At 31.5% G+C, this 62,631-nt stretch overlaps 6 protein-coding genes across 7 annotated transcripts in view; 3 read left to right on the forward strand and 3 right to left on the reverse strand.

The window, feature by feature from the left end:
- Nucleotides 1-1,158, forward strand: part of LOC126682891 (uncharacterized) — a 1,925-nt gene extending 767 nt beyond the window's left edge. Inside the window, exons 2-3 of one of the 2 annotated variants that reach the window (XR_007641549.2) lie at nt 1-138; nt 720-1,158. The exon at nt 1-138 is cut by the window's left edge and continues 109 nt beyond it. Coding sequence is in view for 1 of the 2 variants with exons in the window: in XM_050378658.2 (XP_050234615.1) it covers nt 1-80 (80 nt within the window). In the remaining variant the exon portion in view is untranslated. Of the gene's footprint in view, nt 438-719 lie in introns of those variants that run through there. The other variant, XM_050378658.2, reaches the window with a different exon arrangement.
- A 6,732-nt stretch (nt 1,159-7,890) lies between these two features.
- LOC126680041 (organ-specific protein S2-like) lies at nt 7,891-9,087 on the reverse strand. Its single transcript, XM_050375077.1, has 2 exons — nt 8,992-9,087; nt 7,891-8,547 (listed from the first exon to the last, which is right to left on the reverse strand). Exons 1-2 carry the CDS (start codon nt 9,031-9,033, stop codon nt 8,206-8,208), a joined length of 384 nt encoding a protein of 127 aa, XP_050231034.1. The 5' UTR covers nt 9,034-9,087; the 3' UTR covers nt 7,891-8,205.
- Nucleotides 9,088-31,857: 22,770 nt separating this feature from the next.
- On the reverse strand, nt 31,858-33,224 carry LOC126682770 (uncharacterized). The gene is made up of 2 exons (XM_056105911.1): nt 32,927-33,224; nt 31,858-32,723 (listed from the first exon to the last, which is right to left on the reverse strand). Exons 1-2 carry the CDS (start codon nt 33,222-33,224, stop codon nt 31,858-31,860), a joined length of 1,164 nt encoding a protein of 387 aa, XP_055961886.1.
- A 5,636-nt stretch (nt 33,225-38,860) lies between these two features.
- Nucleotides 38,861-40,138, forward strand: LOC126682276 (BURP domain-containing protein BNM2A-like). Its single transcript, XM_050377884.2, has 2 exons — nt 38,861-39,012; nt 39,260-40,138. The coding sequence occupies exons 1-2, from the start codon at nt 38,962-38,964 to the stop codon at nt 40,040-40,042; spliced, it is 834 nt and encodes a 277-aa protein (XP_050233841.1). The 5' UTR covers nt 38,861-38,961; the 3' UTR covers nt 40,043-40,138.
- Nucleotides 40,139-49,944: 9,806 nt separating this feature from the next.
- Nucleotides 49,945-51,936, forward strand: LOC126681972 (protein FAR1-RELATED SEQUENCE 5-like). The gene is made up of 3 exons (XM_056105912.1): nt 49,945-50,800; nt 50,998-51,824; nt 51,895-51,936. The coding sequence occupies exons 1-3, from the start codon at nt 49,945-49,947 to the stop codon at nt 51,934-51,936; spliced, it is 1,725 nt and encodes a 574-aa protein (XP_055961887.1).
- Nucleotides 51,937-53,536: 1,600 nt separating this feature from the next.
- LOC126681973 (uncharacterized) lies at nt 53,537-56,054 on the reverse strand. Its single transcript, XM_050377527.1, has 2 exons — nt 55,975-56,054; nt 53,537-53,981 (listed from the first exon to the last, which is right to left on the reverse strand). The coding sequence occupies exons 1-2, from the start codon at nt 56,052-56,054 to the stop codon at nt 53,537-53,539; spliced, it is 525 nt and encodes a 174-aa protein (XP_050233484.1).
- Nucleotides 56,055-62,631: the final 6,577 nt, after the last annotated feature.

The following is a 62,631-nucleotide window of genomic DNA, read 5'->3' on the forward strand; positions in this document are numbered from 1 at the left end:
CTAAGGTCGCTTACTGTGTTTACGGTGCAATTGACGAACAAACCCAAGCCGAGGTTCTTCTATTTAGGCGTAAACCCTAGATAACTACATATTGCTGTGATGAATGATTGGATTTGGTTCAAGCTTTAGCAGCCCTTGGTATGATTTTCTGTTTTACTTTTGACAATGTTTATTACTGCATCAACCATTCATGTGTGACCAATGTTCCAGAGCTAAATGTTACAAAAAAACCTGATTGATTAGGAATTGCTTTTGAACTTTTAAGTGAGGAATAGGACTTTGTGTTTGGAATAGGCATTTGTGGGATGGAAATGTCACTTTTATGCTGTATTACTTCTTAGTGCTCACCGGTGATTGAGTCGGGATGAAAATAGAGAAAGAGTTGATGCGGTATGATCTAAGAAAGTTTTTCTATTAAATGCATCTTGATTTTTATATTCTTAGTGTTCTAATTGTAATTGTTCAATTTTGTTAGTTGGATCACACACCCCTGTTTAAAGTTGAAAATGATCTAAATTGCAAAACTGGGGATGTTTGTTTTTTCAAAAATTGCTAAGTTGATCTTTATACCCGGGACGTTCTAGCTGTAATTTATTATGGGTTTCTAGACGTTATTTGCGCCAAAAGAGTGATTGATCCAGCAATTTAGGGGAGAAGCATAAAATATGATTTTCTGTTATACTTTAGACAACCAGCTTCTAATTAGTTTATTATTGCAGCAATCATGGCTTTTCGTGCTACATTCATGTGTAAACAATATTCCGGAGCTAAATGTTCGTCATCTTTTTTACATAAATTCCGATTGATTAGGAATTGCTTATAAACTTTTAAGTGGTTGCCACTTGAGGAATAGGAATTTGTGCTTGGAATAGGCACTTGTGTGATGGAAATGTCACTTTTATGCTGTATTAGTTCTTAGTGTTCACTGGTGATTGAGTAGGGATGAAAATAGAGAAAGAGTTAATGGAGGAAGATTATGCAGTAGGTTAACGTGTGATGGCGAGCGGTACATTAGGATTCGGGTTTATACATATAAGAAAGATTTTCTATAAAATGCATATTTATTTTTATATTTTAGTATTCTGATTGTAATTGTTCAATTTTGTTAGTTGGAACACACGCTCCTGTTTAAAATTGAAAATGATCTAAATTGCAAAACTGGGAATGTTTATTTTTTCAAAAATTGCTAAGATTGATCTTTATACCCGAGTGTTTTAGCTGTAATTTATGGGTTACTAGATGTTATTTGCGCTTTCCTAAAAGAAAAAAAAGGTTATTTGTGCCCGTGTTTAAAATTCGGACAGGTGATTGATCAAGCAATTAGGGGAGACGTATAAAATTACATTATATTGAGAAATTTACTAACTTTCTATTTTACCATAGTTTTCCTCTTTCATTTATAGCAGTATTGAAAATGTGATTTACATTTGTAAAAGAGACCACTTTGTCGTTTAGTTAAAGTCGTATTGTGTTTTTATCTTCCTCCTCTTATCTTCTATCTGTTGTCCAGGCTCTGTTTTTGGGCTGAATACATAGTTTGACCCTTGAATTTGTACCCTTTTACCCATCTAACCCCTAAACATAATATTTCCTCTATCGAACTTCTGAACTTGTCAAATAATCCGATTTGACCCCTGAACTTGATAAAAATGTAAACATTGAACCTCTCTGTACACAATTTCTTCTAGAATGTTTCAAGTGACAGGTGGCACGGAGGGGTTCAATATTTACGTATTTATCAAGTTCAGGGGTGAAATCGAATTATTTAACAAGTTCAGGGGTTCGATAGGTGAGACGTTAAGTTTAGAGGTTAGATGAGTAAAAGGGTACAAGTTCAGGAATTAAACTATATATTAAGCCTCTGTTTTTGTTCAAAAATTATCATCCATTCTCTTCCGTTTTATGTTCATAAATCGTGGCTCCTCTTATATTTAGATGAATTTTTTGTTTTACTTCTATCTAATTTGTTTTTAATTTTCTTGGGCGATATCGACTATAGTCATCGGAGGCCATTAAAGGGAGGTGATGAAAGTGTTGGGTGATCATGGTTGTTTTGGTGGTGGTGGTTTTTGGTGTTGAATATGCTCTTTGACTAAAAAATCAACTAACATCCATGATAATTTCCCGGACAGGACAAATAAAAGGTTTTTATTTTGAGAAAATGTTATGGAATAACTAAAAATTTAAAATGTTTATACTATTGACTTGGATTTTTTATAATCAAAATTTTTGTTTTAAAACAAATTTCTATGCCTATCCATTTATAATTATCCTTTCTATTTTATTCTGTAAGGTATATTTTATTTATTGTGTTTCTGTTATACTAAATATTTTCTTTTCATCTTTTATTGACCGGGCTACCGTTGGTCAGACCACTGCGATTAGGGGTGGGCATGGACCGGTTAACTGGTCCACAAAAGTGATATATAAACCGGTCCATAGTAGTTCGGTTTTTAAAATTAAATACCTAAATCTAAAATTTTAAACGGTTAACCATTAAATCGGTTAACCATTTAAAACGGTTCGATTTTGCGGTTTTGTTATTTTTAACCATGTGACCATTAAAAAAATTAGAAATAAAAAGGATAAAATTTATTGATAAAATTTTAAATATAGTCTAATAATTAAAATTTAATTTTTATTCCATTTAATTATTAAAATTGTAAATTTTATTTATTCCATTAAAGACGTTCCAAAGTGACCAATAAAACTAATAGTAAATTGAAGGACTAATTACTTAACATTTTTTCGTTTATACCCCGACCTAGGAAAAAATTTATTTGTACTTTTTTTTGATTTTTCGTTTTCAACTCTACCCTAAAGTACTAAATTGAACTTTTTTTTATTTAAAAAAAAGTTTAAAATAGTCCTTCATTTTTTAACCTATATTCTAATTAGACTTTAATGTTATTAATAGTACAAAAATACCTTTTTCTTTATAAAATTAAACTTATAATAATTAATAAATTTATATTATCTATAAATAATTTTTAAACACAAAACCGTAAAATTATATAATTTTTTTTTAAAAAACAATTGAATTCTCCGTCCGGAGGAGGAGGAGCCCGCGACTCCTCCTCCATGGAGAAGGAGCGATCTGCTCCTCCTTCCATGTGAAGGAGGAGCTCCATGAAGGAGGAGCACTGATCTGCTCGGAGTGGGTTTGCTCCTCCTTTCGAGGGACCCGAAAATAAATAAATAAAATAATTTTTTTTTGTAAAAAAATCTGTAGCGGTGTATAGATCGAAAGAGTACGGTGATTTGTCGGAAATATTTTTTAATTTATTTAGTTTTTTAATAAAAAATTTAAATATAATTAATTTGTTTGATTTATTTAAATATTTTTAAAGTTGATGATTTATTTGTATCTTTCCAAACAGAATAAAGATGATATGAAAATAAAAATAATCTTGATTGTAACCACAAAATCAACTTACTAGATTATCCCGATCCTTACCAATGTTCTTAACCAGCCGGTCCAGCGTTTTCTTAAAAGGAAAGATGCCAATAGCATGGCCAATATTCCAAGTATAATGTGCCTCCACAATCGGGCTAGCATCAATATATCCATTTCCAAACTTACTAGTTTATTTTTGTTCCTCAAAATAAGAGTAAAATAAAGACCCAATACTTTAAGAAACTCCGACCTTATATTCTCTTTTCGATCCTAATCCGACGTTGAAAATTTGTCATTTTATCCTATTTCACATTTTATTGTTTCAATTGTTGCTAAAATTTTCAACTTTTGTCAATTTTTTTATTTAAATGATGAAATTTATCAATTCACCATATTTAAAGATAAAATTAAATTTATTTCCATTCAAAAAAGTACAAATAAACCTTTTATTTTTAAAAACTAATTAAAAATCATAATCAAATTAAAACTAATTTAAATTATTAATTAATAAATATTAATAATTTTTGATTTTTGATAAATAAATGCTATATATGGAGAACATTTTTTATTTTTTTTCCAAATAAAAAAGACGTCAATTTAATATTTTAGGGTACAATTGAAACGATAAAATGTGAAATAGGATAAAATTGACAAGTTTTCGACGTCAGGGTATGATCGAAAAAGGGTTAAAAGATCGGAGTTTTTTTAGGGCTTTTTATATAAAATACAGAATTTAGGCTAGACTTTACTTTATACGGCCCAATCCATATCTTTACTTTTCACACCATAAATTTTATGAAACCTAACCTTTTTTTTTTGATTTCTTTCTTTTTTACCGTTTTCTTATTTTCCTTCTCAACTGGCGGTTTCCTCATTCTTCTCCGCCATTTTCGCTTCTCTTCTCCACAATTTTGCTGTGCGTTATCTCCATTACTGCACAACTCCTCTTCCTTCTTTCATTTTCATCTCTATTTCATCATTATCTCAACCATTCTTATTTATATAACAGTAAATTCTTTTGAGTTGTGAAAAAAATTCACGATTTCTACTCCTTCGCTTCCGCCGTTCCGCCTCCGCTGTTGCGCCTCCGCCGTTTCGCCTCCATCGTTCCGCCTTTGTCTCACCGCGCCATCTTTCTTTTATCTTTTTAATTTTAGATCTGAAATTTTTTGTTCTTTTTTTTTATTTTCAGATTTGTAATTTGTTTATCTTTTACTGTTGATTCACCATTAAACATGTATTAAGAGTATCTTTAAAGAATCTAATACTTATTTCATGTTATATTGAATAATTTTGTGATTTTATATAATAAAATTATGTTATTTCTGCATTTTTTTGTGTTTTGTTGTATTTCTGCGTTTTTTTTATTCTGCAGAACGATTGGTTGATGATGATTGATTGCTGAATTATTGTAATGTTACAGTGTTGTTGATTTTATGTTGACTTTATGTTGATATCATGTTGATATCATGTTGATATCTACTGATTCTTTTTATTTTAACATTGACAAATAAGATAATATTGTCTGTGAAATAAACTTTCGTTCGATGAAATGAAACTGTATCATAGCCGTCTTTATCGAAGTTTAGTTAGGTATGAGAAGTGGAACGCAAAACAATTATACAAGTGATTTTGAAGAAACTGTGCAGCTGCAAAGAGAATTGAGGAAAAATATATATTTTGAAATAGATTTCTTTAATTTGTGAACTGTTGTGTTGGTGTATATTTAATATATTTTTATTTTTATATGTAAGAATAATTTTATTTTTTCATTTGAATTATTGTTGTTGTTTTTTCATATTGTTTTGATCACTTACTCTGTTAACATCTTTATCTGATTCATTTATTTTAAACATTTTGTACCTTTATTGTTCTTTAGTAGAATTACTACTATCATATTAACAAGTTATCAACATAATGTCAACATGATATCAACAATTAATGCTAATTTAGTCAAGATGTTTGTAAATGAGAGCATCGATTGATTTAAGTCAAAAACAATCACCATATTATCAAAAACATGTCAACAGCTCATCAATACAGCAATTTAAGACTAACTTTACTTTTCTTTTAATGATTGAAAAATCAACATGTTATCAACAGTATATCAACAACATATCAACATAAAATTGAAAATAAAAAAAAGTTAAAATACTTATCAACATAATATCAACAATAAATCAACAACGAATCAACAATTAATGCTAATTTAGTCAAGATGTTTGTAAAATGATAACATTGATTGATTTAAGTCAAAAACAATCAACATATTATCAAAAACATATCAATAGTTCATTAATACATCAATTTAAGACTAACTTTATTTTTCTTTCAATGATTGAAAAATCAACATGTTATCAACAGTATATCAACAACATGTCAACATAAAATTGAAAATAAAAAAAATTGAAATACATATCAACATAATGTCAACAATAAATTAACAACGAATCAACATAAGGAATAAAATAAAACATAATTTTTTGAAAAATTGTGACAATCGATAAAATATCAACAAGAAATCAACAACTTGTTAACATGATAATGCTAACAAATTCTTATCTAATCTCATTTAAATTTTGTTTTTTTTAGTTTATTTCACGCACAAAATTATCTAATTTGCTAATGTATTTTTTAGAATAATTTTTTTCAATGTTAAAATTAAGAAAATACCAAATGATTATCAACACAAAATCAACATAAAATCAACAACACTGTAATATTATAATATTTCAGCAATCAACCATCATCAATAAATCGAACTGCAGAATAAAAAAACACAGAAATACAACCAAACACAAAAAAATGCAGAAATAACAAAAATTTATTCCATATAACCATAAATTTACATTACATAACATGAAATTAGCATTATATTCTTAAAATATAATCTCTATACATGTTTAATGGTGAAAAAACAGTAAAAAAATTGTAGATCTGAAAATAAAAAAGAAGAAAAAGAAGAAAAATAATGAATATATTATAGATCTGAAATCAAATAGATGACGGCGATGAGCAGAGGAGATGACGACGTTGACGAAGATGACAACGGAGACGATGATGAGAACGATGACGGAGGAGCGGAGGAATAGAGGACAGCTCAGCGGAAGACGGCGAACGGTAAAAAAAAGAGAGGAAGATGAACTGAGAGGAGGAGAGAATTGAATAATGAGGAGAGAGAAAATAACTGAAATTATGATTTGTATGCTGTTAGGGTTTAATATATGGAGTCCGTATAAAAGTTATAATTCAGTCCGCACATGGTAGTTTAGAAAACCCAAACCTGCACCCGTATAAAAGTTAAAAATTTGGGAAAGTAGGTTGTTTGTGTAAAAAGCCCTTTTTTTTATGTATTAGGCCTAAAACAAGAATGAATAGTACCTCTATTATTAATTCTCTTAAGCAACAACCCTACATCCTTCTTTCTAGTTAACAAACGGTGTTGAGTCAAGAAAAGGTAGAGAAATTGGAGCTACAACCTCATCCTCCAGAGTGGCAAGAACATTAGAACACAATTCAGAGTTGAGATCTTCATGATATTGTGAATTTCAAATTGAAATATATAAACTTAAAATGTTAAACAGTTAATAATTTGATCTGTGGACCATTTTGAACGGTTTGAACTTTTAATTTTACTAGTCTCGCTTTACGTGTTTCACACGTGGCTCGTAGTGTGACTCGTCAAATAATGTTAATTATATTTTGCATGAATTACAATAATTATATTTACTTTTAATTACGTGAGCCGTGTTTATATGACCCGTTACTTAAATTTAATATTAATTAAAATAATAAATACACAGTATATAGTATAGATAGTTTATAACTATATAACCATAAAATAGTCAAATTCTATAAGATAAAATTTTAAATATAGTCCAATAAAATAACTAAGTACATTCTTTTCTTTTATCTTTCCACGCAAACTGCACCAATAAAACTTTGTAGCTTACTAAAGAGAAGTAACTCAAGGTACATATTTGCTCGAAAGAAGGGAGAAAGGACAATTTTTTTATTCCATTTACTTTGTTGAATAAATAAAAAATTCTGTGAAATCACTTTTATATTTTTTTTACTTTAGATAGTTTTTTGCATATGGAATAGAAAAATGTTTTATCTTAAACATTTTAAAATTTCTAATTATATATATATAATACGTTATCTATAAAACAGTTAATCAGACCAAAGAACTATATGTAATCGTTACATCGTCATCCTGTTTAGTTCTTAGGTTCAAATCATAACCTAAACCATTAACCATAAAAATTTGAAAATTCAAATCTAAACCAAAATTCTTAAATTTTTTAACCACATATTTAAATTTACTTTTTCAATTTTGGCTCGGTTAATCGGTTCGATTGGTCTAATACGAGTTACGAATTAGAGAAAAAAAACTCTCAGTTAAACTCTCATCTTATAGCAATTATCTGTTAAGTTCCTATTTATTAAAATCATGCACGAAGAATCAAAAAGTAAAAGAGAAAAACTAGAAATTATATGGACTAAATTAATTCAATGAATTAATTTTCAACAGAAACACTTGCTCACTTATACATCATTATTATACATATAAGCACAATTGTGAAAGCTAAGAGGAGCATCTTAGTTCACTTGGCCCGGAAACACTCAAACAAACTAATCTTACAACATTATTTTATAAAAATACATTAGAGATATAATCCATAAGCTTAAAAAAAAACAAATAAAACGTCAAAACGTAAAATTCGATAAGTTTTCGTGCTAACACAGTAGTTCACACATACTTATAAAGCATAAAAGAACACGTAGGGTCACCATTTGCATGGCTCCTAATCGCTGTAGACTGAAAGATTTGGCCTGGGTTCGAAATCATTAACAAATGGTTTCTCTTCTTTGAGACCAACATCATCATCATAAACCGAAAGATTAGGCCTCGGTTCGAAATCTTTGACGAAAGATTTTCCGTCTTTACCATCACTAGCATCGTCGTGATAAACTGATAAATTAGGTCTCGGTTCAAAATCATCAGAAAATGACGTCTTATCTTCACTCATAATTACTTGCTTTTGCTCATAATTTGCAGAAGTTTCTGCAATTTGATCATCTTCTGTGACATTGCTTGACCAATTCACTCCAACATCTTTTCTTGCATTGATGGTGGTATTAGCAATCTGTGCATGATCAAGCAAAAAAGGAATAAAAATGTCAAAATAAATATATATTTAGTTAGAATTAAAAATTAACTCATTTCAATACTAAGAAGCTAATGCTCTTTAATAAAGTGTTTTTTTTTCAATAATGGGGGAGTGCTTATAGGGGGAATTGAACCCACGATATTTGCAGTTTATTGCCCAGCGTTTAAACCATTTGAGCAACAACTCATTGGTCTTAACATATGTTGATGCTCCTTTAGCAAAAAAAAAAATACTAAAAAACTAAAATAAGAAAAACTAAAAGAAAAAAACAAAGATTTAATACTAAGAGGCTGATGCTATTTTTTTAATTAAAAAAAAGGCTAAAAAAAACAATCATGCTCCTTATCAATGTACTATAGTATAAATTTTAGTGAGACATAAATTTTGTAAAATTAGGGATAATGAAACAAATATTATTACCACAAAAAATAGGAAGAAAGTGATGAAAGTGGAGGACTTCATATTATTTTTCTTGCAATATGAATATTAAGTATTTGCAATGAGGCCATTCAGCCTTTTCTTACACACACATATATATGCTACCTTCCAGACATTTTATGTGGACGTAAATTATTTCATTTTATTATATTTAAATTATTAAATTTAGTTGAGAAAGTAAATTTTAGTACAAATTATAAGTGTACTTTTACTGCTTATTTATTTTTTCTAATTTTGTTTCTAATGTTTTGTATGTAGTGTAATTTCTTATTTCCTCGAGGCTCTTTTAATTATTAATTAGTATAGTTTTAAGTGTTTTGCGCTTGTTGTGTAATGTAACTCGTAAAATTCAAATAATTATAGATGTTGGGTCATGTACTAGCTCCGAGAAAGGAGTCAGGGGTAAAACTTTTGAAAATCACAAACATACCTAACAGCCAAAATTTTCAAATGTATGTTTTTTCAAAAAGAAAGAGCAAATTACTATAATATCCCTCACATTTAATATGATTCACAGTTTAGTCTCTCTTATTTGAAAATTGAACTATGTAGCACCTCAGTTTTGTTTTTATCAACAATTTAGTTCTTCCGTTTATTTTGAATGTTAGTCAACGAAATCAACGAAAGTATATAGTCCTCCACTTTTGTTTTTTTCAACGATTTCACCCCTCACTTTTGTTTTTGTCGATAATTTCCTCCCTTAATTTTGATAATTAATTTACCCATAAGTCTTTTGACTTTGTTGACTAACACTAAAAATGGATGGAGAGACTAAAATGTTGACGGAAGCAAAAGTGAGGGGGCATATAGTTTAGTTTTCAAACAGGAGTGATTAAAGTGTGAATTATGTCATATGTGAGGGGTTTCATAGTAATTTGCTCAAAAAAAATCACTCCCTACTTAAAACTTATCGCTTTGCCAGCTAAATGTTAGAAATATATTATAGATGTATTAGAGATATATCAGCAATATATCTTTGAACAATGGCGAAATTAGAAATTTTATTAGGGTGGGATGAAATTTTTTTTATCGACTGATACCGCGTTCATCTATTTTTTAGACTAAACAATATGTCGATTGATTTGTTTTTATATTTTTAGGCTAATATTTTTAAGACATAATGCTATGTTATTTTAAATTTGTTTTAGTTTATTAGACTAAAAAGCATGTCATTTGGTTGAAAAAACTAAATTTATTTAACCCTCTTTAAAGTAATTATTCTTTACTCATTGATTTCAAACATTTCAGAATCGGGATAGGGTGACCAACGCACCTCTCTCCATCCTAATTATGCTGCTGTCTTTTAAGTATTAAATATTTATTTATGATATAGTTTTATAGGGAAAATATAAATGCGTAGAAAGTAAAAAAAATATTTTTAAGATATAAATGAAATGTTTAAGTTTATTTTTTGGATAATTTTATAGTTAATCCAAATGTTTTTCAGGCTATTCAAAACAATAAACTAGTCGCTTGAATGTTCAGAATAGAACTTAAAATAAATTTATGAACAAATATCAAAAGCAGATAGTTTAGAATAATTTAAGCATATTTTAACCATAAAAAAACTTAACATAAAATAAATTTAAAATTTTACCAAGCTAATACAGTATATTTAAAAAGAATGTTAATACATTAAACTCGTGTTCCAAGCCTAAAGAAGTTTTAGTGTTGAAAATAAAATTTAGATGAGTACTTTTCTTTAGTCACTTTTTATGGTTTTAATATACTTTTTGTTTATAAAAATATATATAGATATAAATATACAGTGATGTTGATTAAATTAATGTTAATAATTGATCAATAACAACAAATAGTATACACTGACTTATATGTGATGAGAATTCTCTGTTAATAAATAAATATTAAAGACTTATAATAGATAAACAAATATTAACTAAGTAGTTTATATAAATTAGAAATCAATATGGATACATTATAGTTTATATAAATATGTTTAAAAATAATTTTTTTATAATAAAGCATTATTTATTAAGTGTTTAAAGAAAGTAGTTTATCTTTCACAAACCGATCCTACGTCTACTACTCAATTAAAGACTGAGATGTAATTCACTAAAAAAAGTGTTTAAACTTACACCAACCTAATTACAAAAAAAAAACTCTAGAATTAAACTCAAAATTACAGTAAATTAAATTTTCAAAGCTAATAAAGAACTTATACAAATGGTTTCATTATACATCCAAAATGGTGTTGTTTTACATTCAAAACGGTGTCGTTTAATATCTAAAACGGCTTCGGTGTTTCAATTGCAAAATTTTGAAAATTCATATATTTTTTTGTCAAAATTAAAATATTATGTTAATTACCAAAAACACGCAAAAGTTGGTGATTTTTAGTGCATTTAAGCCTAAATAATATTGGAAGTTTTAAGTTGATTGTCAAAGTCAAAATTAGAGAAATCAAAAGAATTTGGTCCAACAATTTTCATCTTTTTGATTTTGACAATTAATTTAGAAAAATGGATAAGTTTGAGAAATTTCAAATGAATTTTGACTCTCTTCATTTTATGCACTAAAAGAAATAAACAATTTTAAAGGATAAAGTAGAGAAAATTTTAAACACTTGGACATTTAGTAAAATTTGCAATAATGGGTAAAAATAAAGTAAAATGCAAATATTTCTCTTTCTTTGTCAAAAATAAAAAGAATTAGGACATATAAAAAAATTAGAAAAATAATTAAAAATTGATAAAAGAGTTTAACAAAAACCACATTTCATTTGATTAAAATAGAAAATACAAAAATAAGGCGATCCAAAGGCCAAACTAAACAATAAAAGCACACAAACAAATTTATTCTACCACAAGTTGAAGTATAAGGCATTTTTAGTGAGAAAATCAATGATTTTATATAAGACCAATCCTTGATTTCAATATGTAAGGAAATATTATTGATTAAAAGATACCAAAAACATGCAAAATTCATAAATTGAATAGGCTTACATTTAGTCCATGTTGGTCCAAGTTGAGCGCAATGTATGGGAGAATACATTCATGAGGCCCAGAATGTAAAGCATATAACCGTAGGCCGGACACCACATTAAACCCAAAACCCTAAGGTAATGAGTTAGGTAGTCCATCCCACTTATATATTCCACATTCTACTCATAGATATCTTTCCAATGTGGGATTTCCATCACACTTAATATTCAACAATCTCCCCCTTAAGTGTGATACCCTTCCACATTAGATCGCTCAACTTACCTCGGAACTAGACTCCAACCCTTTCGGGATGGCTACCCGGAGTCACCAAGTTCCACCCAGCCGAACCGGGCTCTGATACCAATTGTTGGTCCAAGTTGAGCGCAATGTATGGGAGAATACATTCATGAGGCCCAGAATGTGAAGCATATAACCGTGGGCCGGACACCACATTAAACCCAAAACCCTAAGGTAATGGGTTAGGTAGTCCATCCCACTTATATATTCCACATTCTACTCATAGATATCTTTCCAATGTGGGATTTCCATCACACTTAATATTCAACAGTCCAAATAATTAAACACACAAACGTATGTGAATCCAATAATAATTAAGCACAATTCAACATTCAAATATGCAAATCAATCACAAAAAGCTCTCATCAAATATACTAATCTATCTGATGATAAAATTTATGCATTCTTGGTTAAGAGGTTTGGTTAATTTCACTAGTTGTAATACTACATATAATTTTTGGTATGCTTTCGCCTTGTTTTGACCCTCTTTATATTGTAATTTGATGGGAGTATTGTTTGGGAAGAAGTTGAAATCTTATACTTGGATGTTCAAAGGATTTAGGTGAGTTTCATGTGGGAGACTTTATATTCCTTCATTTTTTTCCTAAAAAGAGGGTTATCGTTTTATTCTAAGCTAAAGTTAGTATTGAGATTATTGTGACCATTTGAGATTGTCTCATTTATGCGAGTGGTGATTTTTGAGTTATCATTGATTTCGATTCGATACTTTGTAATGACTTAAGATCTGAATTGCTTTCATATCATTGATTATGACATGTATATAAACTGATCTAAAGTGTTTTGGTTTGGCGATTCATGTTTGGTCTCATTTTGGGCTAAGTATCATTAATGCTTAATTGGCTTGATTTTGTGAAAAGCATGTTAATTGATTACAAATGTTTTACTATGGCATGTGTTATATCAAATGTGATTATTAAGCATGCTAGGGCTGTTGTATATTGGTTTTCGTCTTATTTGGTTGTCCTTTCAGGACTTTTATCGAACACTTTATAATCATGATGCTATATTTGGATTTTAATGTTGAATTTGAGTTCCCGTGTTTTCCAAATTGAGACTTTGGTTTTTATTAAAGTGTTTCCGGATTTCAAACGAATTGTTTTATTCTGGTTGGATGCTTAAGTCGAGTTAGACTTGAGTCACCAAACATGTGAGGTTAAGCTTGATAGTTATGATAACTTGATCGACTCACCGCTCTACGATTTTTGAACTTAGTTTTATGATTTTAATTAAGTTATTGAAATGGTTTTACAGATTATGTTTTCAAATTGGTGACTTAATTTGACTTGATTATTGTATGACTTTATTTATGTTGAGTATGTATGATTACTCTATTTTAGTTTATGCTTTGACTATAGTTTAAGCAAGTGTGTTTGCTCTGTGTTTGATGTATGTCTTGACTCGTTGATGGTTGTGCTAGTCCTATGTGATGTCCAGGACTCCATAGAGTTAGAATATGTTTTGGTTTTGGTTTATACTTTCTTAGACTCGTCGTCTGTTCGTGCGTCAGAGTCGAACCAGGTTTAGTGCTTGCCGAGTTTGGGGGGTTTCACAAGCAGTTGGTTGTAATACTCTGTGTTTTTCTCGGCTTGTTCGGATGAACTTTTTAATGTGCTTTGGGTTCATATTGGTTGGGTTGGTTCCTCGTAATCATGGTTTGGGTGTTCATACCTTTTATATGATGTTTTGTTATGTTTTGAGTGTTGTTCGGGCTTTCGGAGCGATCTTAAGCTTAAAACCCAAAATCATATTTTCTCTCATAAGCATAAGGTTTTCGCAGGCGTGATAGAGGAGGGATCGCGGGCACGACATACTAGTGTAGCCCGGCACGACGTTGCACTGAAATGTATTTCATGATTCTAATATTTAAATTAAAATAATACGTAACTTATAAAGTTTAGTGCAGTTTATATCCTAATTTTGACATTATGGTTAAAAATGTAAAATAATCAAAATTAAAAAAAAGGTGTTTAAATTCAAAATTAGAAATATAATCTCTTTTAATTTTTTTTAAGCAAGAGAAATAAAATAATTTTTTATTAAAAAATATTTTATTATAAGCATTTGTATAGCTATTTTGAATATATTTTATTCATATGATATTACGCCCGAGTTAAAACAATTTGGGATAATTAGGAAAACACCTAAAAAAATATTAGTTTTTTTTTAACTTTAGTTTTTCAATTTTATTTCTCTACCGCAGCGTGTTATACATTTATTTTTTTACTCTTCTCTTTTAATTTTGTATATAATATTTACTTTACATATTTTAGTCATAACAACTTCTTCTCTTCTTCTAAAAATAATAATTAACAAATCAACAAATCAATTCAAAATTTTCATCTTATAACATTTCAACAAATTGATTTCTGGGATTCCATTATTACTTCTTAAAGATTATATTGCTAATTTCAAATCTATTTTTCGATCCGCTTGATTTTTAATTTGTAGTCAAATCCTTTCAAATTTTACTTCGAATTCAAATCCAACGATCTTTACTTTTTCCAAAAATAAATAAAACTGTAAATTATTAATTTATTTTTTCTCATAAAAAATCTATCAAAAACAGTTTCAAACAGTTTCCAACGCAGCTTCAAACGGTTACTGAAACACAGTTTTGTTATCATTTAAAAAATATATTTATACAATGGTTTCAAACAGTTTACAAGGATTTAAAACAATTTCAAATAACAAACAACTTCAAACAGTTTACAAATATTTCAAACTGTTTATAAAAATTTTATACAGTTTAAAAAAATATCATTTGCAACCTTTATCTAAAAACAGTTTCAAACAATTTATGAACATTTTAAACACTTTGTAAATGTTTCAAACAGTTTACAAAGGTTTCAAATAATTTAAAAAAAAAAGTTTCAAATAACTAATAAAATTTCAAAAACAATTTACAAAGGTTCCAAAATGATAACAAAAATTTCAAACAGCTTATACAAATGTCAAAACAGTTTACAAATGTTTCAAAATAATTACAAAAGTTTTAAACAGTTTAAAACAGATTCTAAAAACAGTTTCAAACATTTTATTAAAAAAGTGAAATTAGTTTTAAAAATGGTCTAAGACAATTATACAAAGGTTTCAAAAGATTTATAATGGTTTTAAACAATTTAAAATGATTTTTTAAAACAATTTCAAACGTATGAATAAAATCATCAATAAAAATTGTTAATTGGTACATAAAGAAAATAAAAAGAGAAAGAAAATGATTTAGAATAAGAGGATATGATTATCGTGATGGCGCAATAATTTGTTGCTTCAAATATTTTGAGACGAATACAATTAATATTTTCATTAGTGATTTCTTATTTGTTTCAGATATTTGTTTGTTTGTGTTATAGATCGAACATATTAGATAAATTATAGAAGATTTAGACAGGATGTGTTAAGATATTCCAATTAAATGAAAAAAAAAACGAAAAAAAAAAATAGTTACAAAAGAATAGAAGAAAAGAGAAAAAAAAAGATGTACATGTCACATATGTTTTAAAAGAGGACAAAATAATACGGGTGGTAATATTTTTAGAGCAAATTTTAATAGAGTCAGAATAATTTTTATTTAGACATTATCCTTTTATTATTAGTCAATTATTTTCTTACAAGACATCAAATTGTCAGGTTCAAGAGCATCCAAAAACAATAATTCAAAAGAAAAATATGTAATCAAATCTATAGAAACCATTAATACTTACAGAGCTTACTTAAATCTTGAGATAGAGCTTTATGATACATTAGTTATAACTTTTAAATGATTACATTAGTTATAACTTTTAATTGATTACATTCTAGATTACATTTATTTTTGGAGAAATAAAAAATTCTTAGATAGACTCAGTCCACCACGTCATCCGTGAACTAAACCTATCACATAATGACACGTCATTAAAATGATCTTATTTTTGTTAATCTAAGTTTATTATTATCAGTAAAACTTTTATTTGAATCTGACTTTGAAATGCCTTTCCGAAAGACATAACTATTATCTATCTCATATTGTATCTCATCCGAATTATAATTATAATTTCAGTTAATAAACTTTGATACTGAATAATGAGGTAGATTTTGTTAAAACAATTTGATATTGTCATGTTAATTTCTGACTTTAACTTCATCCATCCAAGTGAAGCATTAATGTCACTCAATCAATGGGCATCTGAAGGTAGGGGAACTGAAGGATGCAATGTTGAAGGTTTGTTCACATCTACAGGTAAGTATATATTAATCTTAATTTTTTTGTGAATATTAATTCTCTTTTAATATATTTATGAAGGAATCTGTGCAATCAAATTTGATTTGCAGTTTTTCAAAAGAGCTGCAATTAAGGTTTATTGTTATTGGTTTCTTCCTAAAAAATGACAGGACTAATTTAGAAATGAAAAGCCAGAAAAAGGAAATAATTGACTAATTATAAAAGAATAATAATCTTCAAATTTTAAAAGTTAATCTAACCCTATCAAAATTTGTTTTGAAAATAAAAATATTAGTAAGTTAAAAGCTAATTGAGGTACAACTAAAAAAAATAAAAAAATATAAAAAAAATAAAAATTTTAAACGTGAAATTACGAAAAATTTTATTATAATTTTTTTAAAAAATTCTAATTGCGCCACTAGCCTAAACCGTTAATTACGAAAAATAATTGCACATAACTGTTGAGTTATGTTATTCGTGCAATAAATTAATGATACGTTAATCATGTAAAAAAATTAATAATTAATAATTAAATAGTAATTAATAATTAAAAAAAATTATATCGCAAATACTATTAACTTATTATAAATATGATATGTCACAGTTAAACTATGAGATAAATACTACTCAATTGCTTGCCATGTCATTTTCTCAAAACAATGTCCCCATTGGTCTTGTAATTATTAAAAATCATGATAAATTTGCAGATGCAAAAAGTTAAAATTGTGATAAATTATTGTATGCGACATCAACGACCCAACATCTGTTCATATCTTTCAATAATTGTATTTTATAAATCTATAAAATAATTTAAGGTTAAAGTAAAAAAATGACCCTAATATTTAAACTATGGTTTATTTGTCCTCCTAATATTTTTTGAGTTTTAAAATTGACCATCACGTTACCAAAGTAGAACAAATATATCCTCTGTCTAACGGTAGCGTGTTTGAATGTTAACTCGGCTGATATGGCATACAATTAGTCATTGCCTCAATGTTCAAAAATGACCCTAACATTACTAAAATGGAACAAATATAACCCTGACCTTACCAAAATGAAATAAATATACCATCCGTCTAACGGTAGAGGGTATATTTGTTCCACTTTCGCAAGGTTAGGATCATATTTGAGATTTGAAAAATATTAGGAGACCAAATGAACCGTAGAATAAATATTAGGATTATTTTTGTACCTTATTCTAATAATTTATTTTTGGGTACGGTTTTGCACTGTATGATTGCATTTTGCACTTCAGAATTTTCTTTTATTGCTGCCTTGAATTTTTTTTTTTGACCTCGTTTATGTATCTGTTCACGCGAAAATATTTTCAAACTCGATTCTTTAAATTTATAAATGGATACTTTACAGCTCGATGCTTTAACCGGTTCAGTCCGAAAAGTTTAACAGGATTTGATTTATCTAAATTAAAACATTAATCTGGAGGTTAAGAAACTCATGTGAGATTAATATTTAAACTATTTCTACTCCTTAGTTAACCAACCGCGGGGATAAGGAGAAAAACGCAGGGCTTTAAAGTTTGTTTTTGATTGATAATTTGAGTTTTGTCGAATACAAACCTAAATCTAGCTATTATAGAGAATAAATCTTAAAATAGAAAATCTAGTCGAGTGAATCACAAAAATAAAAAATATATTCTATTGAGAATACAATCTCTTATTTAGATAAATACTAAACTAAAAAAATATGATAAAAATAAAAGAATAATTAATAGTTTTTGGACTCAAAAACCCGAATTAACCCATATAAGCTTTTTTGTGCCGGTGTATGAATGCCAAGTAAGGTGAAGAGACGTAATTTTATCGCGCATAAAGGAAGTAACAATAGCATTCAATAGATCGACTCCGCCATTATATCCGATCAGTTCAAAAAATCGGCCATATCTTCGGAGTAAACATCTTTGAATTTTATCAATTATTTGGCCGATAAATATTTCTCTCCGGCCATAAAAATCGGCAAAAATTATGCATCAAGCCGATATATGTGACCGATTTAGACATATTGTATGCAATTCATTTCATGACACATGATAATAATTAGCCTTAAATTTGTCACGTTTGTCAAGAAACCAAGTATGAGCTTTGTTTATGTTGGTATAAACATCCAAACATAATAAACTCCTTTCATAAATCTGTATATTTGGCCGATAATTTAGAAAGCCAAAGGTGCAATCTACTCCCATCGCCACATCACCCTGCTGCTTGATGAAACTTGTAATTCAATATCATGCTTCTATTAATCGGCCATAATCAACTTGACATGTACACACATGTAAAAACTATTAGCATCGATCAAACTATTTTACCATTGGGCGATTCATTTTCCATCATATTACAACTCTTATGCTGACTTGCTTCTTCTGGTGATTTCAAGTTCAGCAGCATGCTCTCCAAACATGCAATGTGTGTGTTGACAGCTCATTGACAGCTCATTGCCAGCTCATTACAGCTCATCACCAGCTCAGCTAGTGTACTATGCGTGGGATTCTGTTTTAGCTCGTGTTAGTTAAATTGTAACTGCTTCTGCTGATGTGGCAAAGCATAGTGAGTCTGTTTCTTCTTTGCTAAGTTTCTGCATCTATAAATAGAGATGCAAAGGTCTGTAATCAACATTGATTTTGAGTTTTAATAAAGATTGTTGATTCTTGAATTCTTTCATGGTATTAGAGCGGTTATTGCTCTTCTCTTCTTCTTAAATTTTCTCAGTAAACAAACAGCATTATTTTTCTTTTTCTCAGCAAACAAACACTCAAGTAACTTTCTTTTCTCAATCTTTAAATGGCAAATCACAATCTCAGGCAAGAAGAATCATTATCTAGTCCCTTTTTCCTTCATCCTGGTGAAAATCCGTCACTTGTATTAGTATCTTTTGGATGGAGGAAATTATCATAAATGGTACAGGTCTATGAGAATGGCACTTTTATCAAAGAATAAATTCAAGTTCGTGGATGGATCTATCCAAATTCCTGGTAAGGATGATCTTAACTTTGATGTATGGGAGAGATGTAATACAATGGTTATGAATTGGTTATATAGAGCTGTGACTCCTACAATTGCAGAAAGTATTTCCTGTTTAGATTCTGCACTTGATATTTGGAATGATTTGAAGGATAGATTTTCACAGGGAGATAGCTATAGAATTGGTGATTTACAGGAGGAAATCTATGGTTTTAAGCAGAATTCATTGTCAATAACAGAATATTTTACTCATTTGAAGATACTTTGGGATGAATTGATAAGCTTGAGGGCTTTACCAGTCTGTCAGTGTGTTCCTAAGTGTAACTGTGGAGCACTTAATTCTGTGAAGATCAATTTATCTAATGATCAGGTGATAAAGTTTCTAAAGGGACTCAATGATAATTTTGCTCATGTGAGGTCTCAGATTTTGATGAATGAACCCTTACCTCCAATCAATAAAGTTTTTTCACTATTGATTCAACATGAGAGACAACTGACTGCATCTAAACAAATTGTTGAGACTAATGTGTTTGCTGCAAAAGGAAATTTTCAGAATCAGTTTGATACTGAATCTTACTCATCAGAAGGAAATCAACCTACTGGCTATGAGTCTGCTGCTTATTATGCTTTTGCTAGAGGAAGAGGAAGTACATCTGCATATAGAGGAAATGCACCTGCATATAAGAGACCTGGAAGTAATTTTACCAGCAATTTTCAGAACTACAAGCAGAAAATGTGTTCTTATTGTGGAAATTCAGGACATACCATTGATATTTGCTATAGAAAGCATGGATATCCTCCAGGCTTCCAATCCAGGTTTAGAGGAGAAAACAATAACAACCATCAGGTTAATTATACTGATGCCAATATGCAGGAAATGCAGCAGCAGCAAGAGAGTTACAATCCTGAGCAATTTTATGCCCAGCCTGTTGAAGAAAAGGCTTCTGGAAGTGTTTTTCCTTTCACTCCAGATCAATATGGAAAGATCATGGCCTTAATTCAACAAAATCCCACTGCAAACAATGGAATGCACACTGCAGACATTTCACATGTAAATTTATTGACTGCAGACTTCCAACCACAGAAACAAACTCAAGGTATTGTTTGTTCTTGTCATTCTCAGATTAACTCTCATAATAATAAGTGGATTTTGGACACTGGAGCAACAGATCACATTATATGCAGGGTTGATTACTTTGATACATCAACTATGGTTAAAAATGTGCATGTGAAGTTGCCTAATGGAGTTCTAATTCCAGTTACTCACATTGGCACAGTGAGATTGAATGAGCATTTAGTACTTGAGCATGTTCTATATGTTCCCACATTCACTTTCAATCTTATCTCAGCCAGTAAGCTTACTAATGATAAGAAGATATGTCTCATTGTTCATGATGATTCATGTTTTATCCAGGCTCTACCAACCTGGAGGATGATTGGTTTAGCTAAGAAACAGGGAGGTCTTTATCAGTTAGTTCAAGACCATAAACAAACTGATGTTACTAAGCCCTTGTGTTTAAATGCTTCTATGCACACCTCAGCCAATCTCTGGCATTACAGATTGGGACACCTGTCTTCTAAGGTTCTGCAGCAAATGCAAGGTTTGGAATCTTCAATAAAAGGACATGCACATGAAGCCTGTGATGTATGTCATTATGCTAAACAGAAAAAACTTTCATTTCCTGTAAGTTTTTCAGTCTCTAAGAACATATTTGATCTGGTTCACACAGATATATGGGGACCAGTTTCTGTGAATTCTATAAGTGGTTTCAGATATTTTTTGACTATTGTGGATGATTGTTCTAGGTTCACATGGGTTTTCATGATGAAACATAAATCTGACACCAGAATTCATTTACAGAATTTCATAGTTTTTGTGAAAACTCAGTTTGGAAAACAGATTAAAACCATTAGATCAGATAATGGTCTTGAGTTTATGAGTGATGAGTTTTACTCTAAACATGGTATAATCCACCAAACTAGCTGTGTGTATACCCCAGAGCAGAATAGTATTGTAGAAAGGAAACACCAGCATATACTTAATGTAGCTAGAGCCATTAAGTTTCAGTCTTCTTTACCTATCAAATTTTGGGCTCATTGTGTGCAACATGCAGTTTTTCTAATAAACAGAATTCCTTCACCTGTTCTATTAGGAAAAACTCCTTATCAAATATTATACAGTATTCCTCCTGTCTTGAGTTACTTGAAAGTGTTTGGTTGTTTATGTTATGCAAGCACAAATAATGTTGACAGATCAAAGTTTGATGCTAGAGCTCAAAAGTGTGTTTTTCTTGGTTATCCTGAATCAACCAAAGGCTTCATTTTGTATTCTTTAAATACACACAGACTGCTGGTTTCTAGGCATGTTGTTTTTTATGAAACCAAGTTCCCATATGATCTCAATACTCACTCTCAGGAATCACATTCTGGCTTTGTTGATTTAGACTGTGATTTATATACACAGACTGTTACAGATTCTGCTCCTGAACCCTTACAGACACCCTCTTCTCCAATATCACCTTGGACAGCTACTCCTAATAGCATGTCTCAACCAGATCATTTATTTCAACCAGAAGAGTTCCTTCTGTTAAGGAAGTCTTCTAGACCCACTAAATTACCTAGCCACTTAAAAGACTACACATTTTCACTACCTGCATCTTTAAATAAACCCATTACCAGTCCACATGTTCTCTCTGCTGTGATGAGTTATGATAAACTCAGTACATCTCATAAGAAATTTGTCATGAGTATAGACAACACAGTAGAACCTAAAACATACAATGAGGCCACTAAACATGAGTGTTGGAGACAAGCAATGCAGTCTGAGTTGGATGCCTTAGAAAGGAATCAAACTTGGGTCTTGACAGATTTACCAGAAGGCAAAAATTCAATTGGGTGCAAGTGGGTTTATAAGTTGAAATATCTTCCAGATGGTAGCATAGAAAGATTGTCACGACCCAAATTATTGAGCCGAGACCGGCGCTAGGGAATGGGAGTGGTAGCTCCGAAACCCGTAGCAAGCCTAAAACCACTCTAACTTTTTCGCGGAAACGCAAACACAACTATCCTATAAACATGTAATAAGAAGACACGTTTACAATCATAACGTACATCATATATATCACATCATCGATACAACCATAGTGGGCATCTCACTTCCGTAACTTGTACGTACTAGCCCGTCTATCGATCAATACAAAACTGACAACCAAAAGACGTCACATCAAACAAACATTAAATATGTACACAACCTATAAGACCTGACTATTCTATGTTAAGACTCGTCATACGTATACTACTGCAGCACCAAGGGGACTCGTACTCAGCACACCAAAGACGGTCTGTCTGATCCGACTCTAAACACCTGAAAACATCAATGTGAGGGGTCAGTATTTGGGGAAATACTGAGTGAGATAACACATTACTAAGGTATTATGGAAAATAACATCGCATTTAAAACAAAACACATATATACAAACATATTATAATTCAAACATTTGATCCGATCGAAACCTTAATATCTTAGTATGCATAATGAACATTATCACAACATCTAACGATCGATCGATATGAGTCCGGGATAGTTCAACCAGCCGACTCGCATATACAGGCCCCGGGATAGTTCAACCAGATAGGCTCTGTATCGCATGCACAAACAAGTATGATAGACGACCCATGAAATCTCTATCTATGACTTACCCGGACGCTGGTGATCACACAGCCTATTGACACCCAATAGGTAGCTTGTTTCCCCCGGATCATATACTAGTTTTCACAATCTATATATATTCGATAATACGATGCACAAATTCATTTCTATCGATAAAATACTATAGCATGCGATGTAGTTTAATATTATATTTATAATATAAAAACTACCTATTGCGTAATAATACTCAAAGTAAAGTTTAACTCACAGCGATCGCTATCCAAAACTGCATTATTATAATCCCGCAAGCGTAAGCTCCATGAGTTGTCCAATCACGTGCCCTCTCCAGCTAAATGGCTTGGTAGCTTGTCGGTACGTCAGCTACTTAATCGAGTTACCTATACGTTTAATCCATAAACGTGGGCTTAGTATTCAAACTCCTAAGTTATAAACTTAGGTTAACACAATCGTATCTCTAATACGATTCTTAACTTTGATAATCTCTCATTCACACTTCTCTTTTAAACGTCCTAGTTTATGTTTTGATATTCAATCGAATCGTGATTGATAATGCGACTTGAAACTGTCTGTAATCAAGTTTCCGCGTCGCGTCAGGGCTCTGGAAGCCAAAATCATCGATTCCTACTAACGAGGGACTGCACGTTCGTGCAGCAGTGTACTGCACGTTCGTGCAGTACGCGAACGTGCAGTACGCTGCACGTTCGTGTGCTCCACGTTCGTGTAGTGTACTACACGAACGTGTACTGCACGTTCGTGCAGTACGCTGCACGTTCGTGTGCTCCACGTTCGTGTAGTGTACTACACGAACGTGTACTGCACGTTCGTGCAGTCTGCTACACGAACGTGTACTGCACGTTCGTGCAGTATGCTACACGAACGTGTACTGCACGTTCGTGCAGCAAACGACTGCCGATGTGCAGCCCCGGGGTTCATTCCCCGGGCCAATTCCGACGTGCTTAAACGTCCAAAGTCGATTCTAGCACGATTTCCATTAATAACCATCTCAAATATCATCAAAAACGCCAATAGAAACGCGATTACGATTCGTTTAATTCGTTAAAACGAATTAACCCTTATTTATCAATTCTCATAATAAAAACGTCAAACTTACCTTGATTTGAAACTTAGCGATGATAGAGAATCGAATTCTGAACGAATCGATATAAAGAACTCGCGATTTGGGCGAGAAACGGCGAAACGGCGGCGAAACGACGGTGATCGTCATTTTCTCTCTTCTCTGGATCATTCCTTCTGATCCTTTCCTCATTTCCTTATGCTTAAGGAATTCTTATATATATCTTGGTTAATGTACTCTTTTAATCCTTCATTTCTTTAACTTAAACCATTTCTCTTTTAAACTTTCAATTTTAACTAAACGGTTATTTATTCATTTAACTCGATTATCTACGTATTATTTATATCCCAATAAATAATACTACTCCAAAAATACTTATTTCCGTCGATAATCTTCCAATTTCTATTCTCGAGGCTAAATTGGCTAATTTGCACTTTGGTCCTTGAATTCTTCAAAATTGACAATTTAGCCCAAAATGAATCCGCGTCCAAATTTTAAAAGGTCTCCGATTGACCTGAAACTTTTACCACCAATACTATAAAACATTTCGCGGACCTTGGCGAAATAATTCTATTTTCGGACTTAACTGGTTAAATTACCACTTCAGTCCCTGAACTCTAGTTTGTGACTTTTCTTGATATTTTTCCTTATTTTCTTATTCCAATCCATAAACAATTACGTCCTACTCCATATTATCCTTTTCTTTAATATCCAATATACTTAGTTCTGTAACTCCGGTCCTTCTCTACCGGACACGTTGTACTAAACGGCACCTGAACTTACGGGGTATTACAAAGATGCAAGGCCAGGTTGGTAGCAAAAGGCTACACTCAGCAGGAAGGGTTAGATTTCTTAGACACTTTTTCACCTGTGGTGAAAATGACTACTGTAAGGACCTTACTTGCTCTAGCTGCAGTACATGGTTGGCACTTACATCAATTGGATATTAACAATGCATTCTTGCATGGTGATTTATTAGAGGATGTTTACATGGACATTCCACCTGGTTTCCATTCTGCAAATTCTTCACAAGTTTGCAAACTCAAGAAGTCCCTATATGGGTTAAAACAGGCAAGTAGGCAGTGGAATGCCAAATTAACCACAGCTTTACTGGCTCAAGGATACAAAGCTTCTTCTGCAGATCCTTCTCTGTATATTAAATCATCTGGTAATATTTTCCCAGCTTTGCTTATCTATGTTGATGATTTAATCATTGCTAGTAATTGTCTAAAGGAAGTTCAGTCAGTTAAAGATTACTTGCATAATGCATTCAGCATAAAGGATCTTGGTGTCCTTAAATATTTCCTTGGTCTTGAGGTGGCCAGATCAAGCAAGGGTATTTCTTTATGCCAGAGGAAATATACTTTAGACTTGCTGACTGACACAGGTTTCCTTGAAGCAAAACCTGTTTCTACCCCTATGATCAATTCTAAGAAATTGAGCAAAGCAGATGGTGAAGCTTTGACAGACAATTGTATTTACAGGAAACTCATAGGCAAACTTCTGTATCTTTGTGTTACAAGACCAGATTTGTCCTATGCAGTTCAACAATTGAGCCAGTATTTGGACTGTCCTACTAGTACTCATCTGACTGCAGTACATAGAGTATTGAGGTATTTAAAGGCAGCTCCAGGCAAAGGAATTTTCTTTTCTTCCCAGTCTTCACTGCAACTTCAAGCATTCTCTGACTCAGACTGGGCTACATGTCCAGATACCAGGAGATCCATCTCAGGTTACTGTGTTTTTCTTGGTAATTCCCTTGTTTCCTGGAGGTCTAAGAAACATACAACAGTATCTCGTTCAAGTTCAGAGGCTGAATACAGGGCTTTGGCTGCATTAACTTGTGAATTGCAGTGGATGCATTACTTGTTAGCAGATTTGCAACACAAAACATTAATGCCTGCAACTATTTTCTGTGATAATCTTTCAGCAATTCAGTTGGCACATAACCCTGTGCTTCATGAAAGATCAAAACATATAGCCATTGATTGCCACCTGATTAGGGAAAAAATAGGTGCTGGTATAGTTAAACTCCTTCCTGTTACAACTCACAATCAGCTAGCTGATTGCTTGACCAAGGCTTTGCCTCCTTCATGTTTTACTCATTCTCTTTCCAAGCTTGGTCTCATAGATCTATATGATCCAGCTTGAGGGGGGGTATTACAACTCTTATGCTGACTTGCTTCTTCTGGTGATTTCAAGTTCAGCAGCATGCTCTCCAAACATGCAATGTGTGTGTTGACAGCTCATTGACAGCTCATTGCCAGCTCATTACAGCTCATCACCAGCTCAGCTAGTGTACTATGCGTGGGATTCTGTTTTAGCTCGCGTTAGTTAAATTGTAACTGCTTCTGCTGATGTGGCAAAACATAGTGAGTCTGTTTCTTCTTTGCTAAGTTTCTGCATCTATAAATAGAGATGCAAAGGTCTGTAATCAACATTGATTTTGAGTTTTAATAAAGATTGTTGATTCTTGAATTCTTTCACATCACGAAAAATTATTGCACACAACCGTTGCGCCATGTCATTCGTGCAACAAACCAATTGTGCGTTAGCCATGTGGAAAATTGAATGATAAAAAAAATAAGTAATAATTAAAAGATTTCCTATCGTAAATGCTCATTGGCTTGATGTAAAAATGACGTGGCGCAACGGTTGCATGGGATAAACACTCTTCCATCACACTTTCTCGTTGACGTATTTTTGAAATTGATAGTTATCTTCAATTTTGATGGCCCACATATTTTTGAAACTTTTGCTAGCCGATCTAATTTGATCTTTAATAATTACCATAGTTTCCGAAGATACGAATCGGCCATAATTTCATAATTTCAGTTCCAAACAACCAATCAACCCATCATCTCCACAGATTATATATCGGCCACATCGCCATCCTTGACACATGTGCCCCTCTTGTTGTATTAAATTTACGATGTCTCACTTTTGGCTTTTGATCGACCATGTTATTGCCAAAACAAAAACTTTCAATTTAATAATTTATCATCGCCCTACATGTCTCCTTTAGATCGCCATGTCGCCATACTAAACCCTCTTTCATTTTTCTAACTTTCATTTGATTGGCAACCTACATCTCTCTTTTCAGTTAATAACCCATATAATCGGCCATATTAATATTTTCATATTAACTTCGCCCATTGTAACTTATGCTTTCATTTGTTGCCAATATGACTAGTCATGAGTATCCATGCATCTTTATTCTAGACCGATCATACCATCCTTATTCAAACTATTTTGATCGTTCCACTTCAACATAAAACCAACTATCATGATCCATATATCAATAAAAGGATATGTTCACCGAATATAGTACTCGGTCAAGTGATTTGCTGCCACCTACATACATCAACCTGAAATATATATTTAGACTCACCCAACAAACTTAACTGATGTATTTAATATTGAATTTGATGTATAAAGTATAGAAGATATCGGTCATGACCCTGGTATCTTGACTCGTCCAATAATCTCGATCGGTCTACTAAGTATTGGTCTAGAGATTTTGCAATACAATTTCAATATTTTGACTCACCCTTAAAAATGCTCAGCAACTAACCTTTGTTGGTGATAATGATACTCGCCCTCTTGAGGTTGAACTATAATCAAAGAATGAGGGCTTAAAGACTGATGATGTGGTACTCGCCCTTTGTTTGGACAGATTATGCTCACCCTGTGGCTTCATTCTGGATGATCTCCACTACAAATCGCCCATATTTTGACATGGTCAATTTGAAGGGACCCATCAAGGTAGATAGTGATTGGTCGTACCCTCAACATTTAGACTCGCCCAATGCCGAATGATTAGTATAATACTTGGCATTTGAGGATTTGAAGGCTAAGGACTCGACACTTGGGGATTTCGAGGTTGAGTACGCAAAACCTAAGAACTTGGCGGTTGAGAAATTGATACTCACCCTCTGGTACCTATTATACTCGCCTCACTATGAAGACTCGGCATATAGGGCAAATCAAAATATTCACTAACCCATTTTGGATGCCGAACTTGTTGGTTTGTTTCCCTTGCTCGCCCGATACCCCCATAGACTTCGAGTCCATTCGGTGGTTGGGGCAACTCGGTCTTCTATTTGGCAGTCTGAGCAATGTGTTACCTTGACAATACTTCGCCAATGTTTTCACAACAATCATTAAGATACCAAGATATGCCTTTATCTCCCCTTGAATGACCATGTAATCACCCATCATTATTTTGATGGTCTCATCCACCTGATTCCTCACCTCATCAAATATCCGTCAATTTTCTCGGGCTATCTCATTACGCATGGTTATGAAATTGGCATATGACCTTGAGGAGCGAGTGGGAGGTAGGTCGCGGACATAGTCATTCGTCTCCTCCTCATATACTTGGTTCGGATGCTTGACTCCGAGGTCGACGCTCGTTGTCCCAGCGGGGGGTGTGTTGGTCCCTAAGCAGCTGTAATCCGACAGTCATTGTTCCAGCGGGGGGTGCGTAGGTCTCCAAGCAACTGTAAACCTGACATGTCACCCTTTGTCAAAATCACCTCCAAACTTGAGTTTGAATTGCCTGACAACGTGCAACCTACTTTGAATTGGACTCGGTACTCACCCTCTATCGGCTTCATTTTGAATAATGATCACCCTTATTTTAACGTGCCCTCAACATTTTGACTCACCCAACAACCTTGGTTGTTTCATTTGGTACCAAGACTTGGTTTATCTACTTGGCTAGAGATTGGTAGTGCCCTCCAATATTTTGACTCGCCTTTAAACATCGCTCATCACTCTCAAGGCCTCATTGAAAAAAGAAACTTGGGAAACCAAACGTGGCAATGTTGCTACCACTTCTCAATATTAGGAGGTTTAGCATAAAATCACCGTATATGGCCATGATGTCACTACTTCTTGCTTACTTCCACCACCAGCTAGTGAACCAAGAAACTCAAGAACTAATACCCTAAAGGCGCCCATGGGAGAATTCACTTTTAAAACGTTCGCCTTCATCCCTTTGGAACCCTTGTGTAAATTAGTTGTGTTGTCAATATTCTAGGATTTGATCGGGCATCATCTATGTTAATCGCAAGTAAACTCGGGTGAGTGAACATTTTTTGCATTGTCCTATGACGTGCCACCCCAATATGTTTCGGCCCAAGTGGTGTGACAATCCACACGTAACCTTCAATCGGCCGTGAGCACCAAAAGGTTATCTTATTAAAATTGCACTTATCCATGGGCACTTGTTTTGGACGCCAATCTTGTTGGATGTTGCCCTTATCCAGTTGATAACCCTTGAACACCGAGTCTATTCGGTGTTTGGGGGAACTCGGCTCTTCTATTGGCAATCTCAGCGATACGTTACCCTAACAAGACTTCGTCATGCCCCCATCATCTTGACTCACCCAATACCAAATGATTGGTTTAGTACTCGATAGGTGAGCATTCAAAGGTTGAGGACTTGATATGTGAGCAATCAGAGGATGAGGACTTGGTATTCGCCCTTTGTTGGGGCACATGATACTCGCGCTCTAGTGATTTCATTCTGAATGATCTCCACACACTTGTTCGGCCGATACCCACTGAACTCCAAATCTATTCGATGTTTGGGGGAACTCGGCCACTTTATTGGGAGTCTCGGCGATACATCGCCCCGACAGGACTTCCACCAATGATTCCATGAACACTTGTTATGGTACCAAAATCCGCCTTTATCTCCCTTTGGATGATCGTGTAACCATTCATCATTTTTTTGATTGCCTCACCCATCTGATTCATCGCCCATCAAGTACGCACCGATTTTTTGGGCTATCTCATCACACTTATAGAATCAGCACGTGACCTTGAGGGACGAGTGGGAGGTAGGTCGCAGACATAGTCATTTGTCTCCTCCTCATGTACTTGGTTCGGATGCTTGATTCCGAGGTCGACGGTCTTTGTCCTAACGGGGGGTGCGTAGGTTCTCATGCAGTTGTAATTCGACAGTCATTGTTCTAGCAGTGGTGTATAGGCCCCCAGGCAGTTGTAACCCTGACTTGTCACCCTTTGTCATGATTGCCTCCAAGCCTGAGTTTGAATCGCCTGACGATGCGCAACCTTCTTCAGATTGGACCCTCTAGTACCCAACATACTCATCCCTATATGAAGACTCGGCATATGGGTGAGTCAACACACTCATTGACCCATATTTGGATGTCGAACCTGTGGGGTTGATGCCCTTGTTTGGCCGATACCCCATGAACTCCAAATCTATTCGATGTTTGGGGCAACTCGTCCACTCTATTGGCAGTCTCGACGATACATCGCCCCGACAAGACTTCCGCCAATGATTCCATGAACAGTTGTTAAGCTACCAAAATCCGCCTTTCTCCCTTTGGATGATCGTATCACCATTCAACATTATTTTGATGGCCTCACCCATCTGATAATCGCCCATCAACTACCCGCCGATTTTTTTGGGCTATCTCATCGCACTTGTGAAATCGGCACGTGACCTTGAGGGGCGAGCAGGAGGTAGGTCGCGAACATAGTCATTTGTCTCCTCCTCATGTACTTAGTTTGGATGCCTGACTACGAGGTCGACGGTCTTTGTCCCGACGGGGGGGTGTGTAAGTCCCCATGTGGCTGTAACTCGACGGTCATTGTTTTAGCGGGGGGTGCATAGGTCCCCAGGCAGCTGTAACCATGACTTATCACCCTTTTTCATGATTGCCTCCAAGCCTGAATTTGAATCGCCTGACGATGTGCGACCTACTTTGGATGGACTCGGCTATGTTAACAAGTTCACCTGTAACTTTCCTTCGTCGTTCTGGTTTTTGTGCTCACCATAAACGCGTAACTTAACCGTCTGAGAGTCTTGTCGGAATCACCTTCTGGCGCCCTTCTAACGGTTGCGTTGCGGGTTTCAGGTACCTTTTGAAGACAAATCAGATTCAATAGAGCCCCCATAATCCACACTTTATCAATGTTAAAATAAAAGTTTATGGCCATGCTTAGATTGAAATAAAAGAATTAAGCTATAATACATGGCCAGATATATATTTTACTAATTATTTTCCTTTTAATTAAACTCATCAAATATCTAAGTGGTCTTTTTATCAAGCAGTTACAAGTGTAAGAATATAAAAATGGTATAACCATTTCTATTGACTTGACATGAAATAAGATGTAAAACCTTAATTCACAGATCTCCTTACAAAATAAAAACAAAAAAAATTACATAATTACTTTATAATAATAAAATCCAATTCTTTTCTATTTAACAGAAAACTCACAGATCCACTTCATAAAAAAGACAAACAATTCTTTCATATAGAAAGGACAACAAAATTTTCGTAACAAAAGACAATCGTTATAATAAAGATATTACAAAAAACCTAATAACTTATATCATCTTCAGTCTTTAAAGGTCTTGATCTATCTCTGATTTTTAATTTTTATGTATATTGAAATTTATGTGCCTCGTCAATATATTTACCAACAAAAATAAAAAAGATAAAAAAGAATAGGCTATTTATTTTATTTTAAAGTAATAAAAAAAGAAATAGCTACCGCCAACGGTAAAATTAAACCATTAATAACAGCCGAAGTGAGAAAAAAGCTCTTCACAGTTAGAGTTCTTTATTTGAGAGAGAAAAGAGAGGATGGACTTTTTTTTAGTTGATCGCCAAAATGCACTTTTACTAACAAAAGGCAGAAACATCCTGCAAAATACAAGGCCAAATATGGCTAGAGACATCCTCCATGATTACTCTAGCCTCATCTAAATTCAAAGCCCACTTTGCTAAACCATGAGCACATTGGTTATTAGATCTACGGGAATAACAAAAACTAACAGAATCAAAACTAGCAACTAAATGCTTGATATCTTCAAAGATCAAACCTTGAAGATACAAATCCTTGTGGTCTTGATTCAAATGATTAATCACGACGAGAGCATCACCTTCCACCATCACGTTTCTGAGTGAACAGTCTTGAGCAAGATGTAGCCCAAACAAAATTGCTTGAGCCTCTCCTTGAATTATATCTTGAACTGACGGGATGCGATTAGCAGCTGAAACCAAGACCTGCCCATCTTCATCTCTAATGGCAGCCCCCAAACCCATAAAGCAATCATCATGGCTTTTAGAAGCATCTGTATTAAGCTTGACTAAACCTGGCGGAGGAGGGCTCCACTTCGACACAAGTTCAGCAGCTACAATATGTCTACTCATATCTGCGGTTGACTGCTCCACCCCATTTTGCATCGCCATACACCGATCGAGCACATCAATGGGAGTTTTCCTTTTACCTTCAAACAAAAGCATGTTCCTGCTAAACCACACCTTCCATAACATATTCACAAACACATAGAATTGGGACCGTGGGAGAGCTAACCTGACACTATCAATCCAAACCGCAATGTTTAAGGCACTCATCATGTCTACCCGATAACCCAACGACGAAGCAAGCCAAAAACTACGCATCCAAGTGCATTCTTTAAAAAACATGAAGGATAGATTCCTCCCTTTCCCCACATCGGTGACAGATGGTTGAGCAGCTGATACCCCTGTCTCTCAACACCAAAAAACATGGAATAATATTTCTTAAAACACGCCATAAAAATGCTTAACCTTAGGCATAACCTTTGTTTCCCAAACCACCTTCCATTTGTCATCTCTGTTAGTGGCTGAGCTACCACTTATCTCCGTAGAGTTACAGAGAAGTTGTTGATGGGTGTGGTAGGTTAATTTCACGGTGAAACACCCGTACTTGTGTGAGACCATCGGATTGTGTCCTCCGGAAGACGATAACTAACGAGCATCTTCAGGATAGCCTCTGCTTCAGAGGGTAAGAAAACATCTTCGACTAAATTTCGGTTCCCGCACCTGTTTTCAACATCAATAAGGCAGCTCATTGTAGCCCCGTCCGGCAGGATTCTCCGAAGGATAGGTTTCTGCGGGTGATGGTTAGATATCCAGTTCTCAGACCACACTTGAATACTTTCTCCGTTACCCACATACCAACATAGACCATGCTTCAAAAGGGCAAAGATGCCTGAATGCTCCATCATACATAACAAGGGCGGTATCCAATATTTGCTTCACAACTCACAACGGGGATAGTATTTAGCTTTCAAAATCTACCCACAAAGAGAATTTGGGTTTTGGATCAATCTCCAAGCTTGTTTAGCTAGAAGAGCTAGATTGAACGAGTGAAAATTTCTGAATCCCAAACCTCCGTCTTCTTTTGACAAACATAACCGGTCCCACTTTATCCAATGAACCTTCTCCGACTCTTCATTATTCCCCCACCAAAATTTCCCCATCAATCCATGAAGTTTATCACAAAAAGTAGAAGGAAGCAGGAAACAACTCATCACATATGTAGGGATAGCCTGAGCCACTGCCTTGATTAGAACTTCTTTACCTGCTCGGGGGAGAATTTTTCTCTTTCCACCCCTTCAGCTTTTTCCACATTCTTTCTTTTAGGGAGCCAAAAATGACTTTTTAGACCTCCAAATAATGGTTGGGAGACCTAAATACTTCGGGAGACGATCGACCTCTTGCACTAAAAAAAGCTTTTTGATTTAGTTCCTCTTATCATCAAACACAGTAGAGCTAAATGAGACCTCAGACTTGCTTAGGTTAATTAGTTGCCCCGACTCCCTTTCATAAGTTCTCAAAATATCCATAATTTTTGCACACTCCGCTATTGTGGTTCTAGCAAACAGGATGCAGCCGTCTGTAAAAAACAAATGAGAGATAATAGGGCTCCCACGACTAACCTGAACTCCATGCACAACCTTCTCTGTTACTGTTTTCCTTATTAGAGCTGAGAACCCTTCCGCACAAAGGAGAAAGAGGTAAGGGGATATCGGGTCTCCCTGGCGAAGACCCCTACTGGGTTTGATATGGCCCTTGGCTTTTCTGTTGATTAGGAACGAAAAGGAGACCGATGATATGCAGCTCATTATAAGTTGAGTAAAATGACCAGGAAAACCCATTTTCACCATGACTCGACGGAGATAGGACCACTCGACTCTGTCCTAGACTTTACTCATATTCAGCTTCAGAGCCGCAACTCCCTTTTTATTCTTGATTCGGTGCTTCATCGAGCCGCAACTCTTTTTTAATTTTTAGTCTTTAGTTACTTAAGTGCTCTTATATTTTTCTGAAAAATGAGCATTTAAAAAATTATGTCTATTTTTTGTTGAAATAAAAATATTATTTCTATTATCGCGAAGATGTGCAGATTAGACAATAAAATATTTACACTTCGGAGAAGAAAAATGAGGATGGAAAATGTCAATTGCTACTCAAGAAATTATGGAGTCCAAAAATTAATCGGTGGGTTTAAAAAATGACTACCTTTATTTTACACATTCTTACTGCTAACAAAAATAAAAAATGGTTGTTCATAAATTAAAGTAGAGGGATGTGAATGTAAAAAGGGAAAAATATAGTGACCTAAGCCCGTTTTTTCCTTTTTATGATTAGACATAGTTTGGACATATTTGTGTGGATAGGTACAAAAAACATAAACTTCTCATTACAAATAATGAGAGACAAGTCCACATGATATTTTTAACATTTCTTTCAGTACTGTCCCTTAAATTATTTATAAGGTAATTTTCACAATCTGAGAAAACCAATAATCTCACACAAAAGAACAGAAGAAGCTGATTCAGAAAATCGAAGAGTATCCGGTGGACTGTTATAGAATGATATATTAATAGATATCTGCATTGATGTTTTTTTTGACTTAATATATAATTTAACCCCTATCATTTTATTTAACTCCAATCATTTTATTCTCTGTGACCTCTTAACTAATTTTATATTTTATTGAACTTTTTAATTTTTTTTTATTCTATTTAACCTTTCATTCTAAACGTGCACACCACGCGCGATGACGTGGATAAAATTGCTAACATGGCTTTGCTGACAAGGTTAGTTAAATAGAATAAAAAAATAGTTAAAAGATCTAATAAAACACTAAAATTTAGAGGTCATAGAAAATAAAAAAGTAAAGTTTATGGGGCAAAAAATATATTAAGTCTAAATATATTTTTTTAATTTAAAATAAAAAGTAATATACTTTATATATTATTTGAAAAAAATCATTTAAGGCTTAAGTACTTTAAAAATCATGAAATTTAGCGTGTTTTTTTTAATTTTAATACAAATTTTAAAAATTCATAATTGATCTGAAAAGTTTGAAATTGCAGAAAATTAAAAGATGGTATATTAAAAAATTTAAAATTGGAAACTCGTGAAACACACTAAAAATTATAATTTTTTAAATAATTAAATCTTTATTTAATATTATCACAGTATAGTAAATTTATATATTTTATAATATCGTTAATAAACAAAGTCCATTTATTATTATTGAAATGTAAATAAATATTTACATGTACAAAAAGTTATATTATGTAATTATTTGACTAAATTTCAATATTTTTTATTTTTTTATTTTTATTGTCGTTAACAATTTATAAAAATATTATTAAAATTTAAAATAAATTTATTTTTAAAAAATTTATATGTGATCGTACATAAATTAATTTATATGCTTCTAATCATTCACGCTAGACATAAAATGATTAAAAATTAAATAATTGTATTTTCGAGAAGGTTAAATGGGTAAAAAATTAAAAGTTTGAAGGTGCAGTAGCAAAATAAAATAAGTTTAGGGATCAAATAGAACAAAATAATCTAGTTCAAGGGTTAAATAGAACAATTTATGCATTTTAATTATTTTTTACGCGCTTCAAAGCGTTTGAAAACACACGCTTTTACCACGCTAGACGAAAAAAGTTAGATCGGTAAAAATATTGCAGTTGAGGCGTTAAATAGAACAAAAAATAAACTTAAGAGGTCTAATAGAAGATAAAATTAGTTTAAGAGTTTCAGAGAATAAGAATGTATAATCCAAGGGTCACTCTATTAAGCCCATTTTTTTTGTTAGAATATCTATATTGATGGTGTATTATTGTCGAGTACAAATTAATCATAGATTCATAATATTAAATTTTAATTGTTTTAAAAATCATAAAAATTAGAGTGTTTTGAAATTTTTATATGAATTTCTTATTTTAATAATGTTGAACATGAATTTTTAATTTTTTACAATTTAAAACACCTAATAATTAATGGAGTTATAACTCAAATTGTAGAGACGATGGACATTAAATTGCTAGATTGGGGGTTCAATTTTTTTTCAAAAGTGCTCCTTCTTTTTAATTATAAAAAGAAAAAGCACCTAATAATTTTTTGTCATAAATTTTATGATGTGGACGCTATTATTGTGCATATTTCGGTATTTATATTAGTATTTTTAAGGGAAAATTGGCTGGACTTTAAATTGCAAATTAAAAAAATGATAATTTAACTTATGAACAAAGGGTCAACGCGCCCCCTGAATTTGTGACACGGGGTCATCTAACCCAATTTATACTTTTTTGAGCAACTAATCCCAAAACTCTTCATTTTTGGGTCAAATAACCCCATAATTTATATTTTTATTTTAAAAAATAGATTTAGAATAATTATATTGCAACAATTAGGGAAATATCTAATTACCTTTTTGCATCTATCGCCTCCGATTTATAGTTTATACATTTTAAAAATATAATTAGGGGTTATTTGACCCAAAATTGAAGAGTTTTGGGGTTAGTTGCTCAAAAAAGTATAAATTGGGTTAGATGACCCCGTGTTACAAGTTTAGGGGGCGCGTTGACCTTTTGTTCTTTAACTTATTGATGTATCAATATTAAAAGCTCGGTGTTGGAATTATAAGATATGATAAAATTCATCATTTTTAAAGTGATTACGTCTAGTTTTAACTTTTGGTATTTGTTAATCATATCATTGATTTTTTCAGTTGGTTTTCAAGACTTAATGGGTCGAATTTACTCTTTTAAAAAATAATTATAAGAAAAATGAGTTAAAAGTAGAATTTAAATAGAATATTGAGAATGCAATTAAAGAAAACTACTTTAGTTGCAATTCACCAGGTCCCAGATCTATGTAATTTGAGTTCCTAGAGTCGTCAATGTAAGGATCAGTTTGTACAATAATTCATACAGATAAATACTAATTCTGAGATAATCACTAACGAATGAGTTATAACGCAAATGATATAAGCATTGGATAGCAAATTATTAAATCGTAAACTCATAAGTTAGATTCTTCCACAAATATTATTTCATCTCTAATTATAAAAAAACACTAATTACCGTATTAGATATGGATCAACGTAAAATTAAGGAGAATAAAATAATTAGTAGTATTAAGTTTTAGATCATTAAATTTAAATATTCTTTTATTCACTTATCATCAATTAAAGGGTTAATGTAAAAAAAATCATGAATTTTACACGTTTTTTCATTTTAATCACGCAATTTAAATTTTCTCATTTTCATGCACGAACTATTACTTTTTCTCAAATTCATGCACGGTGTTAAGATGACACTCATTCATTGGTGTAAAATGACCTCCACCTCAGTGAATTACACAAATAGAGCCGTGACACTTTAGCACCGTGCATGAATTTGAGAAAAAGTGGTAATTCGTGCATGGAAATGAAAAAATTTAAACTGCGTGATTAAAATAAAAAAACGTGTAAAATTGGTAAATTTTTATGACATTAACCCTTAATTAAATAATAATGATGTTTTTATTCAGTAATAAGATTTAATAAAGTAATAAAATAAAATAAAGTAGAATTTCCCACTTAAAACCCGATTTAACTAAAATTAAATTAACTAAATAAATTTATTTATATTCCCAAATACATAGGTTAGAGGTAGGAATATCATAATGGCAAAAAGGTTTTTAAAATCCATAATTTTTGTCATTTTATTAATTATATCTCTATTGGTCAATTTTACAAACTGCGATAACTATATTCAAATCCTTTAAAATCCATAATTTTTGTCATTTTATTAATTATATCTCTATTGGTCAATTTTACAAACTGCGATAACTATATTCAAATCCTTATATCCTACCTATTTTTAATTTTTTTAAATTTTTTTTTTGATTCGGTTAATGATTATTTTACTCAATTAACTTTTAATTTCAGTTTAAAAAGGGTTATTTGGATTTAAAATGAAAATTATGTGCTTGAAAATAGATTTAAACTGATGGTTGAATATATGTGTTCCATTGCATAAAATTGACAGATCAGAATATCCAAATTGTATTTTATAAATATATTTGACAAAATGATCAAAATTATAAATTAAAAAAAAAACACTTTGCCTATTATAATTCGACGTGAGAGTATCAGGTACGATTCTCTCTTTCGTCATTGTAATAAAATAATTAACTCTTTTATCGAACATATCTAATTAATATATAAAAACTTAATTAACTAAATTAACTGAAATATTAAAAGTACAATTGAACTAATGAATGAGAAAGTTAATCTGATTAAAGCGATAAAATAAAATAATAACTATCAGAAAATAAAATTTGGTTAATTTTGCTAAATAAAATTTTAGAATTTATCATCCTAATCAAACTATTTTTTTATTAATTAACCGAAACCGATCCAACTAACTGAATTAACCGAAAATATTAAATCAAATTAACCAAAAAATTAGTTTATTCGATTAAATCGAATTTTGGCTAACCCATAGAAACAACCACCATTACTTAATTAAAATATGGGAATGAGGTGTTAGATATTATCTCTATACTATGTCTAGCATTCATCATTGCCTGATTGATTCTCTCTCTCTCTATAGATAAAAAAATTACAAGAAATTCTTGATTTTGAGGAGAAAGAAAAAAAAGATGGGTATTCGTTTCGCATTGAAGATTTTCCTCTTCTATTTCCTACTCATAGTAATGTTATTACAACATCATCTACTAAATTAATATACATCATATTATTTGTCGATTGTAACATTTTAATGATTCATTTACATATTTTCAAAATCTAAATTAAAAACTTAATTTTTGCAAAAGTTATTGCTCCGTCGTTTTTCATTTAAGTATTTTTTATTTTCCGCGCAACATAAGTCTTACTCGATCAAATTGTATCTTTTGTTTTTCTGTAGAAAATCATAACTCTCTTTTTGATTTTTTGCAGAACATTCATGGAAATGATGGAGCTAGGGAGATGAACAAGAATGTACTAAGACTTCCAAGCATGGATCACCATGCTCATGCTCATCCCTCGTCGCGTATCGATCCTTCATCGATGGTATTTTTCACCTTAAATGATCTCAAATTAGGAAACAAAATCCCAATCTATTTTCCAATGAAAGATCCTTCATCTTCTCCACCATTATTATCTAAAGAAAAAGCAAATTCGATCCCTTTTTCATTAAATCAACTCCCATATCTCCTAAAATACTTCTCATTCTCTCAAAATTCCCCACAAGCAATAGCTATGGAACATACACTTAGAGAATGCGAAATTAAGCCCATCAAAGGCGAAACCAAAATTTGTGCTACTTCTTTAGAGTCCATGCTTGATTACGTGCACGAAACTTTCGGATTAAATACCGAATTCGATATTCTATCAACTACACATTTAATTAAATCGAAGACCAATTTGGATAATTATACTATCTTGCAAGAACCTAAGGAGATACATGTTCCGAAGATGGTAGCTTGTCACACTATGCCGTATGCTTATACGGTTTTTTACTGCCATAGCCAAATGACCGAGAATAAGGTGTTTGTAGTTTCACTAGAAGGTGACAATGGAGGAAGAGTGGAGGCTGTTGCTGTTTGTCATATGGATACTTCGCAATGGAGTCGTAATCATGCGTCGTTCCGTGTGCTCGGAATCGAACCGGGATCTTCTCATGTATGTCATTTCTTTCGTGGAGATAATTTGGTTTATGTTGCTACTCCTGTCAAATAATTATGAACAAAGGATTATCGCGGTCCCTGAACTTATGCATTAAGCTTAATAAATTCATGCTTAGCTATTTAAATCAATTAAGGACATTATTATCTATCTTTTGGTCAATTAAGAATAATACTATGTTTTTGTATGTCAATTAAGAATAAATTTTGGTCATTGATCCATATTCCTAAACTTGTTCGTTTTATATAATTTTATCTCTAATTAAATTAATAATATAAAGTATTGCTTATAATTAATTAAAATGACTAAATATGAGTTAATTGACACCGACGTATAAGCTCAACAACTGGAATGGCCCTTTGCTCGTTTAGTTATGGAATAAACATATATCGGATTAAAAGTCTTGGCGGTACAAAATATTTCGCTTTTAATGTGTTATGGTCTTTTATCTTGATATCGTCTACTTGGAAGGTTAATTTATAAATTAAAATTTTTTAACTTGATTATGATTCCTTAAATTTTAGATCTATAATTTTTCTTTTTGTAATTATTTAGATTTATAATTTGTTATGGTCTTTTATCTGGATCGATGACTGTATTTTTATAGCTCTCATCATCTTTTTTAGAATAGTTTACTCAATGTGTTGAAAAACCGTTTATATAACTTTTATTATTATTGATGGAAGTTTTAGCGTTTGATAAAAAAAATTGATGTAGCAACTTAGGTGGAGGAATTTATTAAAAATATTTCCATTTTCATTATCACGTCAGAAGCGATTGATGACAAAGTACATGGATTCAGCTTCATCTAAGGATTCAAGCTCAGTTGCTTGCTGACTAAGTTTTCCATCCTTAAGCTTCTCTTTCTGTTTACTGTTGTAGGGAATCTTTTCTTCTGTAACAGAATTAATTACAGCTGGCATACGTGGGATGTGTGAGATGGTTTTCTTTGTTAACTTCTCTTACTCAAGCTGTGTGTATATAAACAGCTTGAGCTTGTAATCTTCATTAATCAATTAATCAAAGTGAGGCAGTTATTTTAATATGGTATCACACCAGAGTTTTGTTCTCTGTCTCTCATTTTCTTTTCTTTTCTCTGAGATTTTCTTTGCATCCAAACAGCATCTTTCATAGCTCAAATGCTATTCATTTCAAGTCAAATTTAGTTCATTAGATTCTCCTTGTTGAGATCTACAGTCCGCTGCTATTCTCTGTAATTTCTGATCAGTATCAAATCTTTTCTTGTTTCTTGAAAATTTAATCATGGCAGAAAGAGTAATTAGAGTTGAGGAAAACTTACTTAGTCCCTATTTTCTTCATCCTGGAGAAAATCCTTAATTAGTGTTGGTTCGTAACGTTTTGAATGGTGGAAACTATCATCAATGGTGTCGATCAATGAGGAAAGCTTTATTATCCAAAAACAAATTCAAGTTTGTTAATGGAAGTATACCAGTACCTAATCAGAATGATGAGATCTATGAGGCTTGGGAGAGATGTAACAATATGGTGGTTTCCTGGATTTCACGTGCTGTTTCAGCTTCAATTGCTAATAGCATTTCAAGTATTGACAATGCTATTGATGTGTGGAATGATCTACAAGATAGGTTTTCCCAAGGTGATGCTTATCGCCTAGGTGATTTACAAGAAGAGATTTCTCTTTTTCATCAGAATAATTTGTCAGTAACAGATTACTATACTCATTTAAAGATGTTGTGGGATGAGTTATTGAGTCTTAGACCTTTAGCAACTTGTTCTTGCTTGCCTAAGTGTGCTTGTGGTATGATAAATACTGTCAAAATACTATGGTCTAATGATCAAACCATTAAGTTCCTCAAGGGACTTAATGATGATTTCAGTACAGTCAAGTCTCAGATCTTAATGACTGAGCCATTATTGCCTATCAACAAGGTGTTCTCTCTTGTTAATCAGCATGAAAGACAAATTAGTGGAATTAAAACTAATGCTGGAATGATTCAAATGTTTTTATGGCAAGAGGAAATGATTCAGATCAAGATAGTGATGCTGGAAGTCTTCTGAATGCAGAAAGACAGTTTTATGATTCTAATGTTTGTTATGCAAAAGGTAGAGGAAATGGAAATTTCAGAGGAGGATATCAAAGAAACAATGGTTATCAATATGCAGGCAAGAAACCTACATGCTCTTACTGTGGTATTCAGGGACATACTGTTGATATTTGTTATAGGAAGCATGGCTTCCCACCTGGATTTCAGTCCAGATTCAGGCCTGATATTGCTCAAGCCAATCAAGCTGAGAGTTCTAACTACTTTCCAGAGTATAATCATCCTACAGGGATTGATACTTCAAAGGCATCAAGCTCTTCTCAGATGAACATCAATGGAACTGTGTTTCCATTCACTCCAGAACAGTGCTCTCAGATTCTTGCTTTGCTCAAACATGTGAACTCAGGAAATCATAAGTCAGAAAATGCACAAGTCAATTCATTATCTGCTAATTTTCAAGGGCAAAGCTCAAGTTCAGGTAACACTCCTCATCTATGCTGTTTTTCTGCCAGTGCAAGCAGAAATATATGGATTCTAGATACTGGAGCCACAGACCACATTACTTGCAACTTAAACTTATTTGATGAATATCATGAAGTACAAAAGGTGACAGTTAGGTTGCCAAATGGAGATCAGGTCCCAGTCACTCATATAGGCACTATTAGACTTTCTGATATGCTTATTCTGGAGAATGTACTATATGTCCCAGCTTTTAATTTTAACCTGATATCAGCTGGAAAGCTGACAAACAAGAACAACTTGTGCTTGTTGTTATATGACAAGTCATGTTTTATTCAGGATCTATGCAACTGGAAGACGATTGGATTAGCTGAAAAAAGAGAGGGCCTTTTTCAGCTTGTACAGACTCCTCTTACCTCAGTCTGTTCTAGTGTTTCAACTAACACAGTTACTAATAAATCCAATTTTGATCTTTGGCATTTCAGAATGGGACACTTAACATAAAAGAATACAAATGCTACAAAAATTTGATGCTTTTATCAAAAGTAAGCAAATGGATGTTTGTGAGATTTGCCACCTTGCAAAACAGAAGAAACTGTCATTTCCATCTAGTTCGTCAACAAGTGCAGAAGCTTTTGACATGATTCATATGGACATCTGGGGACCAACTAAACAAGCTTCTCTTCATGGATATAGGTTCTTTTAAACTCTTGTTGATGATCATTCCAGGTATACCTGGATTTTTCTGTTAAAGCACAAATCTGAAGTGAGAGGTCACATTCAGTCCTTTTATACATTTGTTGAAACTCAGTTTTCAAAAAGAATAAAAGTAGTGAGATCAGATAATGGTGTTGAGTTTGTATTTCCTGCATTTTATCAATCAAAAGGTATTTTGCATCAAAAGAGCTGTGTGTATACCCCAGAACAGAATGGCATTGTGGAGAGAAAGCAACAACATGTTTTAAATGTTGCTAGAGCATTAAAATTTCAAGCCAACCTTAAACTAAATCTCTGGGAATATTGTATTCTGCATGCAGTACACCTCATTAACAGAACACCAACTCCTTACTTACAAAACCAGACACCCTTTCATCTTCTATATCAAAAACCACCCTCATTCTCACACTTAAAGGTTTTTGGATGTCTCTGTTATGCTACTACTACAATGGTAGATAGATCTAAGTTTGATCCTAGATCTAGTAAATGCATCTTTCTGGGTTATCCTGTTGGGACAAAAGGATACATTCTCTATGATCTCATTTCTTCTAAGATCATTATATCCATAAATGTTTCATTCTATGAACACATCTTTCCATGTCATAAAGATTCTGTTCATTCACATCCTCCACCTCCATCTCCTTTCTCAGACTTAGATTCTGACTTGTTTCTTCCCTCTTCTTTCTCCCCTTCTTTAACCATACCTCATTCATCACCACCTACACCTCCTTCATCCCCAATCTGGAATTCTCCTCCAGTTTCTACTTTACCAAATCATTCTAACCCCATTTTTCAAGAGCAGGACTTTCCTGTACTTAGAAAATCAACTAGAACTCATAACCAACCTTCTCATCTAAAAGACTACCTATGCACATTACCTCCATCTCTCAAATCCACACCTGCTCATTGCTCTTCTCCACACATAATTGATAATGTCATATCTTATGCCAAGTTATCTCCAACACATGCTGCTTTTACTGTCAACATTGATAGTATTACAGAACCTAAGTCTTATTCTGAAGCAATCAAATCTCCTTGCTGGAGACAAGCAATGGAAGCAGAGATCACTGCTCTTGAACACAATAAGACTTGGACTTTGACAGATTTACCTCCTGGCAAACAATCTATAGGATGCAAATGGGTTTATAAACTCAAACATAAAGCTAATGGATCTATTGAGAGGTGCAAGGCTCGTTTAGTAGCAAAGGGATTCACTCAGCAATATGGCTTGGATTACATGGACACCTTTAGTCTAGTGGCAAAGATGACAACTGTAAGGACTCTCTTAGCCTTAGCATCCATTCACAATTGGCATTTACACCAATTAGACATCAATAATGCTTTCTTGCATGGAGAGCTTCATGAAGAGGTTTATATGCAACTTCCAAAGGGCTTTGTTACTTCAGATGATACCAAGGTCTGCAAGTTACAAAAATCACTATATAGGTTAAAACAGGCAAGTAGACAGTGGAATGCAAAACTTACAGAATCTTTGCTCACACAAGGTTTTTAAGCTGCACCTTCAGATCCTTCTTTGTTTCTGAAAACAACTGGATCCACTTTCATTGCCTTGTTGATTTATGTGGATGATGTGATTGTCACTAGCAATTCAATACAGGCCATCTCTGATATCAAGACTTATCTTCATGATTCTTTCTGCATTAAAGATCTAGGCATTCTCAAATATTTTCTTGGTATTGAAGTTGCTAGATCTTCTACTGGTATTAACATTTGCCAAAGGAAGTATGCCCTTGACCTACTTGCCAGTTCTGGTTTTCTGGATGCTAAACCAGTACCAACACCAATCATTGCTTCTCATAAGCTTACTGCTACTGATAGTACTCCCCTCTCAGACAACACTGTCTACAGGCAATTGATTGGAAAACTCTTGTACTTGTGCACTACAAGACCTGATATTTCTTTTGCTATTCAGCAATTATCTCAGTATCTGGATTCTCCCACTACTGCTCATCTTACTACAGTCCACAGAATCTTGAGATATATTAAAGGATCACCAGGTTGTGGCCTTTTCTTTCCATCAAATTCCACCATTCAACTCAGAAGTTTTTTTGATTCAGATTGGGCTTCCTGTGTGGACACCAGGAAATCAGTCACTGGTTATTGTGTTTTCTTAGGGAATTCACTAATCTCTTGGAAATCCAAGAAGCAGACAACCATCTCAAGATCTAGTTCTGAAGCTGAGTACAGGGCCTTAGCTTCTTAAACATGTGAACTGCAATGGCTTTTGTATCTGCTTGCTGATCTTCACCAATCTCATTCCAAGCCTGCCTTGATTTACTGTGACAATCAGTCTGCCATTCAATTGGCCCATAACCCTATATTTCATGAGCGTACAAAGCACATTGAAATAGATTGCCATTTAATCAGGGAGAAGATCAAAACAGGCATTGTCCATTTGTTACCTGTTACTTCTGCAAATCAGATTGCAGATCCTTTTACCAAAGCTTTGACCCCACATTCTTTTCACACAGCAATTTCCAAGCTTAGCATATCTGATATATATGCTCCAGCTTGCGGGGGGATGACAAAGTACATGGATTCAGCTTCATCTAAGGATTCAAGCTCAGTTGCTTGCTGACTAAGTTTTCCATCCTTAAGCTTCTCTTTCTGTTTTCTATTGTAGGGAATCTTTTCTTCTGTAACAGAATTAATTACAGCTGGCACACGTGGGATGTGTGAGCTGGTTTTCTTTGTTAACTGCTCTTACTCAAGCTGTGTGTATATAAACAGCTTGAGCTTGTAATCTTCATTAATCAATTAATCAAAGTGAGGCAGTTATTTTAATAATTGACTAGAATTATATAAAATATTGTTGCCTAAAATAAAAAAATATAGTATCCAAAAATTATAAATTTAAAATAAGGTACTATATTGATATTGAAGAAATAGATATGATACCAACTATATATATGTAACTAATTGTTATTTGTCAATTATCACATTGGTACGTCGTCTACACCACCATGCATAGTTATAATAGTGTACTTGATGTAGACGTTTAGAGTGTGCTACTTGTGTTATAAATTGTACCTCGTTCCTACTAGATAATGTAATAATAGCCAAATATTTTTAAATGTCGTTTATATCATAAAAATATAAAGTTAAAATATCACAAAAGAAATATCCACATTTACAACTATTTTAAATTATATCTTTATCTTATAAAGTCGTTAATTTTGTGAAAGTCTCCATCTTCCACTTTTAATTTCGCCCACAAAGTTGTTGTTGTTGGTGCTACTGAATAATGTAATAATAGCCAAATATTTTGCAATAGTATAGAAATTTAAATGAAAAATTTATGTATTTATATAAAAAATAACATTATAAGTAATTTTACCTCAACAAAAAAAATTATAAAAAACACCTTACGTTTTTTTAGATTTATATTTTTACTCTCGGTAGTGAAATAATTATGATTTTACTCCATTGTCATATAGATATCAGTGACATTATCATCTCAGTATCATAATTTTTCAGTAAAAAATTATTTTTCGTACTTTATCATAACCTATTTTCATAAAAATTAGGATAAACCCATCTAGAGTCCCTTGTACTATATCATTTTTATTCAAAAAGCCCCTGTACTATTTTTTTGTTTTTCAGGTCCCTCTATTTACATAATTTTAGCTCATAATTTTTGATTTTCAGGCGTAATATGTGCAAAATTGCAATTTGGAGTATTAAAACGTAATTAGGCGTAAATACCCCATAGAAATATAAAGACATTGCAGTTTAAGTCTAGAAATTGGACTAATTACAATATCTTAGAAGTTTATAGGCCAATTTACAAGTTTTACGAGCTAAAATTGACCATACCTAAACCTTTAGGGCCATAGGAACATTTTTTAACACTTTCGGGCTCCAAAATCAACTTTTAGACACCCTTTGCTTAGCCATCAAGTTTTAATACGCGATTTAAGTAATTAAAAGGAGTTTTAAGATAATCCTAATACCTAATGACTTATCTCTTAGCTATTTAAACCCTAAAAGACTCTAAGCTAACCCTAGGTCACTCAATCCCTTATAAAATACTATTGTTAGCTCATTGAGTCAAAGGTCAGACCAAAAAGATAAAAACCACATACCAAAATTTTACCCCTTCCACCTAAAAAACCTAGCATAGGCCTAATCATACTCACACACACACACCCCCTCCCCCCCAAAATCACTCAATTCTAGATCAAAAAAACACTTTAATACGCTTTGATTCTCCAAGAACACAAGCCCTGCACATATTTGAAGCTCGATTCCGCATCCACTATGCCAGCAAACGAGCCAAGTAGTCAGACCAGTACCTTTGAGGACTCTAATATTTTTTCCATCACGTTTTGCCATAATTATTTAAAATTGCTAGATTTCATGTTTTTAGACTTCATGTTTAGGCTATTTTACTGTAAATTACTTAAATAATATTTTTGTCATAACTGCTGGTTTTAATAATATTGTCATGATTGCCATGAAAAATGACTAGGAAGCATGTTAATAACTAGGTTGGTCTTTGATGAAAACGTTAATAACTATGCTAATATGATTTGTATGCTTAATTTTAGAAATCCAAACATTAAAATTGCTTAGAACGCATGTTTAGGTTAATTACAAGTCTATTTGTCATAATACGTTTAATCTAATAATTGTTGCAATTTGATAGCTGTAATGCTGTAAATCACCTCCAAACACTCCTTACCTGTCATATTTAGAATATTTGATTCTTTTTATGCCTTTTGAGCTTTTTTTTGCATGAAAAATGGACACAAAACGAGCTAAAAACGAATGCCGGAAACTGCTGCTGCCTGCAGTGCCTCCGCCGCAAGAATAAAGTGGCGCAACCGCAATTGTATAATACAAGAACTCATTTTCCTAATACAACTGGATGATTCCAGCCACTTGCAATTGTATTTTTTTCGGTCTAATTTGTCATGATTTTTCGTATTTCATATCACGCATCCTCTCCAACAATGTTGCGCCAATATAACTTTTCTCCTTTATGGCCACAATTTAAATTTTTTGGTTCTATTGAGCTTCATTACTTCGAATTTGTTAAATATCGTCATCTTCCTTCAATCAATTGAATGCCCATACAATAAAGTTTTGATATCAATTGCTGTGAAATCTAAATATACATTAGAGCGATTAAAACAATAACAATTTGCAAAAGAAAAAAATGTAAAATTTAATAATAAACAAAAGGCTTAATAGTGTAAAACAATTACGAAATTTAGCGTGTTTTGCAAGTTTAATACAAACGTTTAATTTTGGCAAATGGAAGCACCAATTTTAATTTTTTTGCAATATTAGCACTGAGAATTTTCTGTCAGAAAAATGTTGATCTAGACGACAGAACAGTGGCTATTTCGGTGTACATATCAACATTTTTCTGACGGAAAAGTGCTTGATGTCTATCATTGCAAAACACGCTAAAGTAGATTGACATTTTTTTTACGCTATTAAGCCTAAACAACATAAAGAAGATAAGATATTAATATCACATAAGAACATTGTAATTTAGGGTTAAATGCAAATTCATATACCAACTTTCACCTAATTTGCAATTACAACACAAACTTTTAAACTTGACAATGTCGGTAATGAACTTTGCACTTTTTGCAAATCGATACACCGATTATATTCCGGGACAGTTTTGCTGAGTTGGAAGTCAGAATTGCTACGTAGGCTGAGAAGTTGGAAAATAAACAGTGTTTCGTTTTTCCAAAAAGTAAAATTTGATGCCTGTTTTTCCCAAAATTTTAAAATTAATATTGTAATTGCAAATTACGCTAAAGTTAGTGATTTCATTTGCAAACATGCCAAATTACGTGGCAAATACTGAAATTCATTGTGTCAGTATATGTGTTCTTTCCGCCTTACAACTCGGCAAAAATTGTCCCGGAAAACAATCGGTGTATCGATTTGCTAAAAGTTTAAAGTTCATTATCGACATTGTCAAATTTAAAAAAATTATGTCTAAGTGCAAATTAGGTTAAAATTGGTGTATGCATTTAACCCTATAATTTAAGAAGATTCAACAATTGTTTACGTTCTTGGAGAAGCCGTAGAGAATTTTCACTTATATCAAATCAAAATTACATAATTTAGAGTTAATAATCTATACTATATATAAAAGCACGGATTGGAGCGGGGGGGGGGGGAGATGCATTTTTACCTAGTAGTCCTTTCTAATTCATAATTTTATGGTCATTGTCTAAATAATTTAATAATATGAATTAATGACATCGATTTTAAAGAAAAAAAATTTCCTGCTGCCTAGGCAGCAGGAAATTCCTGCAGTCTGTGAGGTGGCAGCTTCTCAGGCTGCCACTTCACAGAATTTTTTTAATACGAATTACCCAGTTTGTACGTTAATAATGGGTAAAGTTCTGGTTAAAGTTAGGGACTTAATAAGTTAATTAACCAATTCCTATTCTATTCAATTAGCTTTTCGTACCCACTCAACTGCTCCTATTACTTTCCCTGACGCCGCAAAGTGATTATAGACCTAAATTGAATAGAAACTTGTACCGTTGCTGCATTTATCTCAAGCTATCATCAATAATAAAATATTACTAAGGTATGTTATTAAAATTGTTATTCTTTATAATTATTTTGTTTTATAATTTATTTATATGTTTATTAGATTTTATGAATTTCATGTCATCTGTATTTAATAATTAGTACTATTAAGTAGTTCTTCTAAATTTTTTAATGCTACTGATATAATATTTTTGGTTAAACATCAGAATTATGGATATCGAAATTCCATGTTTTGGTATGAAATTTGACAGTGAAGAAAGTGCATATGCTTTTTATAAAATCTATGCTCATAAACTTGGATTCAGTGTTAGAAAACAATATTTGAAGCGAGTGGATGGACAAATAAGAAGAAGAACTTTTTGTTGTTCAAAGCAGGGTCAAAAAAGCGTTGATAAAAGGTGCGAACAGGTAAAATCTGAACATCCAATTTCACGAGTAAATTGTTTGGCACAAATGACATGTCAACTCAAAGGAGATGGTATGTTTGAGGTTGTTTCTTTTAAGGAGGAGCATAGCCATGAACTTACTCCTACACCAATGAAACACATGTTAAGATCACAAAGACAAATTACACCTGTCCACAAAGCTATAGCTGATGATGCTGCAAAAGCTGGATTATCTATTAAGTCCACTATTAATTTACTAACTTCACAAAGTGGAGGTCATGAATTTAATGGATTTTTGGATAATGATTTTAGAAACTATATATCTGCCAAGCGTAGAACAGAAATGATAAAAGGAGATGGTCATGCTATTATGAAGTATTTTCATAAAATGCAGTTGCAAGATCCCTCTTATTTCTATTTGGTGCAACTTGATGATGATGATAATTCTATATTGAATGTGTTCTGGGCAGATGGTAGATCAATTATTGATTATCAACATTTTGGAGATGTTGTGTGTTTTGATACAACTTATAAAACAAATGCGTATGGCAGACCGTTTGCTCCATTTGTTGGTGTTAATCAACATAAGAAAAGTATCATTTTTGGTGCAGCTTTACTCTATGATGAAACAATATCATCATTTAAATGGTTATTTGAGACTTTTCTCAGTGCAATGTCTGGTAAGCAACCTCGGACGATATTGACAGATCAATGTCCAGCTATGGCCAAAGCAAATTGAAGAGGTATTTTTTTGAAACTCATCATCGATTATGCGTGTGGCATATTTATCAGAATGCTGCTAAAAATTTAAGCCATATTTTTCATTCATCAAAACAGTTTGCAAATGATTTCAGCTCATGTGTTTATGAATATGAAGACGAAGATGAATGGCTTCAAGCTTGGAATAGTATGCTTAATAAATATATGCTTACTGATAATAAATGGTGCAGTGGAATTTTTGAAGTAAGAAAAAAATGGGCTATGGTATATGGGCGACATATGTTTACAGCTGATATGAAGAGTACGCAGCGCAGTGAGTCGATGAATAATGTTCTAAAGAAATATTTGGATGCAAAGAATAATTTTATCCATTTCTTTGATAATTATGACAGGTTGTTATCAGATAAACGGTATGATGAGTTGCTGATAGAATTCAGAATGAGAGAAAGAGTTCCGGTTTTACAAGCTAATGTGGAGATGTTAAGACACGCTTCAAAGGTATACACTCCAGCGGTATATAAGATGTTCCAAAGTGAATATATGAAGATTTTAGATTGTGTTATGCATAAAGTTGACAAGTCTGAATCTGTTACCAGTTATAAAGTCCAATGTGGTCGAAAAGATCAAGAACACTTGGTAACTTTAGAAATATCAACAAAAACAGTTAAGTGCAGCTGCATGAAATTTACTTTTGTTGGAATCTTATGTGCGCATACTTTGAAAGTTCTTGATAAGAAAAATATTAAACAGCTTCCACCACAATACATCTTGAATAGGTGGACAAAAGATGCAAAAATTGGAATAATCAAGGACAATTATAGTATTGGAATTGAAAATAGTCCACAAGAGTCGATAGGAAAAAGATATTCATTTTTGAGTCATAATTTTCGAGAAATATTAACACTTGCATCTGAAAGTGAGGATATGTACGAGCATGCATGTGAAGATTTCAGAAAATTGATGAAGAGCTTACAAGAAATGAAGGTAAATAGTCACGTGACTAGTTTATCTAATTCTAAAGATGATAAAGTATCTTCTCCAATTATGTGTGAAGTCAAGACAAAAGCGACAGTTGGACGTCCAAATAAGAGATTAAAAAGTGCTTTAGAGAGAAAAAGAAAAATTAAAAAGCAACCCAAACAGCAGGTTTTATATATATATATATATATGTGTGTGTTGTTTATAATTTATTTTATATGATTTTTAGATTAATTTATTTATATATTTTTTTACATGAACTATAATTTTATCATTAAATTTATAATTGTCAAGGTTGAAGATACCACACACATCATTACTGAACATCATGATCTGGATGCTGAATTTCAAGAGTTTGAAAATACGACTCAGGTATACTTTGGAATTGTTTTATATACTTTTATAAAATATATATACAATTGTACAATTATTTTAGGATGCATTGTCTAAGTATGTTGTTTTGTTAATTTATATGCTATAATTCATTTGAAGGAATCAAGTGGAAGATGTTTATCTAAAGAGTTTGTTGCTCAAGAGATGACAGAACAAAATAGTTTTTCGTATACTCAACTTCTTCAGGTAATTAATAATTTAAAAATTAAATTATTTTATTTTTTTATTTTTTTTGATAATATTTATTTTTGCAGGATGCAATTGCAAGTTCTGAAGAAAATAAATTCAAATGAATTATAGATATTTGATGAATTTTGGTTCATTATCTTTTTTTTCTATATATTTTATGTTTATGTTTATGAGATTATGTAACAAACTTATAAATTTAGACGTTTTGATAAATGAGCAGGTCGAATGAATTACATTTTATGTTTATTTTTTGTGTAATGTGTGATTTAAATATATTTTATTAAATCTTGTTTAATAATATGAACTAACAGGTCCATGTTTAACAAAAAACTAACAGGTCTATGTTGAACTAACAGGTCTATGTTTAATAACATGTGCATCAGTTCTAGTGGGTACGAAAAGCTGATTGAATAGAATAGGAATTGGTTAATTAATCCGTTGAGTCCCTAACTTTACCCAATTCATATTCAATTTGTTAGCATCAAAGCAATGACTATAATCCACATGTGCAATTTCACTTTTATTGAAAATGTTGTTATGTCATGTCTCCATCAGTTATGGTTAATTATCTAGTTCAATTCCTGAACTGAATGAGATAATTAACCAGAATTTTACCCATTATTGACGTACAAACTGGGTAATTCGTATTAAAAAAATCTGTGAGGTGGCAGCCTAAGAGGCTGCCACCTCACAGACTGCAGGAATTTCCTGCTGCCTAGGCAGCAGGAAATTTTTTTTCGATTTTAAATATCTAATTGTAGAGTTAATTGATAACATAGAATCCCATTGATTTCAAATCTCTTTTTCCATGTATGCAATATGACCAAATTGTAAACTAATAAATAGACAGTGCGACTCGCAGTCATCAATAATTAATCATATATTGTATTATATTATTACTTGATTTAATGGCATGTCAATCATAATTAAATTAATATTACAACTTTAAATTCTAGAAGTAATATAGTCATGTAATAATAGAAATGTATATACAGGTAATACTGTTAAATATATCGAGTGTCTGCTTAGATTTTGAGTAAAAAAATAAAATTTATAATTTTTTTTGAGTATAAAACCGAGATTAATATTAAGCTCAAAACAGCAGCAAAACAACAAGAGTCTTGACTCAGACTCAATCAATCAGAAAGACTACTAACTTGCCATTTCTGGTACAAACTCAAGAAACTAGTAGAATTGCATCTAAAGGAAAACAGCTTCAACAAGACTTCCTGCCTAATCCAGTAATAGATCATCTCAGTATCCACTCTTTCATTCTGAAAAATTACTCTATTTCTGGCTTTCCTGATGTTATATACAGTACAACAGAACACAACTCTTCTGATTTTTGCCAACATGCTCTTCCCCTTTGTTTTCTTGCTGAACCAGGAGCATTCCCTCATCCAAGAGTAAACTCCTCTATTCATCAAACAGTTCTGGATTGCTTTCCCAAACACCCTTTTTAATACATGGCAATCAAAAAATAAGTGCTCAATGTTTTCCACCTCACTATTGCACAAAACACACACATCAGATTCTACACATCCCCATCTCTTCAGTTTATCTCTAGTCCTCAGTTTCTGCCTGATTGAAAATTTATAATTATTAAAAATAATTAGTAACTAAATATAATTATAATATTTTGGCGAGTCACTACGAGCCACGTGTGAAACACGTAAAGCGACACTAGTATTTATATAAAAGTAATTATATATTTACACATGCTTTTATATAATGAAACAAGAGTTTTATTGCTCCTAACATATCAAAACAGCAGAGCTTAAATCCTATTCGAAATAGGCAAAAAAATCCTGCTAACGTCCAGATCTTCAAACCGGACTTTTGGGTAGAACCAATAATAAGTCCATTTTATTTTCAATTAAAATTGGAGGCAATTAGACCTACTAACCGGTTCTACCAATAAATAAAATTGTAAACTCGGTTAAGGTATAATGACCCAGAAACTTAACAAAATCTTCGTTAAATCTGGATGAAACCAAATTAAACTAATTTTATTTTTGATAAGTAATGTGGGTCATAACATTCATAGATTCTTGAAAGTGTCACCGACTGAATAAGAGGGCGGTTGTGAATTTAGGTAAAATAAACGTAAAAGTGTCAACTAAAAGACCCACTAACATTCATTCATCTCATTGCACTTTTCTTCATCAAATAATCAAAACCGCGTCTGATGATTGCAGTTACTGCCCAAACATTAATTTTCGACAATTATAGAGGCAGATTGAGAAATTCTCCATTTTGGTGAATTATTAAGATTATAGATAGATAGATGTGATCATTAAAAATATAAAAATGAAGTATATCTTATTATAATTTTATAAATTTTAATATAATTTAAATTTTAAAATGGATATTATAATTTTTAAAGTGGATAAAAATATTGTATTAAATTCTATATTGATATTAAAATTTAAATTTTATAATAAACAATTGAAATTATTTTCAAAATATCTCATTTTAAAATATAATTACAATAAATTTGTCCATCTTTTGATAATTTTCCACTCTATACTAATAATAAACATATTTACAAAAGTAACTATTATATATAGAAGGCTTATCCGATTTTAGGTTAAAATTTTATATAGTCACTCTCTTTTCTTTATCTTCTCTCTCTTCCCTCTTAAAATTATCTTTTTTTTATTCATTTGATTATTAATTTGTCTCTTCCGGTTGCTTTTCCGTTCGCTTTTCTGTTCGCGTTTCCGTTCGTTTATTTCTGATGAAGTTCTTGTCGTTTCCAGTCGTTTTTCCGTTCATCTCTTCCGTTCGCACTTTTTCATTTATCTCTCCCGTTCGCGCTATGGATTTCTTGACATTATTTTTAGATTTGCATAATTTTTTAAATTTTTTGTGATGATTTAAACATTTTGTAAATAAATTATTATAGATTTATGAGTTTTTTATTTATAAAATTGTTCTATTATTCATATATTTAATTATTTTATCTTTCTCTTATTAATAGATTTGTTTATCTACTATAATGCTACTGATTTTGTGAAGAACGAATTGATTTATGGCGTAATTGTAATGTTTTTATAATGTATTTACATTATAGTTTTTGGTGTATTTATAGTGTATTTCTGGTATTTTTCGGTGTATTTATGTTTTTTGGTGTATTTCTGTCGTTTTTTTAGTATATCTATGGTGCATTTATAATGTTTATGGTGTATTTGTCGTGTTTATGGTGTATTTGCAGTATTTTTTATGGTATACACTATAAACACGCTACAAAAACAGTACTATAGATACAACAATATTGTTACACTATAAAAAAAAACGTAGTTTTACTAAAAAAAACACAATACATACACTATATTACACTATAGTTACACTAAAAAATACGATATAATTTTTTTAAAAAAAAAACAACTGAAAAAGATCAATAAAAAAATAAATTATTAAAAAGTGAAATAAAAATATTTATAAAATTAAGAAAAAAGTATTTTTCGTAAAAAAATTGAAAAATTGAAAAATTAAAATAAAAAACAATATAAAATTATAAAGAAAATAAAAAATAGTATACCCTAGTAAATTTCCTCTAAACAATTCTTACCATTCATTATATACAGTTCCGTCCATAACTCCATGTGCATATTGGTGCTTACATATTCTCTTTTTTATTTCACTTCTCATTCACTAATAAACAAATTATGGCTTAAATATATGTATATTATCAGATTTTTTGTTTTAAAATTATTTTACTATAGTTTAAATCAATATTTAAATTAATTGTATTTATTAATATTATTTTTATTTTAGTAATATAATTAATATTTTATGATTAAACGATAATAATTTAAAACCCGCTAAAAACATATTTTTCATTCTTTTATTTGATTTATTTAATTTTTTCACTTTTAATATTTTATCTACAAGTTCAAACAATATCAATAGAGCAATAACGATTAGTTAGCAATTGACAAGTCATGACTTCAGAATTTATCCATTTTGAACTATCGCAATACACAATTTTTGTTACTATATATTTTCATTTTGTTATTCAATTTCATTTGCTTGTTTCCACTTTTCATTATTTGTGTTTACAAATTCAAACAATACAGTTAGGCACCGTTTGGGGAGACGGTCGTGCTAAGATACTCAACAATACTTCCATCTTTTAATTTCCCACCTCCTAGGCGGAAAATTTAAATCCATCATTTTTAATAAATGGTTAAATATTTTAAATTTTTCTTTATAAATCCATGAATTTTATAATTAATCCAAACAGTAATATTCAATATATTAATTTTACATTTTATATATTTAAAATTTATCGATTTAATAAAATTTATGGATTTCAAAATCTCTCAATCCAAACAGTGCCTTAAAACTTAGAAGCAATAACGATTTTAAGGATTGAAAATGATAGAGAATGTTATGCACGTGGCTCGTAACGTAACTCGTCAATGTACATATTAGTAAATTTATTATAATTATATCAATTTTTTATTTATAATTAATATTAAATTAGTTAATAATTTTTGTAAAAATAAATATAATATATTCGGTTATTATATTTTTTTCCATACTGAATTTATTCTTTTTTATGTTTTATAATAACCATAATTAAATAATTAATTTAATTTTATTAGTAATACCTTTAAAAATAATAAGATAGAAATTTAAATAATAATATATTGACCAAATACAGTATTTTCATTTTATAGTTAAATCAAACTAAAAGATAGGTATTCCTACTAATTTGGAGACAATTTAGTTATTTTTTACATACTAAACTAAATTGGAGATAATTTAGCTATCTATTTTAATTAGAATTTTAATTACAATAGTGATTAATTAAATAACTAATTAGTCAATGACTATAAAACCTTTATTTAGTAATAAACTGAAAAGGATTATTCAGTAAATTTGCCTGTCCCACCCCCATCCGTGCTTTTATATACTAGCGTTTTCGCCACGTGCTACGCACGTGAGCGACATTTACATGACCCGTTATATATATTGAATATTAAAAAATTATTTATGACAAATAGTTTAGTTTATAATAAATTAATATAATTTTTAATATAAATTAAAATTATAGTTAGTTGTTATTATTAATATGGTTTATACATATATATTAAATATTAAATAAATGATCAATTTTTTTTAGTATTTGGATATGTGTGATATTTCTATGACCCGTCAGTTATTTTAATAATAATTTTATATTTTAATGAAAACATAATTATTAATTAATTAGAAACTATTAAAATAGTTATTAGAATTAGAGTATTAATTAAAATAAATTACTTATAATGCTATGTTAAGATAATTGTTTAGAATACTAACTAAAACAAATATAATAATATACATTAATATAAATATAATTATATGACCCGTTGTTTAATAAATTTTAGTGAAGAGTAATATTATACATTTAGTTAAATAAATTTAAATAAATACATTATGACACATAATATTCATTTAGTAGTCTTCAGATAAATATGACCCGTTATATATATTATATAATTTTTATTATAGCTTTTCTTTCAAATAGAAATTGCAATACATAATTGATATTTTAATATTATTTAAATTAGTAAAATTGTTTATTTATTAAAATTAAAATTGTAGCATTTGAGTAGTTTTACATGACTACTCATATATATATATATGTAATAATTTTTAGTTTAATTAGTAAATTTAAAATTAGGTAATTATTATATCTTAATAATTTTAAAGTATTCAAATTTTGATTAATTAATTTAATTTTTTATTAAAATTATAGTACATTGGCACTCGAGTGGAACAGATTGTGTAATATTTTATTTAATAATATAAATTAACATTGTTTTTATAGTTTTGGCCCAACTCTATAAAATCAAACACATCTGTGATCGGAGTTTTAATATTAAAGACAATAGATTGGCCAATATGCATATGGCAATATGCTAAATGTATCGAAACCGTATTCTTATCTCTTTATATGCATTTCTTTTTGGTAATTAAGAGTTATTATTAAAACTAAACTCTTAATTAGTTTGTAAGTTAGTCCGAATACAAAAATAATTGAGAGTCATTATTAAAATTTACTTCTATTAAATATTAAATTCTTATACTATTTTATTTAAATTAAACTTCTATTAACTTGATTTTTTAAATATGGATTATACAATTAATGAAGTTTATTATAGTAATTTTGTCTGTCCCCCCTTACTACATATAAGATAGTTATAGATAAATTATAGATTATAAATAGATAGATAGTATAGATATTCATAAATGTTTTTTTGGTTTGAAAATATATTATATATTTGTAATTTTTAGTTTTAACATATTTTAAAAGAAAATTGTGTGCGTCACTATATTATATACCATGAATAAATTTTGAAAGTAATCTCCAATAATTATAATTGTATAGAGATTGTCTGGGTTTGATGTGCCGGGTCAAATGTATATACCTTTAAAATGTTTATGTGATTTTTTAAATATTATTTTTCTTATATCCCATTTTTCAATATCTATTAATCAATGTTATTTATAAATTTTATTTTTCAAATCTAAATAAATTAAGTCATCATAAATAAATTTCATTTTGTTCAAACATAGAGAATGCAAATCACATTTTTATTCATTATGATTTTACTTGGAATTATTGGAATTTCATTTTTAATAGTTGTGGTTGTTTATAAGTGGCCTTAAGATCAGTCAATGAATTTTTACTTCTATGGAAGGGTTTCGGTCGAGGTCGCTATAAGGATCTTTGGTTTTGTATATGGCTTTATTCTTGTTGGGAAATTTGGAAGGCTCGAAATAGAAGAATTTTCAAAAAGGAGAATACAGATATTTCTTGGTTGGTAAATTCTAGCATTGTTAAGGCGGTTGATTTTTACAAGAGTGTTCATAAACAATTTTTTTATTCGGGTCATGATGTAATCAATAATCTAAATATCTTGTTTAACCTCTAGTTTCTAGTGGTTCTAGATTGTATTCGGTTTGTCCACTATTGCCACATCTTGTGGCTTTTATAAAATCTTGATTCATCAAAAAAAAATAAAAATTAGTTAACCACTCAATATTTATTCAAACGCATTAACACATAATCACCCATTTCTCATCTTTCGTACTCAGCTAATACACTCAAATCAAATGGCTTCTTCAACAACAATACTTGTTCTTCCTCTTCTCGTGGCTTCTTTGATGATTGCGAGCTTCTCACTCTCAATCTTGACAATCAATCAATCATCCCAACTCATTCAATATAACACCAAGGTTTTCATTTCAACCCCCAAACTTGAGGGTTTAGCTATTCATAACTAAAAAAGCAATAAACATAAAGCAATTACTAAACATAATTAAAAAGACTTACTAAAAAAATTAATTCCACAAATAAAACTTGCATAAATATATAAAACTTGTTTAATACAATGAAGAAATATCTCCAAGCCACAACAATGTTGGAGACACAAAACCCTAAAAACATATTAAAACTAAGAGATGACTAAAAATGTGTAGAAAAAAATTGTTTGCAAAGGTCCCCCTCTACAAACGAGATAAGGTGCCTTATGTAGATCACACAAAAGAGGAAAGTAGAACACCCTATTACAAGTTGTATCTAGTTAAATAAGAAAGTGAGCCTCAAGCCTTGTCTCTTGTGTTTTAAAGTCTGAAAATTCATCTGTATGATGGTCTCGATTCGAGACACTCACTTAAAGAAAGGGTCTCAATTCGAGACCCTTGGTCTAGGGAATTTGCCCATCTCTAATGGTGGTCACGATCAATGTTTTTAAAACCGGACCGGAGATCAAACCGGTTTCTCCGAGGGTTCATGGTTCGACCGGTTCAACCGGGTTCAACCGGATTTTTTAATTATAATAAATATAAATTATTTAAATTAAAAATACATGTATTATAAATTAAAAAAATATGATTAAATATTTAAATAAATAATTTTCAAATTTTACTATATAAAATATAATTATAAATAATCAATATTTAAAAATATATAAAATACTTACTCTAAATGGAAAAACTAAATTTTAATTTTAGTAAAAATTGTTATCAAAATTAGACAATTATTTACTAAATGCGTGAAATACATTTATAATTGAGTAACATTTAAGTGTATATAGAATAATAATATTGTATGAGAAAGAAAAAAACTTTTAATTTAACATGTCATCATATTTTTATTTTAAAATTTAAAAATAATTTATTGTATAAAAATACAATCATAAATAAGTATATAAAAGAATTTTTTTTATATGGAAGAGAAAAATATATAAATATTTAAATTTTTAAATTTAATAATTAATAATTATTAAATTTAAAAAATATAATATGACATTTTATAAATATAATATATGATTATAAATATAATTTTTTTTATGTATAATAGTAATATTAGAGAGAGTATAATTATTTATTTGAGTGAAAATATTATTTTATTAAAGTTGAAAATGACATGTGAGAGAGAGAAAATAATTTGTGTAAGAGTCATAATTAATATGAGAGATAAAAAGGTGCACATGGGTGAGAGAAATAATGAGAGAGAAATAAAAAGACACATAGGTAGGGGACCACACATGCATTTTTTTATCAAAAAAGTACCTTTTTGGCTAATTTTTTGAAAACCGGATTTGTCCGGTTTTTATGAAAAACCGGATTTTTCCGGTTAAATCCGGTTTTTGACCGGTTCTGACCGATTTTTATAAAAGACGATTTTCACCATAAACCGGACCGGACAGGCAGCCGGTTCCCGGTTAATCCGGTCCGACCGGCCGGTCCGGTCCGGTTTTCAAAACATTGGTCACGATTCCAGACTGGCTTCAAAAGTGAGGGTCTCGATCTGAGACCCTCTGTCTTCAGCTCATATCGCTTCATTCTTTCGCTCCAAAACTTTGCTCCTTTTCCGATTTGTCACTTCTTCTCTTCTTTTATGCTAAAACACTCGACAATACTCCAATATCCCTGAAACACTCACAAATGAAATAAGTTACATAAATTACTAAAAAAGGACGGTGAAACATAGCAGAAGTATGCGAAAAACAACTCAATATATAGTAGTATATTACTCCTATCATCTGCAGAAACAACGTCAAGATAAATAAAAAAAATAAAAAATATATGCAAATTGTAGAAAGAAAAAAGGAAAGAAAAAATCACACTGAAAAACTATATGCAGATAAGCTAAATTAGATAAGTCCTTATACGGTTCCTACTCGAACCACTTAATATCCTCACCAATAGATAGATTCTTTATAAATCCATCCAAAACATTAGGATTCAAAAGGCTCTGTGGATCTTGCTTTTCGACCCAATCAGCCACTTATTTATCTTAATTATGGGATCGCCGCCAACAGCAAAAGAGGTATCCACACCCATCGAGAATGGGGCGATATTCATAATCCCATCGGGTACAGACTCAGTATCCCCATGATTCGACTTAGAAACTGGCTCGGAATCCGGTTGAACAAGTTTGGACCAGATTGAATCAGACGAACCAATCATTAAACTTGACAACCGGATGAAGATAATTAGTGATGGAATATGTCATCTTTTTTTTAATTTTCAAAAATTTCAATTACCGATTCAAACCGACAGTTAAACCGTTTGAAATGAAAACTGACGACTTCATCATTTTAGTTACCGGTTTTATTTCTAAGACACTAGTGTGATGTCATTAGAGTTACCTTGAATTAAAAAATTATCACTAAACTTCATTTTGTTATAAAATGGTCACCGAATTATACTTCTTGTTATAAAGGGGTCACTTGTATCAAACACAACATTTTTACTTACATGACACGCTAAAATTACAAAAAAAAACATAGTTCGGTGACTTTTTTATAATAAAATATATAGCTCATTGATTTTTTTTGTAATTATGAAAAGTTTAATGTTTTTTTGTAATAACTTTAGAATGAAAATGATACGTTTTCACACCTTTGTAATAAAATATAGAGTTTAGTAATCATATTATAACAATATAAAGTTTAATGATTATTTTGTAATTTAAAATAATTTTAGTAACCCTTAAAATTTAATATTCCTGTATACTCATGTGTACTAGAAAAGGTGAGCTTGCGGGCTCACTCTTTGCTCCACGAGCATTAGCATTGCTAGCTGTCTCTTAGCATGTACAGAATTGGCCGCCTCGGCGTCCTCTCCATTAGAAGACCAATTATATAGTCTAAATTTATTTTCATGAATAATTTTTCAGAAACAACTATATATATCAATTTCATATTATCTGTATAATAAATTA

The sequence above is a fragment of the Mercurialis annua genome, linkage group LG5 (genome assembly GCF_937616625.2).
Source record: "Mercurialis annua linkage group LG5, ddMerAnnu1.2, whole genome shotgun sequence".
Lineage (NCBI taxonomy): Eukaryota > Viridiplantae > Streptophyta > Magnoliopsida > Malpighiales > Euphorbiaceae > Mercurialis > Mercurialis annua.

What these genes read in the sequence shown, in the direction of transcription:
- LOC126680041 (XM_050375077.1), bottom strand. Translation starts at nt 9,033, where the DNA reads ATGAAGTCCTCCACTTTCATCACTTTCTTCCTATTTTTTGTG. An exon ending in CTTTCTTCCTATTTTTTGTG is followed by an intron (nt 8,548 to 8,991) that starts GTAATAATATTT and finishes GATCATGCACAG; the next exon opens with ATTGCTAATACCACCATCAA.
- LOC126682770 (XM_056105911.1), bottom strand. Translation starts at nt 33,224, where the DNA reads ATGGAGCATTCAGGCATCTTTGCCCTTTTGAAGCATGGTCTATGTTGG. An exon ending in AATCCGATGGTCTCACACAA is followed by an intron (nt 32,724 to 32,926) that starts GTACGGGTGTTT and finishes GTTGAGAGACAG; the next exon opens with GGGTATCAGCTGCTCAACCA.
- LOC126682276 (XM_050377884.2), top strand. Translation starts at nt 38,962, where the DNA reads ATGGGTATTCGTTTCGCATTGAAGATTTTCCTCTTCTATTTCCTACTC. An exon ending in TCTTCTATTTCCTACTCATA is followed by an intron (nt 39,013 to 39,259) that starts GTAATGTTATTA and finishes GATTTTTTGCAG; the next exon opens with AACATTCATGGAAATGATGG.
- LOC126681972 (XM_056105912.1), top strand. Translation starts at nt 49,945, where the DNA reads ATGGATATCGAAATTCCATGTTTTGGTATGAAATTTGACAGTGAAGAA. An exon ending in TTTTCTCAGTGCAATGTCTG is followed by an intron (nt 50,801 to 50,997) that starts GTAAGCAACCTC and finishes ATGAATATGAAG; the next exon opens with ACGAAGATGAATGGCTTCAA. An exon ending in AGAGCTTACAAGAAATGAAG is followed by an intron (nt 51,825 to 51,894) that starts GTAAATAGTCAC and finishes TTATGTGTGAAG; the next exon opens with TCAAGACAAAAGCGACAGTT.
- LOC126681973 (XM_050377527.1), bottom strand. Translation starts at nt 56,054, where the DNA reads ATGAGAAGTGAAATAAAAAAGAGAATATGTAAGCACCAATATGCACAT. An exon ending in GGAACTGTATATAATGAATG is followed by an intron (nt 53,982 to 55,974) that starts GTAAGAATTGTT and finishes ATTTTCAATCAG; the next exon opens with GCAGAAACTGAGGACTAGAG.